This window comes from Schistocerca serialis, chromosome 6 (genome assembly GCF_023864345.2).
Source record: "Schistocerca serialis cubense isolate TAMUIC-IGC-003099 chromosome 6, iqSchSeri2.2, whole genome shotgun sequence".
NCBI lineage: Eukaryota > Metazoa > Arthropoda > Insecta > Orthoptera > Acrididae > Schistocerca > Schistocerca serialis.
In genome coordinates, this window is record NC_064643.1 from 246629682 (window position 1) to 246701770 (window position 72089).

The window sequence follows — 72089 nt, forward strand, 5'->3', positions numbered from 1 at the left end:
ATCATGATAGCGAATATCCTTCAACTTTCCCCACAGAAAGAAATCCGGGGACGTCAGATCCGGTGAACGTACGGGCCGTGGTATGGTGCTTCGACGACCAATCCACCTGTCATGAAATATGCTATTCAATACCGCTTCAACCGCACACGAGCTATGTGCCAGACTACATCGTGTTGGAAGTACATCGCCATTCTGCCATGAAGTGAAACATCTTGTAGTAACATAGGTAGCACATTGGTAGGAAATCAGCATACATTGCATCATTTAGATTGCCATCGATAAAATGGGGGCTAATTATCCTTCCTTCCATAATACCGCACCATACATTAATCCGCCAAGGTCGCTGATGTTCCACTTGACGCAGCCATTGTGGATTTTCCGTTGGCCAATAGTGCATATTACGCCGGTTTACGTTGCCGCTAATGGTGAATGACGCTTCGTCGCTAAATAGATCGCGTGCAAAAAATCTGTCATCGTCCCGTGATTTCTCTTGTGCCCAGTGGCCGAACTGTACACGAAGTTCAAAGTGGTCACCATGCAATTCCTGGTGCATAGAAATATGATACGGGAGCAATCGACGTTGATGTAGCATTCTCAACACCGACGTTTTTGAGATTCCCTATTCTCGCGCAATTTGTCTGCTACTGATGTGCGGATTAGCCGCGACAGCAGCTAAAACACCTAGTTGGGCATCGTCATTTGTTGCAGGTCGTGGTTGACGTTTCATATGTGGCTGAACACTTCCTGTTTCCTTAAATAACGTAACTATCCGGGGAACGGTCCGGACACTTGCATGATGTCGTCCAGGATACCGAGCAGCATACATAGCACACGCCCGTTGGGCATTTTGATCACAATAGCCATACATCAACACGATATCGACCTTTTCCGCAATTGGTAAGCGGTCCATTTTAACACGGGTAATGTATCACGAAGCAAATACCGTCCGCACTGGCGGAATGTTACGTGATACCGCGTACTTATACGTTTGTAACTACACTCCTGGAAATTGAAGTAAGAACACCGTCAATTCATTGTCCCAGGAAGGGGAAACTGTATTGACACATTCCTGGGGTCAGATACATCACATGATCACACTGACAGAACCACGGGCACATAGACACAGGCAACAGAGCATGCACAATGTCGGCACTAGTACAGTGTATATCCACCTTTCACAGCAATGCAGGCTGCTATTCTCCCATGGAGACGATCGTAGAGATGCTGGATGTAGTCCTGTGGAACGGCTTGCCATGCCATTTCCACCTGGCGCCCCAGTTGGACCAGCGTTCGTGCTGGACGTGCAGACCGCGTGAGACGACGCTTCATCCAGTCCCAAACATGCTCAATGGGGGACAGATCCGGAGATCTTGCTGGCCAGGGTAGTTGACTTACACCTTCTAGAGCACGTTGGGTGGCACAGGATACATGCGGACGTGCATTGTCCTGTTGGAACAGCAAGTTCCCTTGCCGGTCTAGGAATGGTAGAACGATGGGTTCGATGACGGTTTGGATGTACCGTGCACTATCCAGTGTCCCCTCGACGATCACCAGTGGTGTACGGCCAGTGTAGGAGATCGCTCCCCACACCATGATGCCGGGTGTTGGCCCTGTGTGCCTCGGTCGTATGCAGTCCTGATTGTGGCGCTCACCTGCACGGCGCCAAACACGCATACGACCATCATTGGCACCAAGGCAGAAGCGACTCTCATCGCTGAAGACGACACGTCTCCATTCGTCCCTCCATTCACGCCTGTCGCGACACCACTGGAGGCGGGCTGCACGATGTTGGGGGGTGAGCGGAAGACGGCCTAACGGTGTGCGGGACCGTAGCCCAGCTTCATGGAGACGGTTGCGAATGGTCCTCGCCGATACCCCAGGAGCAACAGTGTCCCTAATTTGCTGGGAAGTGGCGGTGCGGTCCCCTACGGCACTGCGTAGGATCCTACGGTCTTGGCGTGCATCCGTGCGTCGCTGCGGTCCGGTCCCAGGTCGACGGACACGTGCACCTTCCGCCGACCACTGGCGACAACATCGATGTACTGTGGAGACCTCACGCCCCACGTGTTGAGCAATTCGGTGGTACGTCCACCCGGCCTCCCGCATGCCCACTATACGCCCTCGCTCAAAGTCCGTCAACTGCACATACGGTTCACGTCCACGCTGTCGCGGCATGCTACCAGTGTTAAAGACTGCGATGGAGCTCCGTATGCCACGGCAAACTGGCTGACACTGACGGCGGCGGTGCACAAATGCTGCGCAGCTAGCGCCATTCGACGGCCAACACCGCGATTCCTGGTGTGTCCGCCGTGCCGTGCGTGTGATCATTGCTTGTGCAGCCCTCTCGCAGTGTCCGGAGCAAGTATGGTGGGTCTGACACACCGGTGTCAATGTGTTCTTTTTTCCATTTCCAGGAGTGTATTAGAGCGCCATCTATCACAAAGCGAAAAAAGTGGTCTAACTAAAACATTCATATTTCTTTACGTACTACTCTAATAAAAAATGGGGCTCCCTATGTAAAAAAACGCAGTTGACATCCGTTTGACCTACGGCAGCGCCATCTAGCGGCCCAACCATAGTTACATCTGGTTTCCCCCTTCAAGCTAGACGAGATTTGGAGGTTTGTTCTTAGTAGTTTTTTCGTTTGACGCTTATCTCGTGAGGTATTTGGCCTGGTCACTATCAATGGACCACCATATATATATATATATATATATATATATATATATATATATATATATATATATATATATATGGTTATTACAAATGATTGAAGCGATTTCATAAATTCACTGTAGCTCCATTCATTGACATATGGTCACGACACACTACAGATACGTAGAAAAACTCATAAAGTTTTGTTCGGCTGAAGCCGCACTTCAGGTTTCTGCCGCCAGAGCGCTCGAGAGCGCAGTGAGACAAAATGGCGACAGGAGCCGAGAAAGCGTATGTCGTGCTTGAAATGCACTCACATCAGTCAGTCATAACAGTTCAACGACACTTCAGGACGAAGTTCAACAAAGATCCACAAACTGCTAACTCCATTCGGCGATGGTATGCGCAGTTTAAAGCTTCTGGATGCCTCTGTAAGGGGAAATCAACGGGTCGGCCTGCAGTGAGCGAAGAAACGGTTGAACGCGTGCGGGCAAGTTTCATGCGTAGCCCGCGGAAGTCGACGAATAAAGCAAGCAGGGAGCTAAACGTACCACAGCCGACGGTTTGGAAAATCTTACGGAAAAGGCTAAAGCAGAAGCATTTCTTAAACAGGAGATTGGAAAACCGATGGATCGGTCGTGGTGGAGATCATGATCAACAATTCATGTCATGGCCTCCACGCTCTCCCGACTTAACCCCATGCGATTTCTTTCTGTGGGGTTATGTGAAAGATTCAGTGTTTAAACCTCCTCTACCAAGAAACGTGCCAGAACTGCGAGCTCGCATCAACGATGCTTTCGAACTCATTGATGGGGACATGCTGCGCCGAGTGTGGGAGGAACTTGATTATCGGTTTGATGTCTGCCGAATCACTAAAGGGGCACATATCGAACATTTGTGAATGCCTAAAAAACTTTTTGAGTTTTTGTATGTGTGTGCAAAGCACTGTGAAAATATCTCAAGTAATAAAGTTATTGTAGAGCTGTGAAATCGCTTCAATCATTTGTAATAACCCTGTATATATATATATATATATATATATATATATATATATATATATATATATATATATATATATATAACTGCTGGCCATCGCCATTAAAGTTGCTACACCAAGAAGAAATGCAGATGATAAACAGGTATTCATTGGACAAATATATTATACTAGAACTGACATGTGATTACATTTTCACGCAGTTTGGGTGCATAGATCCTGAGAAATCAGTACCAGAACAACCACCTCGGGCCGTAATAACGGCCTTGATACGCCTGGGCATTGAGTCAAACAGAGCTTGGATGGCGTGTACAGGTACAGCTTCCCATGCAGCTTCAACACGATACCACAGTTCATCAAGGGTAGTGACTGGCGTATTGTGACGAGCCAGTTGCTTGGCCACCATTGACCAGACGTTTTCAATTTGTGAGAGATCTGGAGAATGTGCTGGCCAGGGCAGCAGTCGAACATTTTATGTATCCAGAAAGGCCCGTACAGGACCTGCAACATGCGGTCGTGCATTATCCTGCTGAAATGTAGGGTTTCGCAGCGATCGAATGAAGGGTAGAGCCATGGGTCGTAACACATCTGAAATGTAACGTCCACTGTTCAAAGTGCCGTCAACGCGAACAAGAGGTGACCAAGACGTGTAACCAAAGGCACCCCATACCATCACGCCAGGTGATACGCCAGTATGGCGACGACGAATACACGATTCCAATGTGCGTTTACCGCGATGTCGCCAAACACGAATGCGACCATCATGATGCTGTAAACAGAACCTGGATTCATCGGAAAAAATTACTTTTTGCCATTTGCGCACCCAGGTTCGTCGTTGAGTACACCATCTTAGGCGCTCCTGTCTGTGGTGCAGCGTCAAGGGTAACCGCAGCCATGGTCTCCGAGCTGATAGTCCATGTTGCTGCAAACGTCGTCGAACTGTTCGTGCAGATGGTTGTTATCTTGCGAACGTCCCCATCTGTTGAGTCAGGGATCGAGACGTGGCTGCACGATCCGTTACAGCCATGCGGATAAGATGCCTGTGATACGAGGCCGTTGGGATCCAGCAGGGAGTTCAGTATACCCGCCTGAACCCACTGATTCCATATTCTGCTAACAGTCATTGGATCTCGACCAACGTCGCGATACGATAAACCGCAATCGAAATAGGCTACAATCCGACTTTTACCAAAGTCGGAAACGTGATGGTGCGCATTTCTCATCCTTACACGAGGCTTCAGAACAACGTTGCACCAGGCAACGCCTGTCAACTGCTGTTTGTGTATGAGAAATCGGTTGGAAACTTCCCTCTGTCAGCACGTTGTAGGTGTCGCCAACGGCGCCAGCCTTGTGTGAATGCTCTGAAAAGCTAATCATTTGCATATCACAGCATCTTCTTCCTGCCGGTTAAATTTCGCGCCTGTAGCACGTCATCTTCGTGGTGTAGCAATTTTAATGGCCAAGAGAGAGAGAGAGAGAGAAATATAATTTTTTCGGGTTGTTACCCCAGTTTATTTGTGAAAGACACTTCACAGCAGTGAAAAAGCCTCCAATTTACAGTCACGAAAACTTATAATTCAAAACACGGAGTAATGCAACAACCTTCAGACGAAACACTTGGGCTGCGATGTGGCTGAATTCGCTTCAGGAACAGCTCAGTATAGCACCGTTATGCCGCTTTTTCACTGATTTCATTGAACACATATAGTATCTACATGTCAGCCAACTCTTCGTCAGTACACCTACATATCATTTTAAAGTACATCTAACAATACCGATACAAATGAACTTTTCACCATGACAGTGCTGTTGCTGACAGCTATCTCAGTGCGTCATTTTTTCCAGAAACGGCAAGATGTAAAGAGTATATTTTGCGATTTTTGTTTTCTTTGTTGCGAGCTTTCATTGATCATCAAGGAAATAATGGACTCTACATATACTACATGTACCATACCCTGAAATTCACACTCAGGTACTTGGAGGAGGGTCACAGAACCGCTTTGAGATTATTTCTCGAACGTTACACTCTCGAATAGCACGTGAAAAAATGAACACCAAAATCTTTCAGTACGAGCACTGGTTTTTCTTATTTTACCGAGACTGCCGTTTCTCCCTATGCAGGTGGGAGGCAACGAACTATTTTCCCATCCGGAAGAGGAAGGTGGTGATTGAAGATTCGGGAAAAGATGCCTTCGGTTTAATACAATACTACAGCGCCTGTGTTGTTAATAAGAAAGCTGCGGTGTTCCTTTGGACATTCATGTATGTCCGAATGAACACTGCATCGTTCTTATTAACAACACAGGCGCTGTAGTATTGTATTTATGCGCCGATACCTCTCCTGTACGGGAATTATACCATGTGCGTACGAGCACAGGTTGTGACGCAGCATCGACGACATATGGACTTGTGGGTCTGTCCGTGAGCCATACACGGTTGGCTACAGTGGTTAAGGCGACCGCTCGTGTAAAGCGGGAAATCAGGGTTCACTCCTGGTCTGGCACAAATTTGCATTGTCTTCATTACTTTATACGGACGACGATTGTTCGTATTCGCGAACGCGAATACATTTCCCGTATTTACTTTAATGGCTGATATCACATTTCTGTGACAAAGTGTCCCTTGTTTCACGATAATACAAAACAAGCTGCCCTTCTTTGAACTTTTCCTACGTCTTTCGTCAATCCTATCTCTTAAGGATCCCAAACCATGAAAGATGATTACGGTTGATGAAGTAAAAATCCACGCAGTGGACACCAAATGGAAAAAGCTACTCCTTATGTTTCTGATCTAGACTGCCATAAAAAAGCGAAGGAACTGTTAATCAGAACTCAGGGAGAAGTTGTAGTCCAATTCACAATCGATTTATTGATATTTAACAAGACAAGACAGCAAAATTATTAAAGAAACTTTAACAAAACCCTTACTGAAATGGGATCTATGGTGGACAAAGTGATCTGCTGGGGATCGACACACGACACTAACCAGAACACTTCTCGCTCTATCTCACTTCATACACGTGAATCCAGGTTATGCCATCAAACTACGCCACCACCAAGCATCTACACTCCTGGAAATTGAAATAAGAACACCGTGAATTCATTGTCCCAGGAAGGGGAAACTTTATTGACACATTCCTGGGGTCAGATACATCACATGATCACACTGACAGAACCACAGGCACATAGACACAGGCAACAGAGCATGCACAATGTCGGCACTAGTACAGTGTATAAGCACCTTTCGCAGCAATGCAGGCTGCTATTCTCCCATGGAGACGATCGTAGAGATGCTGGATGTAGTCCTGTGGAACGGCTTGCCATGCCATTTCCACCTGGCGCCTCAGTTGGACCAGCGTTCGTGCTGGACGTGCAGACCGCGTGAGACGACGCTTCATCCAGTCCCAAACATGCTCAATGGGGGACAGATCCGGAGATCTTGCTGGCCAGGGTAGTTGACTTACACCTTCTAGAGCACGTTGGGTGGCACGGGATACATGCGGACGTGCATTGTCCTGTTGGAACAGCAAGTTCCCTTGCCGGTCTAGGAATGGTAGAACGATGGGTTCGATGACGGTTTGGATGTACCGTGCACTATTCAGTGTCCCCTCGACGATCACCAGTGGTGTACGGCCAGTGTAGGAGATCGCTCCCCACACCATGATGCCGGGTGTTGGCCCTGTGTGCCACGGTCGTATGCAGTCCTGATTGTGGCGCTCACCTGCACGGCGCCAAACACGCATACGACCATCATTGGCACCAAGGCAGAAGCGACTCTCATCGCTGAAGACGACACGTCTCCATTCGTCCCTCCATTCACGCCTGTCGCGACACCACTGGAGGCGGGCTGCACGATGTTGGGGCGTGAGCGGAAGACGGCCTAACGGTGTGCGGGACCGTAGCCCAGCTTCATGGAGACGGTTGCGAACGGTCCTCGCCGATACCCCAGGAGCAACAGTGTCCCTAATTTGCTGGGAAGTGGCGGTGCGGTCCCCTACGGCACTGCGTAGGATCCTACGGTCTTGGCGTGCATCCGTGCGTCGCTGCGGTCCGGTCCCAGGTCGACGGGCACGTGCACCTTCCGCCGACCACTGGCGACAACATCGATGTACTGTGGAGACCTCACGCCCCACGTGTTGAGGAATTCGGCGGCACGTCCACCCGGCCTCCCGCATGCCCACTATACGCCCTCGCTCAAAGTCCGTCAACTGCACATACGGTTCACGTCCACGCTGTCGCGGCATACTACCAGTGTTAAAGACTGCGATGGAGCTCCGTATGCCACGGCAAACTGGCTGACACTGACGGCGGCGGTGCACAAATGCTGCGCAGCTAGCGCCATTCGACGGCCAACACCGCGGTTCCTGGTGTGTCCGCTGTGCCGTGCGTGTGATCATTGCTTGTACAGACCTCTCGCAGTGTCCGGAGCAAGTATGGTGGGTCTGACACACCGGTGTCAATGTGTTCTTTTTTCCATTTCCAGGAGTGTATATTCTACCATACAAAAAGGGAAAATATGGTTCGAACGAACAGGGTGCTGACAAATAGATATTATAGCCCTACTTCGCAGCAGTGAATACTTTACCATCCTACTGGTCAAGGCGCCACACTACGATGCGTTCGGCGACTGAAGTCATGGGCGGCAGCAATCTGTTATTAAATGCGCGTTCCCGGAAAATGCAAGTACACGGTCTCGTGTTGGGGTAATTCAGAATGCAGGTACTTCCCTAAGAGCCTCTGAAACCCCGACGGATTCCAGTGTGCAGGTGGAGCCGTTTGCTAGTCTGCCAAACCAATTTGACTCTGTGCCACGACTGTGCGTGTGGGAATACGTCAAATGTCTAGACGGCCGAATCAAGACAAATAAGTACACCCACGTCACTCATTGTGACCGTGATGATATAAGCAGTACCTCTGACAGTTCAGAAGGTGACTGGCACAGGCTCTAAGTCACACCCTAGCAAAGGACACAAGTCTCACCATTTGGGTAGAGACCTGCAGTTCTTGACTAGCAAAGCGCCAGTACAAGAGACCTGTACAAGAGTCGATCTCTGTGTTGCCTCCAAGAGCACATTTCTCTTTTTTGACATCCCCCAATTTCACACTAGCCACTCACGAGCTGGAGCCCGGCATTCTAAGCTCGGTGAATGGTCTTTGCACTGCAATCCGATTTGACCAATCAGAGACTTAAAGTTAATTGGCAGAAAACTGAAAAAAATTCAGCTTTGCGGCCTCTTTCCCACACGTTTGCCATGTCTTTTACTAACACAATACAGGGTGGAAGCACAGCCCTCAATAAACAGCTTGTTATCTCCCCTGTTGCGTCCATTTCAAAGTTTGCAAAGAACGGCCATAAACTAGCATTGACAAAACATGTTTTGAAACAGAGTCTGCACGTCGGGGCGCCAGTTTTCCTGTCCCACGGACACCTGCAGAACGTTTCCATTTCTTTTGGTGGCTTGCTCGCTAACAAGGCCTACAATGCACTGTCGGCGACTTTTCGGCGCTAGGCCGTATACCTGGACGTCTGCCCCTGTCCGTGGCGCCAAGCTTAATGTGTTTCTGCACAATACAACCGTGGCATGGGGCCATCTGGAAATGTCTCTTATCGTTTTCCAGAAAAAACGCGCTTTGTCGCCCCACCAACGCCGTGCTTTTACTGCAGTCGTTTAAGATGGCATCCTGTTCCTTTGAACGCAGGTAAAGCTTACCGTATTTCTTTCCTTAGAGCACGCAAACAAGACCATTAACTGCTGACCACCATTTCTTTAGAATGTATGAAGTCAAATCGCCATAGATCGTATTCCCCACACCGAATCAGAAGTGAGAGTGCCCTGCAATTTCTCAACCACACTCCAGTACTCCAGAAGAGGATGGAGAAGCGTTAGGTAGGCAGTGTCTGTAATAGAGTTGTTGCATCCTTTAAATGTTCTGTCAGTAAAACCCAATCTTTGGTTCCCTTCTCGACAGTTCACAAGCAACTGAATTGAACAGTACAGTAACAAGTGATTGAAATGAGCCTATTTCACTAAAAAGGGAACGCGCTAGGTTGCGATGAGAATTAACCCTCCCCGTCAACCCCACGAAGTTTAAGTTTGGCCTAGGTGGCAGCTAACCTTGTTGCAGCACTGGCGATTGAACAAATTATCTAAAATTGAAGTGACAAGCTTGTTATGAGGAAAGGAGAAACAAGTAACTTTTAAATTAAAATTCCAGTGTTTTGGATATCTCTCGCATATTAACATTCACTGAAATATTCTGTTATTTCTGGGTGCTGCAGAGGTACAAGAATGAGTTGTCGCATTTCAGCATCACTAATGTAGGTCCAATTATCGCTTAGTTTACTTAGTGACCAAATTCTTGAGTGAAAAGTTGTGTTTATTGCTGAAAAGCCGAGGGAAGCTTTTTACGATATTTCTTCTTCGTGTGGCTGCAAGGATCACTTCTTTATCACCCCAGTAAGTGTATGTGTATTGGCATGTTTCTGATTAAGAGAGTAGACGAGATAGAAATTGCCATATTACAGGAATAAGTATGGAAATATTCTCCTGGATTAAATCTATAGCTTGCAATTTATTTCGCGAAACCTTCGTATAAACTATTTGGAGAGCGTGTTGTTTGAGAGGAAAAACTGCCTTGAGTGAGGATGTTTTGGTAGGTTGTCGGGGCGTGCAATGAATGGGAGCGTAGTGCGAAACACGGAAGGTATGTCTCCTTTTGTATTCGAGTTACTTCCATTGTGCCGAGTAAGCACACTCATTCATTTCGGCGTAATCACAGAGCTGTCTAGAGACGCCGCGCGCCCCGGAACAATAGGGAGAGGAATGCGTGTGGCCCGAGGTTGACGTGTGCGCACGCCACAGCGCGCCAGGCCGCGCCGCACCTTGCTGCCGACTGCTGCAATTAGTCTCTCTCCCAGCACGAGAAAATACTGCTACCGTGCTACCTTGAACTTTCGTGGCAATCCATCAATACAAAACCTCTGTGTATTAACACGGTCTTTCTTTATGATTGTGTTCCCACTGCAATAGGTTTAGGTCGTTAGTTGAGAGACGTCGTTAATGTAAAATAGGGTGTTTCGAAAAAGCTGTAGATATTTCAAACGCATGTGCATTGAAGCACCAAACAAACTGGTATAGGCATGCGTATTCAAATACAGAGATATGAAAATAGGCAGACTAAGACACTGCGGTCGACAACAACTATATAACAAGACTCTGGCGCAGTTGTTAGATCGGTTACTGCTGCTACAATGGCAAGTTATCAAGATTTAAGTGAGCTTGAACGTGATGTTATAGCCGGCGCACGAGCCATGGGACACAGCATCTCAGAGGTAGCGATGAAGTGGGGGTATCCCGTGCGACCATTTCATGAGTGTACGACTCTGACAAGTGAGACATGCGTAAGCATCCTTCTGATCACCTGCATCCATTAATGTCCATTGTGCATTCTGAGGGACTTGGAAAATACCAGCAGGACAATGCGACACCCCACACGTTCAAAATTGTTTAAGAGTGGCTCAGGAACACTCTTCTGAGTTTAGACACTTCCTCTGACCACCAAACTCCCCAGACATGAACATTATTCAGCATATATGCCTTGCAGCGTGCTGTTTAGAAGAGATATTCAGCCCCTCGTGCTCTTACGGATTTATGCACAGCCCTGCAAGATTCATGATGTCACTTCCCTCCAGCACTACTTCAGACATTCGTTGAGTCCATGCCACGTCGTGTTGCAGCACTTCTGCATGTTCACGGGGGCCCTATATAATATTAGGCAAAATCTGGTACACACATTTACGAGTCTTTCAAGTTTAGCTTATACAGGTGCAATACATCGTCAACCAGCGACACGAACAGTATCACAACGATACTCGAATTCCTGCCATACTCGTGTAAGTGTGTCCGGCGTCACTGATGTTATGGTAATACGCATCCGGTTGTTCAACTCTTCTAGGTTCTGTGACAGTCTGATGCAAAAACGTTGTCCTTAATGCAAACCCACAGGAAGAAGTCATAGCGCGTCAAATCCGGTCACAGGGAAGCCCAGCTAAGAAGTCGTGAGTCCTCGGCTGTTTGACGACCAATGCAAAGGCTCGGCAGAATTTCATTCAGACATTCACCCACTTCTACATCTATATCTACATGGATACTCTGCAAATTACATTTAAGTGTCTGGCAGAGGGTTCATCGAACCACCTCCACAACTGAGTATTATTCCTATCTCGTATAGCATGCAAAAAGAACACATCTATATCTTTCCGTACGACCTCTGATTTCCCTTATTTTATCGTTGTCCGCATCAACAAAATACTTTCGCATTGGGAGGCGTTAGTTGGTGATTGGAATTTCGTGAGAAGATTCCTTCGCAACGAAAAACGCCTTTGTTTTAATGATGTCCAACCCAAATCCTGTATCATTTCAGTGACACTCTCTCCCATAATTCGCGATGATACAAGAAGTGCTGCACTTCTTTGAACTTTTTCGATGTACTCCGTCTGATAAAGAACCCACACCGCGCAGCAAAAATCTAAAAGAGGACGGACAAGCGTAATGTAGGTGATCTCCTTAGTAGATCTGTTACATTTCCTAAGTGTCTTGCCAATAAAACACAGTCTTTGGTTAGCCTTCCCCACAACATTCTCTATGTGCTCCTTTCAATTTAAGCTGTTCGTAATTGTAATTCCTAGGTATTTAGTTGAATTTACTGCCTTTAGATTTGACTGATTTATCGTGTAACCGAAGTTTAACGGATTCCTTTCAGCACTCATGTGAACGACCTCACACTTTTCGTTATTTAGGGTCAATTGCCAATTTTCGCAACATACATACATCTTTTCTAAATAGTTTTGCAATTTGTTTTGATCTTCTGATGACTTTACTAGTCGATAAAGGACAGCGTTATCTGCAAAAAAAACCTAAGACGGCTGCTCAGATTGTCTCCCAAATCGTTTATATAGATAAGGAACAGCAAAGGGCCACTTGGCGGCTCCGGTAAGAGCGTGAGACGTCTTCTTGAAATATGAAGTTGTCCTCGATCAGCCTCGGAAACAACCAGTTTTGAAACATAGCAAGATACTGCCAACTGTTAACCGTGTTTCCATCAAAGAAGAAAGGGCCGTAAACACATGAGTTGTATATCGCACAAAACACATTGACTTTGGGTGAATCTCGGACATGTTCAGTGTGTGCATGTGTGTCCTGTAGGCCCCAAATTCGAACAATGTACTTGTTTACTTTCCCACCAAGATGGAAAGTTGCGTCATCACTGAATACGCCCACATTGGAAACCGGTTTGAACTCGTGTGACATTTCCGTCGGAAACACGAGAGCGACCAGGACTCATTCTTTTACACGCCCATGCAGAGTGTAAAACTGAGGGTACCATCTACGAATGTTCCATCCATTCGGAGGATCGGTTTGGTACCTCAGTTTGAAACGTCTTTGAACTGAAATCACGGAATTACAGTTCGCAAATTCTTGAACGCAAAATGATTTCTACTGCGGAGTAGCTATTTTGGAACATGTGACTGTAACCGAGCATTTAGAAGGCAGCCGACTTCTAGTGACAATGAATGTACACTGGACAATAACAGAACCGTGGTGCAGCTATCGATAGTTTTGACAATATATACTTTCTAATACGTTTATCCTTTCTAGAACACCCTGTATTATAATGCTTACTAAGAAATGAAGGTAACTGCGCAAATTTTACACTGCTAACCAAATGTTGCCGAGAGTTAATCAATAAATATTCGTCACAGGAGTAAGATCATTTGCCAAAATATAGTTGGTTACCCCTTAGAAGAGCACAGCTATGTAGCGCTGCACGTAGTGTAGAACTGCTACCGGGATCGTATCATCCACCGCTGATGGAAGTCATGACGGTGAAGTGCTATTTATGTGCTCAATAAACGTAAACAGCCGCGCGGGATTAGCCGAGCGGTCTAAGGCGCTGCAGTCATGGACTGTGTGGCTGGTCCCAGCGGAGGTTCGAGTCCTCCCTTGGGCATGGGTGTGTGTGTTTGTCCTTGGGATAATTCAGGTTAAATAGTGTGTAAGCTTAGGGACTGATGACCTTAGCAGTTAAGTCCCATAAGATTTCACACATATTTGAACATTTTTGAATAAACGTAAACAAGGTCCGAAGTAGGCTGCAATACGATTTTTATTTAATCATGCGATTAGCTAATTTCGATTACTCCTCATTGGAAGGCATCTGTACGTCATGTTAGTGTAGTGTGGATACTTAGGAAAATTGCGGAATTTGGCTACTTTTTAGCCATAGTTAAGAGTGATTTGAAAATGACATGAACTACAGATTTTACAAATATACTTGACAATGAGGCGTCGTCGAAATTAGCTGACCGCATGATTAAATAAATATCGCATTACAGCCTACTAGGGACCATGTTTACGTTTATTAAACATCTGAAGGCTGTGGATCCACACAAATATAAAATTTAAGTGCTTGGCAGGTGTATGGAATTAGCACAGTAAGATGGGTAGATGTAGGGACGTGACATAATGACAGAAATGGATATTCACGTTTACACGTACCCATGGCCACATCGTGTCGAGGGAAAAGAAACTGCATGTGGGGGTGGACATAGTCCTCAATGATAGATGCACACTAACGTTAGTTAGTTACCCCTTAAAAGGGCACATAATGTAGAACTAGCCTTCCAAAATGGCGAGATTATCCAGATAAAGAAAAAAAAAATATTCCCCATACCTTAACGCTGTCTCCTCCGGCTTCTGTGTTTGCTTTCAGACGTTTCATCCCTTACACAACAAGGGCCATTTGTCGAACGGAACATAACACGTAATTCGTATGAAAAGGCCACCTGTCGCCACTCAGTGAACACCCATTTGCGTATTCGCGGTACTGGAGTGCAAATTCCAGCGTTTGTGGCAGGTGAACAGCATGTTCAGCATGGGTACATGAACCAGGCGGGTGCTGTGGAGGTCCACACGCAGCAATGTTCGCTTGTGTTAGTAATCCCTTGGTTCTGCTGGGTGGTCAGTTACTCAACAGTTGCACAAATGTTCGCCCGTGCACATCTCTGCAGCTATCGTTCGCACGGGTCATCTACGGCAGGTCGTGAACCACAGGTGCCCCGGCGCAGGCTTTGGTTACAGACATTTTTCCATGATCGGTGTACTTTAATCCAACGGCATACGAACAGTTCAAAAACTTGGCTGCTTCGGAATCACTTCCACTCTTGGCTCCAAAGCCAATGATCATGCCCTTTTGGACGTCATGTAAATCGTTCAGTTTTCGCATTACAATAAGGACTGCACTGTTCTCTCCGCCTCCCCCCCCCCCCCCCCCCCACCCTCCACCCCACCGATACGCTTTGTATGTCCTCCACCGTCACCTGCTGTCTGTGAGTGGTTATTGCACGTCGACGTCGAAAGGTGGCCACATTAATGTGACTCGACCTTGTATGGATACACACACATCCAATCACATTTCGATTGGTACACTACACATCCCATCTTAATTCTATAGGAAATGCCTGGTATTAATAGCAACACGAGGCGACATGTAGAAATCAACATCGCCGCCGTTTGGTGACTTTACAGCACCTATTCATAGCTGAAAAATCTTATAGACTCTCTTCCTGTCAAACTGAGACCACTATGACGCTAGAGGAGGTACTAAGCGGTATTGGAGTGATGTCTCCCGGGTATATCGAACAACAAAGCAAATTGAGATGATGCCCGGACTGGTATCTTCGTATCGTTTACGGCCAGTGTATACAGGTGGGCAGCTTTCAGTGTATGAAATACTCAACGAAGTTCCCGTGATTTCACGGAAATTTTTGCAGTCGGTATTTTGACCATTTTGTTTAGGAATGTGGTATTTTTATCAGCTGTAGAGGGAGGAAAGCATGTGAGAATGCCATGGGCGAGAACCAATTCAAGTATTCTTCAGCTAGTTGTCTAAGATGCCTAAATGATTAAAATAATTTGAGAGTTTTACACTTGCAGGTAGGGAGTCCGTCGTGGATCCGTGATAAGCAGGACACAGGTCCAGCGGGACGAGAATGCGGAGGGCTATCGTTAGCTCCGAGACTCCTAGAACGCATTCATCAGTTTTAGAAGTGACTGATTTTGTGGTAGCATTATTGCTATTGTAACAGCTGATCAATAGCTGTAGCTTCCAAATCGAATGTACCGTGATGTAGCCTCCACAGCTCTTGTTGTTCGACGGCAGTTTTGTGTTAAGACACGGAGATAATACACTGCCTGACAAAGAGAGAAGAGACAAGGAATGAAACTTCACAGATTAAGAGTGTATGCGATGTTATTTCAGTGATTGCAAAACCAAATTTGCGAAAAACTTGACGGTCTGGGATCACTTAACTGTACAACGTTGCACCCCATCTGGCCTGAACGCAAGCACTGATTCGTCTGTGTATCTTAAAGCCGTTGTATTATCTTCTGAGACAATCAGGCCCACAAATTGATATCTTGGATACTGGCACTGAGACGGAGTTCCAACTGGCCCCATATATCTTTTATCGGGCGCTAATTTGGGGATCTCTACACCACGAGCCCAGGAGTAACACCGCTGTGACTTTCCCGAGAACTGGATGAATGAATCTTCTCTCCAGACCGCCAAAAACCATCCTCGACGACGACTGCCATCGGAGGTGCTGCAGGAGGGCAGTTCATCGCTAAACACACTACGACGCCGAGCAGTACATGCTTCCCCGCCACAGCACCACCCCAGGTGCAGTCGTTTGTGTTGTGATGTTAACGACAGCCTGCGTATTGGACGGCAATATCCTCGTGCATCTGCGGCTGCTACTCTCCAACCAGTGGCGCGTGGTAACATAGAATGTTGCAGCGAGTCGTTGGTCTGTGATGACAGGAGCAGATGTGAAGAGGTTACTATGCACTTGGTGCACAATACGGCGATCCTCGCTCAGAGGTGGTCTACTGGAAGCTTGACAACAGTATACTTGCCCTCACCTTCCCATACAGTCCGACACTGGACCTCTGTCACATCCGAATGCCGCACAGATCTGGATATTGTACCACTAGCTGACCAATTGGAGACACACAATGAGACCCCTTTCAAACTCTATTCATGGCTCCATCTCACATGTGTATGCGGCATGTGTCCTTCGCAGTGACTATGATCGCTCAGTATCTGATGTTGTTCACGGTCCTTATAAACCGTACCAGGCTTGGTAACAACACTAAACATGAACAACAGTAATGCACTGTTGTGGCCGTTCTGTTTATCAGAAGGAATTGCAACTCTAATTATTCACATACACACCGATAGTGTGCATATGTACGAAGTTACACTGACGTTCGACCATGTCTTCTGGGTGCTTTACCTTTGTTGTCAGGCTGTGTATGTAGTTGGAGGACGTACCGATCAAACAAATAGACCCAGCGAGGTTGATCTAACTGAGAATTATCCTTGTTGATTCCGTGTAAAGTGTTCAACTGTAGTTTCACTTTGTGGCCTGCGTGTATTTGACCTGTTGTCCCGAGATTCCTATCATTGCTCAGACTGTCAATTACGTTCGAAGGCTTAAGGTCGTTATCCATATTTCTTTCTAGGCCAGTGATCTCATCTTTGAACTGTTATGAAAACAACGGGTGCTGTAGGTGGCCGATTTGTAATATTTGAACATTATCAAGGGTCAGTGCTACGCCGATACCATATGAGATTGAGGTCGCGCATTATGACAGACAGCCTGCACTCGTATCCGAGACGACGGCGATCCAAATCCCGTCCGGCCATGCAGATAGTAGTTTTCCTTGACTTCCCAAGTCGCTTAAGGCAATGTTGGGATGGTTCCTTCATCATTTTATTTCCTTCTCAATACTCCTCCAGCGCGAGCCTGTGGTCTACATTTACATCTACATCTACGTCCATACTCCGCAAGCCACCTGACGGTGTGTGGCGGATGGTACTTTGACTACCTCTATCGGTTCTCCCTTCTATTCCAGTCTCGTATTGTTCGTGGAAAGAAAGATTGTCGGTATGCCTCTGTGTGGGCTCTAATCTCTCTAATTTTATCCTCATGGTCTCTTCGTGAGATATACGTAGGAGTGAGCAATATACTGTTTGACTCCTCGGTGAAGGTATGTTCTCGAAACTTCAACAAAAGCCTGTACCGAGCTACTGAGCGCCTCTCTTGCAGAGTCTTCCACTGGAGTCTATCAATCATCTCCGTAACGCTTTTGCGATTACTAAATGATCCTGAAATGACGCGCGCTGCTCTCTGTTGGATCTTCTCTATCTCTTGTATCAACCCCATCTGGTATGGATCCCACACTGGTGAGCAGTATTCAAGCAGTGGGCGAACAAGTGTACTGTAACCTACTTCCTTTGTTTTCGGATTGCATTTCCTTAGGATTCTTCCAATGAATCTCAGTCTGGCATCTGCTTTACCGACGATTAATTTTATATGGTCATTCCATTTTAAATCACTCCTAATGCCTACTCCCAGATAATTTATGGAATTAACTGTTGCTGACCTGCTATATTGTAGCTAAATAATAATGAATCTTTCTTTCTATATATTTGCAGCACATTACTTGTCTACATTGAGATTCAATTGCCAATCCCGGCACCATGCGTCAATTCTTTGCAGATCCTCCTGCATTTCAGTACAATTTTCCATTTTACAACCTCTCGATATACTACAGCATCATCCGCAAAAAGCCTCAGTGAACTTCCGATGTTATCCACAAGGTCATTTATATATACTGTGAATAGCAACGATCCCCTGCGGCACACCTGAAATCACTCTTACTTCGGAAGACTTCTCTCCATTTCACTAATATCGCAGAGCAGAGGTCTGATCCGGGTCCCTCAATTTTTTAGCTACCACAGGGAAGAAGAGGCCGGCTACCGAGAGGAGGGATGTAAAGGAGACTACTACACGCTACTCGAGTAAATGATTAAAGATGGTGTTAGTAAAAGAAAACTGGACGTACCCTTTTGTTTGTTGCCTATGACACTGCACTGTCAGTATCAGGACAACCTCCCACGAACCACCTACCGAGGTTGGGTAACTTCATGTCTCTTAGACACTGATACAGAGAGCCGTAACGCACGCGCAACCACGTCGGAGGGGTACCTGTGGAGAGGCCAGACAAGCAAGTGGTTGCTGAAGAGAGGCTGCAGCGTTCTCAGTGGCAGCGGGGGCAACAGTCTGAGTATTGGCTCGTCTGGCTCTCTAACACTAGCCTTTCCCTTTCACCGCCGTGCTGTGTTTGTACTACGAAGGACTGAAAGCTGGGGGAAACTACTACAGCCATAATATATCCCGATGATGCTGCATAATGATGCTGAAGCGTTTCTTTTAGTAGGAAGAATATAATATTATTAATATTTGCAAAGAGCCAGTCTCCTGCGCGTATGTTTTTCCTTGTATATAATAAAAAATTCGCACATTGTATGTCCGTTCAACGAAATGTAATCGCAGTTGTGTTCTGTGACACCATAGTGCTGAAATGGCCTGTCGGTAAAACTGACGAGAGTGTACGGAAGTTTCTCTCATTGTTGTGTAAGGCGGCGCCTTCACTCGCTCTTGGTTTGTCTTCTTCTACGGGTTGTCGCAACGAACAGACATGTTATTAGACTTGTGTTTAATATTCATTGTGCCGGCTTAGAATAATAAAATGTGACATACATTTACAACTATTGTAATTATTCGGAATCTACCTACTCTTCGTGCGGGTAATTAGATGACTTTCGTTATTGTTCAGTCATTGAATTGCCTTTGCTCATAGCAATCAGTGGCCCTGAGATTAGATGCTGATCATTTTAATGTATCTTGTGTTCATCTCATGCAAGAGATATTACGAATAATTCGGTCATTGGTTTCCGAACAATGACGCTGTCCGTCCTCGCCCATCTCAAACACTGGCCTCAGTTTCAATAATTAGATGATTTACCATCTTAAAAGGATGTGTTATCATCCCGTGAAGTTACACAAGAAACTAAAAAGTAAAAACAGGTAACGCGTCACCATCCTGCTGGGTAAAATAATCAAGAGGTATAAATGTTCGCCCATGTCGATCTCTGGGCAGGAACTACTCAAGAGGGTGTTGTCATCAAGAGAAACAGAACTTTTGTTTTACCACTCGGAGCGTTGAACATCAGATCCCTTAATGGAGTAAATATGTTAGAGAATTTAAAAAGGATAATTGTTAGGTTGAAGCTGGGTTGCCAGTTAGCTAATTGGATGATAGGAAGATCAGGTGTTTTGGTCAGGTGGGTATGGGGTTATCAACACAAAACCAAATAGTGGTCTAATTATGCATAAGACAATAGTAAGCAGGTAAGTTACTACGAATAACGTAGTGAACGCATTGTCACGGCCGACATAGAGAGGGAGCGAACGCGGTAGCACAAGTTTATTTGCAATCTACCGTCGCAGATGATGAAGAGACTGAAGGATATACGATGAGATAATAGAAATTATTCAGATAGTTAAGGGAGACAAAAATTTAATTGTGATGGGTGACAGGAATTCAATAATAGGAAAAGGACGAGGAGGAAAAATAGTAGAACATAGCCTTTCTGACAGGAATGGGAGGCGAAGGTGCCTGATAAAAGACTGCAACAAGTACAATTTATTTATTGCTAATATTCGGTTTAGAAATGATGGATCAACGTTGTACACATGGAAGAGACTTGGAGACTCCGGAAAGTTTCAAATAGAATATGTAATGGAAAAACAGAGATTTCGAAACGAGATTTTAAACTGCTGCACGTATCCAGGGACAGATGTGGACATTGAGCATAATTTATTATTTTGGACCTGCCGATTAAAAGTAAAGAATTTTCAGGAAAGTAGGAAATCAAGGAGATGGACCTTGATAACTTGAACCAACCGAGGTTGCTGATAGTTTCAAAAAGAGCACTAGGCAAGATGGACTGACACAGGGGTACTGAACACAATAGAAAACGAATGGGTATCCTTGAAGGCAGCAGAGGGTCAAAGGGGCAAAAGCACAAGGCCCAGCAGAAACCCTTAGATAACACAGGAGATACTAAATTTTACTGACGAAAGGAGAAAATTAAAAAGGCAGCAAATGAAGCAGGAAAAAGGGTGTACAGATGGCTATAAAATCGGAAAGTGGAAACAGTCTAACAAGGAACGGCTAGACGAGAAATTCGAGGCTGTAAAAGCATGTAAGACTGGAAAGGTAAATGCAGCACAGAGAATAAATAAAAGAAACACCTATAAGAGTATTAGAAGCTCGAGACACAAGCCAATATTAAGCAAAGAAGAGAAAAATTAAAAGTTGGAAACAGTACTTAGAGGGCCTGTGCAAACTTAAAGACAGTATTACGAAAAGGAAAGAGACGAGTAAGATTTGCTTATGAAATAACTTTTGCTACTGCCAGACACGATTCTCTTTTATTTGTATCTTGCACCTTGCATATCGGGAAATGATTCCCATCTTCAAATGCCTTTTTCGTGTGTTACGGCATTTATGCGTGATGTTTTGGATGTGTAAAGAGTTGCGTTTTTCTGTTGCCTTTAAGTTTAATTGTAGTCCACTTATGCAAAACACACATATTCAGCGTTTCTCACTCAACTTACTGTGAATAGCATACTTTGAAAACAATAACTTTTGCCGGTTTCAACATGTACTGTGCACTGTAAATTGTGTGAGAGACGTTTAATACGTGTAAGTTTCTTCGTAAATGGATTACAAGAAAACCTGAAGGCACCAGAAAAACACAGCACCTCACACATCGAAAACATCACGCATAAATGCCGTAATACATGAAAAACATACTTAGATAAGACTCATTTCTCGACACAGTCGTGGGAGAAAGGAACAAAATCGTGATTGGCACAAGTAAAAATTATTTTATAAGCAAACCAACCGTTTTTACAGTCAAAGGCGTTCATCTACCATTTATAAGGGATAAAATAAAAAATAAGAGGACGTAAATGTAGATGAGTCGATAGATATGATACTGCGTGAACGATCTGACAGAGATCTGGTAGTCAGAACAAGTTTCCTACAGTAGATGACATTCATTAAGGATTACTACGCTCTTTGGGAGAACCAGCTATGACAAAATTATTCCAGGTTGTGGGAAATACCTTCAGACTTCAAGAAGAATGTGACAATTCCAGGTCCAAAGACGGCAGGACCTGACAGATGTGAATATTACCGAAGTACCTACTTAGTAAGTCATGGTTGCAAAATACTGGCTCGAATAATTTACGGAGGAATGGAAAAAAACTAACAGATGCCGACATCGGGAAGATCAGTTTGGGTCCTAGAGAAAGATGAACACGCATGCCATAGTGACATACTGATCCTACGACTTAGCTTAGAAGATAGACTGAAGAAGGATCAAACTTGCGTTCGTGACACTGGTAGATTTACTGGAAGCTTTTGACAATGTGGAGTGAAATCTGCATGTAGCAGGGGTAAAATACACGGAACATAAAGTTGACTATAATTTGTACAGAGCCCAGATTGCATGAAAGGGAAACTTTAGTTGAGAAGTGAGAGTTGTAAGCTATCGCCAGTATTATTTAGTCTGTGTATCACGCGAGCAGTAAAGGAAACCAAGGAGGAATCTGGGAAGTAGATTAATGGCCAGGCAGAACAAATAAAATCTTTGCAGTTTGCCGCCGACGTTGTAATTCTGTCACAGACAGCAAAGGGCTTGGAATAACAAGCGAACGAAATGAATAGTGTCTTTGAAAGAGAATGTAAGGTCAATATTAACAAACATAATGAAATGTAATGTAATTAAATCAGGCGATTCTGAGGGAATTCACATAGGAAATGAGGCACTAGAATCAGTGAGTCTTGCTACTTCTACAGCGAAACAACTGGCAATAAAGAGGGTATAAAATGCAGATTGGTAACAGCAAGTATAGCGTTTCTGAAAAAAGAGAAATTTGATAACATTGAATACAAATTTAAGTGTTAGGAAGTCTTTTTTGAAGGTATTTGTGTGGTGTGTAGTCTTAGACGGAAGTGAAACATGGACGATAAGGAATACAGACGTGAAGAGAATGGAAACTTTTGAGATGTGGTGTAACTGAAGAATGTTATTAGATGGGTGGATCTAATAACTGATGTGGAGGTATTGAATCGAAGTGGAGAAAAAAGAAATTTATGGCAAAACTTAATTAAAAGCCGCTAATTATTGGTAGGATACATTCTAAGTCACTGAGGAATTATCAGTTAGGCAATGGAAGCAAGCGTGTGAGGTAAATAATTGCAGAGGAGGCATAAGGCTGAAATAAAGTAAACTGGATGTAGGTTCGCTGTAGCTCAGAGACTAAGAGGCTTGCACAGTATATTTAATGTTTTCGCCAGATGAGAAACAACAGCCGTTAAGTACTTTATAAAATGGATTTTAACCATCAGATGTTTTATTGGTACATAATCTTTTTTTATTTTAAGTATTATGAGATATGTTCGTTGGTGTTTTAAGGGAAAGTTGTGATAATGGTTTGAATAGTTTAACCTTGACAACGTTAATGTTGTTTCAGGTTAAAACGAAAATGGGATATGTTTTCACTAATATTGGTATACGACCAAAACCAGTAGATGATATAGAGGTTAAATAAAACAGCTGATGGTTAAAATTCATTTTCTAAAATACTGCGAGGATAGGCTGGCAGGTTGAGCTGCGTCAACCAGTTTTAGGACTGAAGCTCAAGACGACAACAGACTAATTACTGCATATCGCAGTATTATGGCCTTCGTTACCTGTGGTCATCGAAGTGTCTTCTGCCGATACAGCAGCGAACAGTGAAGACAACTTTTTGCTTAGGTTTTAGCTGACTTATAATATGGTATTTTACATTTCGACTTTCGTCAAAGCATTTGTCTCCCTGTAATTACCATGTACACATCCTGCTTGATCAAACGCTTGTCGGTTATAGTTTCGACGGAATACATGTGCAATAAATCTTTTTCTAGCCCTTAGAGGGCAAAGTTTGTCGTATCATTTCCAAGATTAAGAGCATTGTTTTAAGGATTTCCGTTTGGATGACACATACACGGTCGAATATTTTATTATGTTGAAACACGTATGTTGTGTGGCGGCGATGGCGAGGCATTGCAGAGTCTCTGACCAGAGAGCTATTTGTCGTTCCTAGTCTGCGCTTGACCGCGCGAGAGTTCAGTTGCGGTCTAGTTGCGAGAGAGTTTAGTTGTGTGTGAGGAGTCGGCGGGCGTCGACATGGGACTCTGGTCAAGATTCAGGACGAGGTATATTATTTTTAAATAAGGCAATGAAGCAGCATTGCGCTCAGCTAATGATGTAAATTAACTGTAACTAATTTGTCCAAGAATCGCCCCAATAATAATTTTGTTTTTAAACCAATCATTTTTAACAAAGAATCCTTTTTTGAAGGAATATTTGCCTTACATTTCCATAAATAAAAGTTTCCTTTAACTTAAAAAAAATATTTTGCGATGCATTTCCTCCAAGCTATGGCGAAAAATAAGAGCAGATGCAGTTTTACTGAGGTAAGAATTTGAGTTTAATCAGGGCCTAAGATCGACATTTCGGTCTAATTGCGTTTATATTGTAACTGAGATTTCATTTCTTTTATTGAATTGACTTACATTTTTGTGGGCAGCTTATACCTGGGTCAGATTGCTAATTTTTATTTAATTATCATTGTCATTAAAGTTATTTACTGGGAGGTTACATTAGGTTGTATTCTTGTTAACATTCAAATATTGGCGATCAAAATAACTGTGGGGAGGTTACACTTAGCTCAATGTCCATTTACATTTGAGTATTATCATTTTTATTTGTGGGGAGGTTACAATGTTTTTTCTTGAGCGTGTTGTTTATTGAATACGTAAAAGGAGGATCTAAGGTTAAATATTGACCGGCGCTGTTGTTCAACAAATGTTTTGTATAGCAACGCTTTGCAGTAGGGTATACCGAGCAATGCGTGAGTACATGTTTTATGTCAATAGAACCAATGGTTGTTAGCACATGATCCTTCGTTTCTCATATAATCCACATAGGCAGCTGCGCTCTAAGATGCTGGCTTTGTGTAATATCGGCAACGCATCCGTGCAAAGAGGTCTTCCCTTGAGGTTCACAGTTCATGTGATTATTATCCTCCCTGTGAATCATATTACATTTTTGCTATGGAACAGTAAACGAAATTTTTGCCAGAATTTCTTTTGCTCACTCTACTTTCGCCTGCCAGCAGGGAGGAGAAAGAAGACAAATGCAAGCCGCCGAGACACAATCTTGTTTCTGCTGTTGGGCAGTTAAGACGTTTGGTCTAACTGATTCATGTACATCATTTTGTGACAAAAAAAAGTTCGACTAATAGCTACAAACGTTTGTTGTAAAGTTAGTGATATGGGCTACGTTATTTCATATAATTCGAGTTGTTCGCTACAAATTTTGCAGAGTAGTCACGACGAGACTATTCAGTGTAATTAGTACGTTTATGAAAGAGTATCTGTAAGTAGCTGAGAGTGTCCGAACGATAATTGACACTCGTCTATTGTGTAACTATCGCAATCTTACAGAGAAAATAGTTCTTCCGATTATTTATTCGCTGTCCTTAAAGTTCAGCTAAGTGTGACACTGTGAATTTCCTGTTGAGTTGATAATTGCTTGTGGTCCCACAGAATGAAGAGTCAGCTCTCACTTAGCACAATACTCTATTGGTCCATATCACATTAAAGTAAGCGTTTTTTTATCTTCGGTTTTCTCTCTGGAGAAGATATTGACTCTCGTCACAGTTTCATGTCTTCTCTCCCTTATTTTTCTCATCGTCGTCTTATTACACTCTAACATATTGACAATACATGCTGTAGCCTCTCTCTCGTATTGTCTTGTTATCATCAGTTAACTTATCAGCATTAACAGAAACCTCTTGTTTTGCTGGATATAGCCCAGTTTCTGTCTTCCTCTACAGTTTTTGCCCTCTACAGCTCCCTCTAGTTCCATGGAAGTCAATCCATGATGTCTTAACCGATGTCCTATCATCCTGTCCCTTCTCTCCGTCTTTCCTATGTGCGCAGAACCTCCTCATTCCTCACTTTATAAATGCACCTAATTTTAATATTCGTCTGTAGCACCACATATCAAATGCTTCGATTCTCTTCTGTTCCGGTTTTCCCACAATCCATGTTTCACTGTCATACAACGCTGTGTTTTAAACCTACATTCTCAGAAATTTCTTCCTCAAATTAAGGCCTATATTTGATACTAGTAGATTTCTCTTGGCCAGGAATGTCCTTTTTGCCAGTGCTAGTCTACTGTTAATGTTCTCCTTGCGCCATCCGTCATCGGTTATTTTGCTATTTAGGTAGTAGAATTCCTTAATGTCATCTACTTCGTGACCATTAATCCTGACGTTAAGTTTCTCGCTGTTCTCATTCCTGCTAGTTCTCATTACTTTCGTTTTTCTTCGATTTACTCTCAATCCATATTCTGTAGTCAATAGATTGTTCATTCCATGCAGCAATACATGTAATTCTTCTTCATTTTCACTCAGGATAGCAATGTCATCAGTGAATCGTATCTTTGATATCCGTTCACCTTTAATTATAAATCCACTCCTGAGCCTTTCTTTTATTTCCATCATTGCTCCTTTGATGTACAGATTGAACAGTAGAGGCGGAAAACTACATCCCTCTTTTACACCGTTTTGAATCCGAGCACTTCGTTCTTGGTCGTCCACTCTTATTATTCCCTCTTGGCGGTTGTATATTACCCGTCTCTCCCTACAGCTTACCCCTATTTTCCTCAGTATTTCGAATATCTTGCACTATTTTACATTGTCGAACGCTTTTTCCAAGTCGATAAATCCTATAAACATGTCTTGATTTTTCGTTAGTCTTGCTGCCATTACCAACCGCAACGTTAGAATCGCCTCTCTATGGTGCCTTTACCTTTGCTAAAGCCAAACTGATCAGCAGCTAACACATCCTCAATTTCCTGTTCCATTCTTCTGTATATTATTCTTGTAAGTATCTTTGATGCACGAGCTGTTAAGCTGATTGTGCCATAATCCCCGTACTTGACAGGTCTTGCAGAAACCGTAGCAACAGCATTTTCTGTTATCGCTTGTTGTGTGTGCACTGCAGAACAACAAACGGCTGTATTTATGCTGCTGAACTATCACGTGACCGTGATTAGCACTGGCAACAACAAACTCCACGCGTGTTTCACAGAGTAATGTAGTAGTCATCATGTAACGCTGAAGAAATGAAGGACTGACCATTACACGGTAAGCAAGCAAAGTTGACTGAATTGGCGATAAAGAAGCAGTTTGAATTAATGACACTCTCAGAAAAAAAATTGCGGTACCAAAAAATAATTAATATAGAGTAATGAAATTTTTGAGATACATTTGTCTAGGAAACATATTTAAGTGATTTACAATACAAGATTAGAGGTTAATGCAAGTGCGAGATAAGCCACTGCAACTGTGAAATACTGGTACATCACTAACCGCTGTAACAGCCGGAATGTTGAATGCAAGGTTTCAAACGTGTATTCTAGAGGTGCGGAATGTCAGTTTGTGGCCTTCAGTTCCATTCATTTGCACTTGAGCGGGCAGTTCAAGGAGATCAGTGCAGGTTGTTGATGATGCTGGAATTGTCGTCCGATGATGTTCTGTATTTACACTACAGTAGAGAGATCTGGTGATAGAGCAGGTCAAGGCAACATGTCTATACCCTGTAGCGTATGTTGGGTTACCACAACTGTATGTGGGAGAGCGTTAGCCTGTTGAAAAACACCACATGGAATGCTGATGATGAATGGCAGTACAACAGATCGAATCACGAGATTGACGTACATATTTGCTGTCAGGGTGCGTGGGATAACCACTGGAGTGCTCCTGCTGTCCTTTTTATGACGAGGAATAGAGTTTGAATTATGGCATTTCCTGTATACTTATAGGAGTGACGTCGGGCGTGCACTCCTAATAAAGTTACGAAGAATCAGTACAACTGTCGTTCAGTTACTCGTTATGAACACGTCAAGCAAAAGTTGGTTAGCCAAAAATGGAGCTAATCCCAAGAGTCTGTTACTTTTTGTACCAGGACGGCAAGAGAGAAGACGTTGTTATGGGTTGCCGGTATCCTCTTTCTACAACACAAATGCACACGTGGATTAACGCAGTTCTTTATTTACATGAACAGATAGCTGCTACTTAACTTGAATAGAGACCATGAGTTGTGGTACACGCTCATAAGTAATAGTCTTCTTGCAGACAATACCAGTAATCTTCTATGGTCACAATTCTCGTTGCTGTATACTGTCGTTGCCTGAGTCGTGAACAGAACCCACACTGCAACTAACTGACAGATGTCAAACTGGAGTGTGACTGAGTTCCTCTGGTCAGCGGCGGCGGCCTAAATACGTGCTGTCGAGAGAGCGTTGGCGGCGTGTTGCTTGTCGGTGTGTCTCTGGCCTCTTTCGTGATAGACGCGCGTGAATGAGTGCCTACTATCGATCTTCGCGCTACATCTGTGCCGATCAGTGTGCTGTTAACAACTTACGCCAGCACACCTTTGCACCACTAAACTGTTGAACTTCTGAAATTTGATACAGAGATAGCTTGAATGCAGAGTGAGGACATGGACTACTTTAGAAAGTGTGTAGTCCAAGATATTTACTGATGTGAAGAATATAATGTGAATCTGTGAAACACATTTACTCTTTGAAAAAGCTTTTTACTCTTTGAATTTTGGACTTTTTCGTATTTGAGAAAATGTTTTGGTTTTATATGTTTTATGTAATAAAATTCAACATACTGAATATAATGCTTATTCAGCTATGTTGATATACTACCCATTAGTGACATACGAAAATTTTTTTCCCAGACTCGGACACAACCCGGATTTCCCACTTGTCGCAAGCAGTTGCCTTAACCACTTTGACTATCCATGCACGATCCCCAGACCGACCAAACCTTAGACAGTTTGACATATAGAGGTTTGAATCGATCTGGAGAGCGTGAACAGATACCCAAAGTGGCAAAGGCGAGCACTCGCGATAAGCGAGAAATCCTCTTTGTGTCTCAGTCTGGCACAAATTTTCATGTCTCATTAAAGGGTAGTAATACAGCTGATGCCCAGGAATTCGCAGTCAGGGAATATATTTCCAAGCATTGCTGTTGATCGTCAACTATGTCTGTTCTTTGAGACATGCAAGTAAAAATCTTCAATGTGTTTAATCCACATTTTCTTGCTAACATGATTAAATGCGAAAGTAATTGTTACGTTCTCACGACTAAAGCGCTGAACCGATATCGATTAAGTTTGGTATGGAGATAGCTTGGACTCAGAGGAAGGCTACTTTAGATTTAAAAACAACGTCGATCCTCAAAAGATGAAGTAAGGAAAGGAACATCTTTTCTTTACATAAGTGAACATAAAAAATGTTAAAAATTACTAAATGTGCTGGATAGTGTACACGTTGTATAATGTACAGCTACTTTAGTAGCACGATGCGTAGATAAGGGCTCCTGTCCAAGCTACTGCGCACACACCGTTCAGCAGTGGCGTGTGCCATCCTCTCGTGCCCGTGTTGAGGTAATTAGGAAGGAGGGCGCATATAATGAGCTATGCTTACCTGAACAGGCAGACACTTGAAGGTAGCTGACGTTCTTATACGTACAACAGCTTACTTACCATTACTGATCATAACAAAACTGTTGATATGTAAGCGCAGCTGTGGGTAACGGCTAGTACAGTATAAGGGTAGTCATATAGTTTTAATTAAGAACTCTAAATAATCAAGCTGCGCCCTTGAAACTTGGTGACGGTGTTGGTCCTTCTCTACAGATTCGCCTTACAATGTGCCACATTTTTTCCAAGTGATGAAGGACTTGATGGAATGTTTGTTACAAAAATCTGAATTTTGCTGTTTAGGGACGTTCTATGTAGAAAATCACCTCGAATTCGTTCTGTCAATGCTTGTCATACATTGGTTTCTTCATCTGAGGAAAGAGTGCCATGTCAGAAGAATAGTGGGGATGAGGCTTAAGGCAAATCTTAATGGCCGAAAGAAGCAGTATTTTTAGCTGTGTCTTCTGGTAAACGAGCTAGAGGGTTGTCGTGCAGCGAAACAATCCCTTGAAAAGATTACCAAGACATTTCGTCTTGCTGACCCTCCCATAATCCCGTCAGCAGGTTTTTCTAGTAGCCTACTGTAAAGTTTTTCTCTTACGAGAGTAATCTGCTAGACCAGATAATGATAGTAACACATACACTCAGCTGTCAGCATCACCGTGACGCGACATGTTAACTGACGGGAAAACAACGCAGCAGCAAGAAGGAGCTGCGTGACGTAAACGAAAGTTGGTACGCTCGTTTCTACATCTGAAAAATGATGCCTATTCAAATTTCGCACCAGTCATAAGAGTTGCGTTGGTAGTGGCACCATGGGAATGTAAATCAGGTTTACTTTAAATACACGCTGTAACGCTCGTGAACGTTAGCTACCTTTGAGATTGGACGTGGTGAGTTGATGTTAGTCAAGACCTCCTGTAAGGCAAAAAAGACGCCATTATCAGCACCTCACTGAATTTGAACGAGGTAGTGTAATAGGGCTAGGAGAAGCTGGATGTTCCTTCTGAGATTTTGCAGAAGGAATGGGCTGGAATGTAGCCACTGTACATGATTGTTGGCAGCGGTGGTCACGAGAACGTGCTGACGCAATAAGACCGGACTCCGGATGGCCACATGTCGCTACCTAGAGGGAAAACCATCGTTGACGTGTTTCCGAGGCTCCTGCAACGCCACAACCCGCAACGTAGCGCCGCTATGCGGGTCATAGCTCCAGCTCCGCAGCCGCATTGGCCGAAGTCGCCTAACTTCGCCTGACCTGCAGGAAGCAGACTTGTTCAGAGGGCACGCACAAGAGCCGTAGAAGCCGCCACATCTACAGACCTGTTGCTGCATCCGCCACGCCATTTTCCTCAGACAATCCGAGATCACATCGCTAGACCAACAGCTATCAGATAGTCATCCGCGCCCGGCGAGCAGCACGCAGTTCCGTCTCCGCCAGCAGAATGAGAAGATCGCGTGCACCTCGCCGCCACCATGACTCGACGTTGCCCCTGGCGCCCGGGAGTACTGCGCATCACGACCAGCTGCTCCGGCGGTGGACTCTGATCCTGGAATTCCTCGTACTGCTCGGGAGAAGGGACATTAATTTTCTGTTCTGCTTACCGTTGATGTGTAAGAAGAGTGTTTCGTTTGCAAGGAGAACTTTTCAGCAGAAAGTTTCACGCAGAGATTTACACTGAAGTGCCAAAGAAACTGGTGTAGGCAAGCGTATTCGAATATAGAGAATAGGCAGAATAGGCAGAATACAGCGCTGCGGTCAGCAACGCCTATAGAGAACAAGTGTCTGGCGCAGTTGTTAGATCGGCTACTGCTGCTATAACGGCGGATTATCAAGATTTAAGTAAGTTTGAACGTAGTGTTATAGTCGGCGCACGAGCGATGGAACACAGCATCTCCGAGGTAGCGATGAAGTGGGGATTTTTCCCGTACGACCACTTCACGAGTGTACCGCGAATATCAGGAATCTGATAAAACATCAAATTTCCGACATCGCTGCAGCCGAAATAAATATCCTGCTAGAACGGGACCAACGACGACTGAAGAGAATCGTTCAGCGTGATAGAATTGTAACCCTCCCGCAAAATACTGCAGATTTCAATGCTGGGCCATCAACAAGTGTCAATGTGCGAACCATTCAACAAAAAGTCTTCGATATGGGCTTTCAGAAGCAAAGGCCCACTCGTGTACCCTTGATGGCTTCAGGACACAAACTTTTACGCCTCGTTTACCAACATTGGACTGCTGATGACTGGAAACATGTTGCCTAATAGGACAAGTCTCGTTTCAAATTGTATCGAGCGGATGGACATGTACGGGTATGGAGACAACGTCATGGACCCTGCAGGTTCAAGCTGGTGGAGGCTCTGTACTAGTGTTGGGGGCGTGTAGTTGGAGTGATATGGAACCCCTGATACGTCTAGATACGACTTAGACACGTGACACGTACGTAAGCATCCTGTCTGATGACCTGCATCCATTGATGTCCATTGTGTATTCCGACGGACTTGGGCAATTCCAGCAGGACAATGCGACACCCAACACGTCCAGAGTCGCTACAGAGTGGCTCCAGGAACATTATTCTGTGTTTAAACACTTCCGCTAGCCACCAGACTCCATAGACATAAACATTATTGAGCATATCTGGGATGCCTTGCAAGGTGCTCTTCAGAAGAGATCTCCACTCTCCCGTAGTCTTCTGCGGGGAGGGTAACATGTGGACGATGCTCGAGATATCGGTGCAAGAAGGTGGGTGGTGTCCCATGTCGTGAAGGTTTTGGAAGACGGATCCCGGAAACGTGCTCTCCCAAGTGAAGTAAAAAATCTTACTGGTCTTGCAGGGCTGTCTCTATTGCGTCTGTGTCGACAAAATTACCAGGCATGTGCAATGTCTTGCCGTAATCCATTCTGCCGCTGACTAACCGATGTCGGATTTGAATGATGTTTAGAAGACGAGCAGTACCATTGGTAGTGGCGACGATGAGGTCTCTCTGTGGCACATTAGCGCTGCCTTCAAACAACGGTGCCAGAATTCTATCATCCCCGGGTGGTTGTTAGTGATCTTACGGTGGGTATAACTACAAAACTTTGCCAGCTGAGTAAAGAGGTCTGATTCAGACTGTCGTCCGCGGCCCGAAAAAGGCGGAAACTAATGTCTCGACTGTGATATTGTCGACCTATACTGCTTCAGACCAACGGATGTAATGGTCAGTTATCGTTAATAAGTGGCTCTGCCTGTTTGATGGGGGAAGCGGTTCAACAATATACAGATGTATGTGAGTGAAGCAGCTGGTGGTATCTGGGAAGTTGCCAATCTGCCCTTGAACATTGCGGGTACTCTTGCAGCGTTGACACTTGAGACAAGATCTAATCCATTCCCGACGGTCTTTGTGCATGCCTGGCCACACGAGACGCTGAGACATAGACGAAAGATTGGACACACACCTGTATGGCACAACTCATAGACACTGGACGAGGTAGATCACCCAACAGATGCGCATACTCTCCTGGTATGTCCATTAACTGCACCTTCGGTGCTGATGCAGGATCGTTAACGTACGTACCAAGTCCCTTGTCTCCCTGTTGCGCTTATATGAAAAAAAAAGAAACTAATTGGACTCGAGGCACTGCTACCCAAGATAGACAATCTGCAACGACATTGTTAATCCTGGATATGTATCTAACGTCTGCCGTGAACTGGGCCACAAATTTCAGATGATTAAATTGCCTGGGTGAGCATTCGGCACTGTTATGCCTGAATGCAAATGTCTTGTGATCCAAATAGATGGTAAAGACTCACGCTTAAACTTAAGGGCGAAAGCATGGTACACAGCCAGGAGCTCACGGTCGTATATACTTCATTTACTCTCTGGAGGCGACAGTTTGCGGGGATAATACGCCAGCTGCTGCCAGGCGTTATCCACCTATAGTTGGAGTGCTGCACCAATGGCTGTCTGCCTCGCATCCAGGACAACAGCTACGTCCAGGAAAATAGCTAATGTTGCACCAAGATTGGCGTGCAGTAGTAGTACTGCGTCACTCAAGCTCTTCTTTGTCGCCTCAAACGAGGAGCACATATTATCTGCCCAGGCGCAAGAGATTTGCCGTTAACATTAGGACCCAACAATGCAGCTATCAAAGCTTCCTGCAAGTGGGCTATATGGAGAAGGTATCGCCTGTAGAAAGTAAGCATACCCAAGAAATGTCGTAATACTGGGCTGGTAGTTGGCCTGGGTAGCTGCAGTATTGCTTCTATGTTCTGAGTCAGAGGAAGGAAACCCACATCTGAGATCGTATGACAAAGGTGTGACACTTCTGGCAGCGAAAAACACACCTGGCTACTTTCAGTAAGACTCAGTATTGTTCTAGTCGTCCAAATACCTCACACAGGTGCTGTTGATGTTCTTCCGTCTTGGCGGAGAACACCAGGACATCGTCAAGGTATGTAGAGCAGAACGGTAGTTCTTGAAGAACGGAATCTACTCATATAAATCTCTGCCACATTTGAGGTTCATTGCCTAAGCCGGAGGTCATAAACATACAGTCGCATAAGCGAAAAGGAGTGATTATGGCAGTATTAGGTATGTCTGCATGGCTACTGGTATCTGGGCATGTGACTTTACGCAGTCCAGAGCAGTGGAAACAACGGCACCCCGTAGCGCCTAATTATAATACCTCAAAAGCTGTAGAGGTTATCTGTCAGGCGTCAACTCCAATGTTGAGGACCATGGGCTTTTAGACGGTCACACTATGCTTCACGTGTCAAAAAGTCAAATTCAGCCTTTGCTGTCACTAAGTGGTCTGGAGCCAAACGTCATGGCCGACACGTTACAGTGGTCCATTTGTAGTCTTCATGTGGTGCACTATGTCATGCAGAATGTGCTTAGGAAGACCGGGCCGCCTGGCGGAATTCGGGTAGGTATTCAACAAACCTGTGTACTCACTCGTAGAAGTCTGCATCAACGTGGCTCTGTGAATTGCTGTGCTGTGCTGGAAACCGGTGACTGCTAAGCCGGTGACACCGTCCACCAAGAGAGCGATCGTGATGTCCTTAATTAGTCGGTAGTAGGCCAGTAGATTTGCTCCAAAGATCGTCTCGGTGACGTCCGCGACGAGGAAGTCCGAAGCATATTGGCGACGCAGTGCAAGGTTGAGCTCCATCCGCTGAGTAACTTGCTTCGCGACTGAGATGTTGTTAGCGGCCGTCAGGGATGCATGTACGTTCGAGGCAGGATGCTCATATCCGACTCGGTATCCATTAAGAATTTCATGTCAGAACTTCTGTTATTGACAAACAAGCGCTTGGAGAACGACTGGCAATCGATTGCGCCTACTATCCACCGTCGCTTGCATTTGGGTAAGGGCAACTGATGAACACTTCTTCGCCTGATCACAGAATCGGTTGTGGTACCTGCACATCTGCGCGTCATCTGCGGATTCGTGGCGCTACCAAAATATCTATTCCTTGAATGTCTAATCCTTGAACCCGTGCCGTCGCTGGCGCTGTCCCGTGACTACAGCGCGCAGTTCGACCTTTGCAGTGAGTGAGTCATGGTAAGCCGTTGCTACTGTTGTTGCAGCTGTTGCACTGTGGTACTGCGCTGTGACTGTACTGATGCGTGCGGGTGCGACTGCGTCTAGTATGCGATCGACCAGCAGCGTCACAGGGTCCAGCAGCATGTCAGTCTGCGAGTCCGCTATTGCTTTTATCTACGTCAGCAAACGACTGCTCCGTAGCGTACGCAAGAAGTTATCTGGTACAGTGACTGTGTGAACCTCACTGCACAAGTTACGCAGGTATAGTGATGGCTTTCTATCGCCCATATCTTCTTGAGTAAGATCTTTCCGTATGTGATCCTCGTAGGACGTGGTCACTCGTCGTATCAACTCTGACTTGAGCTTGGTGTGCGAGTCCTTTTCTGGTGGCGTCGTAATTATGCCTTGCATCTCAGCGGCGAATCGGTTGTCGATCTGGCTCACTATGAGTGCGAACTTAGTCGCGTCGGCTGTTATTTCTGCGCAAGAAAAACTTGTTAGTGCTTGCGCGAACCAAAGGATGGGATTATCTGGCCAGAAAGGTGGCCTGCGGAGTCCTTTTCTAGATACTGTTGGTCCTCCGGCCATTTCATTATTCGATTGAGATCCCGACGATCACGTAGGGGTCACCAATTGTCGGGATTAGCTCTAATTTTGGCTGACCGACTTTTGTTTCATGTGTTCGTACCGAGCAAATGAACGACAGTTGCACTGATTCTTTGTAACTTTATTAGGAGTGCACGCCAGGCGTCGCTTTTTATAAGTAGACGGGACAGAAATGCCACAATTTGAACTCTGATCCTTGTCATTAAAGGAGTTGATTACAAACTACAACTCGGTAACACCAGATAACCAAACGTTTGCAAGCAGCACACATTACCAGCAAATTCACATAAGCGAAGAATATAAAAAATGCATTGGAAACATGAAAGCATAAAAAACTGCTCAGACAACCTTGATTCACTTGGTAAGAACACTGTACTGTACCGTACATCACACAACATTTAACTTCGCGCAAGTATTACAACTGTAAGGCGAGTGCCTAAAATGAAATTAGAAAATAACAGAGAAACATGAAACAATGTATCGAATAATTTTACCCAATTTTCTCCAATCTAACTTTGGCTCAGAAGGGGGTAAATTATGCTGCCACAAAAGCCTTTGGTCACTTACCTAATAGCATCAGAAGTCTGACAGCCATATAGCATTTAAAAGGAAATTAAAATAATTTCTTAATGGCAACTCCTTCTATTCATTAGATGAATTTTAGGGTATAATAAGTGGGTAATTTCCCCAACCCCCACAAAAAATATTAAAAATATTAAGCGTCGTGTAATATGTTGTGTAATGTAATATCTTGTATAGACACATTTTATTAACCTGACATGTTCCACATCATTACGAAGTGTCGTATTCATTATCTATCGAACACGTTCTAATCTAATTTAATCTAATTCTCTGTTGATCTGATAGTTGTTATTGTTGTGGTCCTCAGTCCGAAGATTGGTTTGCTGTAGCTGAAACGTGTCAGCCTATAGCCTCGCTCTTCATTTTAATTGTGCAAATTCATTGAATCAGTAACATGATAGGCAAATTCTGTTTTCAAGAATGTAGCGCATACATAATGTAGGGTTTAATTCTCAGGGGGCATGTGTGATGATTGTTGAGATGATCCACTTCTAATTTTAATCACCTTTCTATACTGTACTTCTGTGTAACTAGAGGACAGAACAGCAGAGCGGTGGCCAAGGGGCGCCGTTAGCACAGATTTGGAGGCCAGGTCGGCGCCCGGGAACCGGTGGCCCACAAGCCATTGTATAAGCGAAGGACGCGGCTGTTTCACCTTATATGAGCCGGCAGTTTCTCTGTTTGAGGGTATTAACGTTTTCTGAAGATGAAGGCGCCTGGGCTGGCGTGGTCCTCAAGCCATACACTGCACTTCCCCTAGACCGCGACATTTTCTGTGGATCATCTCTAAACTGCTATTGACCACCTGAGTAGTGGGCGGGAGCTCGCGGACGGTAGGTGGTAAAAGTGTGCGACTCCGCCTTGTCAAGATAAAATGGCTTCGTGATGTGGTAAGAGCAAAACTCCACCGTTAGGACCAGTTCTGAAGCGTGCCGTCGCCTTGCTGAGGCAGTCCGCGTAGAGTATAGGTGGGAAAGTAAGGCTGAGTTACGATTGGTCGGCTTGGGAACGATGGTTTGCCATTTGTCGGAATTCGCAACTTCCCATTACATAAGCAGCCTGATTCGTTCCCAACATACAATACCCCAAGACACAAACATGCCATCCATCACATCTGTCATGCAAAACACACGCAATCACTCTACAACAAAACACTCCATCACCATTTCATCTGATCTTTAGGTACAGACCCAAATCGTGTTAACTATAAGCTCCCAAGGAATGTTACCACTCGCCAATTTCGAGGATAACACAAACTACATAGTAGCAACTCTTTTAATAACATACTAAACGCAAAATTCAGAAACACGCGCAAAAAGATACATGTAACGAAACCCTCATACACAGTCCTTATCTTAGATAGAAGGCATCAGGCATAGTCCACCGGACCATCAAACTATATGGACAACTGTCCAGACATGCTACAGTCAGACAGGTGCAACTTCCCGAAAAAGATGAGCACGCCATTTCTGAGACGGATTTCCCATGGACAGAGCCTGAGACGTTCATTTAGACTGGGTTACAAGCAGTTATGGCGTCATCGCGAGAGCAGAAGCGGAAAGTGTAAGTTTTAGAGACATGAGGGGTGGAGGTTTTGTCAGCGTAGTGACGGGATCTTCTTTAGAGACATTAAAGACGGAACCGTATTCGGACACTTGAGAAGGACACAGAAGAGGGCAGCAGCTGATGCGATGCGTACTTAGCAGACCATCACCCGCTGACCATTAATCTGACCTTAGTGCCGTTTAACAACAATGTGCCGAGTAGGCAACATACTCGAGGGAACAGGCGCTCTTAGATCTCACTTGATATTAATCGTCACGCTTCATCATTGACCTCGAATCCGTGACTTTCTGGCAAGGCATTCTCGCCAGCTCATCACTAGCAGAACGACCCCACGAATAAATTCAATTAGATTCTGCACGAAACTTCGTTACGAGAGTAATTTCAATTATTTTATGAGCCGTACCACTCATCTAAACAGTTTAAAGTTCTCATTTCCATGAACACAGGTTCTGCACTCATTTCATCTGAGCGACAGATATTTGCTTATTTTTCTTGGTAATAGTCTACAGTCAACTAAATTATTAATAAAGCATAATGTTTCTGTATTCTTATGTCATTCCGGTAGACATCTGTCCCCAACGTTACTCTTATACGTATAAATCGCTTGTAGGAGTCACAGGTAAGGTTTATATGTCAGTGTTACCCTTCCCTTCCGTTTCCTTGTGCTAACATCATTATCATACATTTGAATCGACGTGGGACAATTTACTTATCGAGAGGGGAAATTCGTTGTATATCAAAGGCTCATTTAGTAAAGTATAGCCATAACTTCATTGGTGTCTTGAACAGCTCTCCGCGCTACTGTATCCAATGCAAGCCTCTTCATCTGTGAATAATTATTGCAACCTACATCCTTACGAACCTGATAACTATATTAATTTCTAGGTCTCCCTGTAAAATTTGTACCCTCCTCCCTCTCTCTCTCCCCCCCTCAAACACACACAAGCATTCCCACAACATTAAATTGACGATTCCTTGATGTCTCAAAATGTATCCCATCAGCCCATCCCTTCCTATTGTCAAATTATGCTATAAATTTCTTTTCACCTCAGTTCTGTTCAGTACCTCCTCATTGGTTACGTGATACACCCACTTAATCTCCATCAATCTTCTGTAGCACCACATTTCAAAAGCTTCTCTGTTCTTCTTGTCAACATTTCACTTTCATATAAGGCAACACTTTAGACTAAAACATTCAGAAAAAACTTGCTATCACTTAAGTGTATATTTGATGTTAACACATTTCTCTTCTTCTGAAACGCTTTATTTGCCATTGCCATTCCAACTTTCATACCCTTTCTGCTTCGGCCATCTCTAGTTATTTTGCTGCCCAAATAGCAAAACTCTTATACTAATTTCTGTGTATCGTTTCCTAACCTAATTCCTCCAGAATCGCCTGACTTAATTCGTCTACATTCTATTACCCTTCATTTGATTTTGTTAATACTCATCCTATGTTCTTTCTTCGGATTGTATCCTTTCTGTTCTGTTTCTCTTCCAAGACTTCTGCTGTCGTACAGAATTAATCATCGGCAGACCTCAAAGTTTTTATTTCTTCTCTCTGAACTTTAATTCATTCTCTAAATTACTGCTCGCTGAGTATGTAACTTGAATAACATCGGGGATAGGCTACAACCCTGTTTCATCCCCTTCTCAACCACTGCTTTCCTTTCGATGCCCCTCGACTCTTATACGAGCTGCACAAGCTGTAAATAACCTTTTGCTTCTTTTATTTTACTCCTGTTACCTTCAGAATTTCAAAGAGTTAGTTCCAGTCTAAAGTAATCAAGTGAAATCACTTCGTCAAAAGTACTCTTGTACCGTTGGAACTTTGCATGGATTCTGAGGCAGAACTAAACGGAATAAGAGAACACATTCACTGAGAACAATACTGTAAGCTACTCAGCTTTGGTACGAAAGATTCTCGGTCAATAACATATATAAGAAATTGATAAATCTGGGATAAGTTAAATACAAGAGATCACACTGCAGAATTAAACGTAAATCTTGAGGCCATTTCTGATATATCACTTTCGAACAGAAAGGCATGACTACGCTATGAGCATCCTCGATCCTGCTAACTGGAGCTACTCTACAACTGGGCAAGATCTCGGCCAGAACTCGGTAACAGCTACATTAGGGCGGTCTCTTATTCGTGTGATCTTTGGTGGGGATTCACATTCGTGTCGCCTGCCGTTGAACATCGGCGGCCGCTGCAGACCAACAGTGAGCCTCTCGTGCCAACCTCTGTAAATAGAACAGTTGTTCTGTTGAATGGGCACCCACGTCGAGACTGTCAAAACTTTCTCTAAATCCACAAAAGTTGTAAATGCAGGTTTGCCTTTCCTTAGCCTGTCTCCTAAATTAAATTGTAGGGCCAGTATTGTCTTATGTGTTCCTACATTTCTCCGGAATCCGAACTGATCATCAGCGAGGGCGACTTCTACCAGTTTTTCAGTTATTTTGCAAATAATTCGTACCATTATTTTTCAACCATAATTTATTAAACGGATAGTCCGGAAGTACCACATTCTTCTTGAAGTCTCATTCATTTTGCACTGCAGATGCGACAGTTTTGTTAGGACTGGCTCTCCCGAGGGTATTAGTCGTTTGATGGTAAGTCGTCTACTTCAGGGGTGTTATATCGGCATAGGTCTTTCTGAGTTGTGTCAGAGTCTTCTATCAACATTATACCTCCTAGCTCATTTTCATCAACGTCGTCTTTCGTCTCTATAGTACTGCCTTCAAGTTCGTTTCACTTGTATAGCGCCCCTATTTACTACTTGCACCTTTCCCTCCTTTTCTTAGCATTCATTTTCCAGCTGAGCTCTTGATATTCATACAGTTGCTTTTCTTTTCCCCAAATGCGTCTTTAATTTTTCGATGGGCTGTATCTGTCTTTCCCTAGCTACATATGCTTCTATATCATTACGTTTGTCCACTAACAATTTACCAGTTCGTGTCAATCTTACTTTTTAGACATTTTTAATTTCCTTTCGCCTGCTTTAGTTGCTGCATTTTTATATTTTCTCCCTTTTATCAATTTAATTCAGCATCTCCTGTGACATCCAAGGATTTTACTACGCCTTGTCTTTTTACCTATTCGACCCTCTGCTGCCTTTACTATTTCATTTCTCAAACCTACCCATTCTTCTTCTACTGTACTCCTTTCCCTTTTTCAATAAATCGTTGCCTAATTCCGCCTGTGAAACTCTCGACGACCTCTGGTTCATTCAACGTATCCATGTACCGTCTCTTTAATTTTCTACCTCTCCGCAGTTTCTTCTAATCTGCAGTTCATAACCGATATATTGTGATCAGAGCCCACATCTGACTCTGGAAATGTCTTACAGTTTAAAATCTTGTTTCTAAATCTCTGACTTACCATTACATAATTGAGCTGATTGTATAATCGATTTGAAACTTTCCGGTGTCTGTTATTATCGACTGCTTTAAAGGACATGTTTTCATATCTTATGAAATAGGGATATTATTAAATTTAACATATTCAGTAAATTTGGAGAATTGTTAATTTTTAGAGTTCACCCCCTTATTTTCAGTACCAGTGACGAGATCTGTCACAACTGTTATGGTTTCATCGAAAACTACTTTCTAAATAAAAATATCAAGTGGTAATGTAATAAATTACAGTTCTGCATATTCAAAACACGTGTCAGTCGTAAGCTATACGCTCTATCAAAAGCAAAAGAAGTTTTCATAAAGGCAACCAAACTGCCTAAGCAACGTCGCACGCAGATTCATTAAGATATCGAGATTATCCTTTAAGCCATAACGAGAAATTACTTTGCAAGAAATGTGTAAAATCACCCTCACCGCATCATTATGTGACGACTTTCTGCTCTGGGTGCTGAACGAAGAGGAATAACTTTCGCAGCGGCTGCGGAGCGATTTGCAAGCATTTGGCACAGGGCTAGCGGCCCCTCTGCGAGAAGATCACAGTAATTACTTCGCCTGCGTCTCGGTGGCGGCGCGGGAAAATCCGGAACTCGATTTCACACGAAATGCGGCCGCGAATAATGGCGAGCAGAAATTAGACGGGGGAAGCTTTCGCTGGTCTCGGCCTGCGCCTTCACGCGTAAAATGATCCTCGCGCGCTCGCGCGGGCAAAGGCGAAGCAGGTCGCACGCCGGATTAGGCCGGTTTCCGCTGCGGGGGCGTGTCTCGTATTGCTGTGCGCAGCCCGGCCGCGCTGGTAATCATTGCGAGTCTCTGCCTGCACGCGGCTCAGTCGGACGGCTGTTTGTACCGGGTGTCTCAGGAGCGACAGTATTTGAAGACGTGATACAGTAGTGAATTTCAGGTGAAAAGAGCAAATGAATACGTATGAGGGTAGGAGTAACGTTTTAGTGTCGTTTTAATCTACACCTCAAGGAAAATGAAATTTAGTGTTAGACCTTCAATGCGATACATTTCTTCCAAAGGCTTCACCGATACCGTGGTTGTAGAAATCTCATTTTTATCTGTTCAGAAAATGTTCCACCTTGAAAATCGTCTCGTCGTCATTCTGGAAATATTTTCTTCAAACGAGGAAAGAGGAAGAAGTCACTGGATGCCAAGTTACAATAATACAGAGGGCTGTGACAAAATGTGATAACACAAAGGAGCATCACGTGTGGCTGTTTACTGCCGATGAAGACATGAAATAACGAGGGGCGTTCGATAAGTAATGTAACACATTTTTTTCTGACAGCAGGTTCGTTTTATTCAGGCTTTCAGTATAGCGTATTATTCCCTCTCTATTGGCTACAAAATCCTATTTTTCGACTTAATTTTCGTTCAATGTGACGGCCTTACGCCATCTTTATGGGACGGCCTGTATGCCCTCATGGTACCATTCTACTAGTCGACGTCGGAGCCAATGTCTTGCTCCATCAATAATCTCTCCATCATCCACTTACTGCTTCTCACGGAATGCATCCTTTATTCGCCCGAACACATGCAAATTGGGAGGTGCAAGATCCGGGCTGTGGGGTAGATGAGGGAGAACAGTCGAGACGAGGGCGAACAGTCAAATGGTTCAAATGGCTTTGAGCACTATGGGACTTAACATCTGAGGTCATCAGTCCCCTAGAACTTAGAACTACTTGAACCTAACTAACCTAAGGACATCACACACATCCATGCCCGAGGCAGGATTCGAACCTGCGACCGTAGCAGTCGCGCGGTTCCGGACTGTCGGCCACTGCTGCCGGCCGGCGAACAGTGTGTGTGTGTGAATTCCTAAGAGACGAAACTGCTGAGGTCATCGGTCCATAGACTTACACACTACTTTAACTTAAACTGACTTATGCTAAGAACAACACACACACCCATGCCCAAGGGAGGACTCGAACCGCCGGCGAGAACGGCCGCGCAGTCCGTGACATGGCCGGCGAAGAGTCCAATGAAGTTCTGTGAGCTCCTCTCGGGTGCGAAGACTTGTGTTAGGCCTCACGTAGTTATGGAGAAGCAGAAATTGGTTTGCATTTTGGCTGCGACAAACACGCTGAAGTCGTTTCTTCAGTTTTATGAGGGTAGCACAGTACACTTCCTAGCTGATCGTTGCTCCATGAGGAAGGACATCAAACAGAATAACCCTTTCAGAGTCATAAGTTTACTGGCTTCGGGGGCGCGGCTTTGAATTTTTTTCGGAGTAGAGGTGGTGTGGTGCCCCTCCATGGATTGCCTTTTTTTTCCATTTCGAAGTGATGAACACTTGTTTTATCACCTGTGACGATTTTCGACGAGAAATTGTCACGATCAGCTCTAATAAGGTGCAAGTAATACTGCACAGATTGTTCTTCGTTGCTCTTTACAGTCCTCTGCGAGGAACCCAGCTGGCACAAACTTTGAGTACCCCAACTGGTGGAGGAGAGTGTCAACATTACCAGCAGAGAAGTCCATTTGAGCAGTGAGGTGTTTGATGCTGATCCGTCGATAGCCTCGTATGAGAGCGGCTGCACGTCCGACATGCAGGGATGACAGTTGTGTGCGACTGGCCTCCGTGTGGGAGATCGGACAGGTCTGTGCGACCTTACTGCAACGACAGACACCTCGCCCAACGACTCACTGGGCTTTTCTTCACTGCCTGGTCTCCGTAGACATTCTGTAAGCAGCTATGAGTATTTGTGATGCTCTAGTTTCCCGTCAAAATAAATAAATAAATAAAAAATGAAAAAATCGAAAACTCTCAATGACATCAATCTGGTTGAAACGCACCTCCGTTACGGACGCAAGTTTTGAGGGCTACATGTAGCACCTATCGAAACTTCATGAAACTATAAGGTCTGAAACAGGAATATTTCACGATATACGACAGCAAATTCGGCATTTTTCGACTCAAATTGGGGAGAAAAAACTTGTTGCATTATTTATTGACCTCCCCTCGTATGTAAATATCACAATAGTCTCTACCGCAGATATTTGTTTATACAGTTACTGGTTTCAGTCATAGTGATCATCCTCAGACTGATATGTTCACTGTGCAGAACGAACTGGGGATTTGTAGTAGAGCAAATACACTGATGATTCAAAAAGGTTATAATCACGAGAATGACCTTGTGTCACGGACAGGTATCCTGCTGGAAGATTCCATCGTGTTAGAGGCAACGGGCCCGCATCTCGTGGTCGTGCGGTAGCGTTCTCGCTTCCCACGCCCGGGTTCCCGGGTTCGATTCCCGGCGGGGTCAGGGATTTTCTCTGCCTCGTGATGGCTGGGTGTTGCGTGCTGTCCTTAGGTTAGTTAGGTTTAAGTAGTTCTAAGTTCTAGGGGACTGATGACCATAGCTGTTAAGTCCCATAGTGCTCAGAGCCATTTGAACCATTTAGAGGCAACAGTGCAGCTGGTCCGCTATATTCGTGTTATCCTCAGCTGCCACGATACGTTCGATTACTGCCGGGATAATCACATACCTGGACACAACCATCGACCTGTTGTAACAAGAAATGTGATTCATCCGACTAGGTGGTACGTTTTCATTAAGGGGCTCTATGATCCCTTGGCAAAAACTTTCTAAACTCAGAATCCCATAAATATTTCTTTATTTACAAACAACCAGTTTCGACAGTCTTCGCTGTCGTCTTCAGGTCTTCAAAAATTTACATTATAAAATGTTTTCATTTTGTGTTGGACCACGCTCCAAGTTGTCATGTAGATAAAATGTAGCACATAATATAAAGGCTTGTCATTTTATATACATGACAACTTGGTGTGACGTCCAGGTCAAAATAAAAACATCTATTAAAATAAATTTTTGAAGATCTGAAGAGGGGAGCAAAGTCTGTCGAAGCCGGTTGTTTGTAAAGAAAGAAATATTTATGCTATCTTGGCTTTAGAAAGTTTTTTTTCCAAGTGAGGCAAATTGATCCTTCTAATTTCTTAGCATGAGAAAATTCAATCTCTGTGATCCCGTTCTCTGTAATCGTAACTGACGATGTCCTTGGGTCAAAATGTGAACAATTTGGGATCGTCTGTTGCAGAGCCCCACGTTCAACAACGAGCATTGAAGGTTGTGCTCCGAAAAAACCCTGCAGCAGCATTGTACTCTGTTGTCATACCCGCCATAGATCGCCGCTATCTATCCTGCTTGACAGAGAGAGCAAGCGTCCAACTTCCGTGTTTATTCTTCAACCAATGTCCATAGCTGTTCACGACACGAGAACACGACATACGAACAACCGATGAACTTCGCCGTTTACGAGATGCTCGTTGCCAGACACTAGGCCATAAAAAACTGCCCTTTCTCCAAGTTGCTTATATCATTAGATTTCCATATTTGAAGCATATATTGTTGGCATGATGTAACCGTGTTCTAGGGATAGTGTCTTTGAGTATAAACAAAACGTCCTGTGTCCTGTACTCACACTAAAATTTGAACAGAAATCATCCGTAATGGTTGGGGAAGAATTCTGGTATCAGAAATAATCCTCGTTCTGTCAGCAGCTTTCTAAAAGAGAGTGGTGGAATGGACACAGATTCGGGAGACTAGCTATTGGGGTTGTGAAACTGCCCCTAAAAAGCGCCATTGTCCACATGCTGTCAGCCAACAGCCATCTTCGGTTCCGCCTTCCAGCACCCGGCGTAACACTGCCACTGTTCGCAGCAGTAGACCACACGGAACAGGCCGGAGTGCCCCCGTAGCGTTCGACGCCGCATCCCTGTGTTCTCAATCTGCGGCCTCCCGTGTGCTTCCCTGGCTCTGGTTTGAGGTTCCGGCCGGTCCGCTGCGACAAGCACAAGACGTCTTAATGCTGTCGTGAATGCTCAGTCGTCAACTCCGGCGGCATTGTGCTCGATTGCACTGATGCTGCGCAGGTACCCTTGCGCCAAGAGAAGATACCACCAGCCATGGCACCAACTGCCGAGCGGGGCTGGACTTTAAAAAAAGCGTGCCCCGTAATCAAAGCTTAATGACATAGATACAGTGGAGATCAGTGAAGTGAAATGGAAAGAAGGTGAGGATTCCTAGTCAGACAACTTTAGAGGGATAGCAACAGGAGAAAAAAACGGCGTAAAAAGTGGGGTTCGGAATGATTGGGAAGGTAGAACAAAGAGTGAGTTTCACAAGTTGCTACATGATCGTGAATCGAACAGTGATACGTAAAGCGTAGAATAAATTTCTTTATTTCATTCTATGATCACAAAATGTTACGTGCTGATATTACCGGTTTCGGTCAGCAATGACCATCTTCAGATCTCGGTACTGATTTGCTGCATCAGTTTACAGAGCATTTTGACAGTATACTAAGCTAGACATGACACTAATATACACTTTCTGGATCCCCGCTGGATCCCTGCAGCGTGTGAAATTAGTGTCATGTCTGGGTTACGACAGTCAAAAGGCTCTGTAAACTGAAGCAGCAAATCAGTACCGAGATATGAAGATGTCATTGCTGACCGAAATCAGTGACCTCAGGACCTAACAATTTGTGATTGTAGACGGAAATAAAGAAATTTATCCTAAAGAGTGAGTTACTGCGAACAGTTCGCTGAAAGGGTTGTGTTCATCAGAATCGACAGCAAATTAGCACCAACTACTTGAAGTTCAAGTACACATGCCGACATTAGAAGCAAATAATGAAGAACTAGAGAAACTGTGTGATAATACTAAAAGTGTAATTCAGTGTACAAGGGGAGATGAAAATCTAGTAATCTTACGTGATTGGAACGCTGTATTAGAAGCAGAAATATAAGACAGATATATGGTAGAATATGGGCTCGGTGTGAATGCGAGAGGAGAAAGACTAATTCAGTTCCGCAATGGATTTCAACTGATGAAAGGAAAAATTATTTCGTGATCAGACAGGGATTTAGAAATCAGAGAGCGGATTTTAAGACGTACCCAGGACTAGGTACAGACCCGGGTCATTGTTTAGTCATGAAGAGCAGACGGAAGCTAAAGAGAATCATCTGGAAGAAACCATGTGGACAGAAGTGGGATACTCAGCTGAGAAATGATGGGGTGTATTTGAAGTTCTCTAATGCTGCAGATTCTGCTATAATGTGTACCAGAATAGACAGTTCAGTTGAAGAGAAATGGACATTTCTAGAAAGGCCAGTCACAGAACACTGGACTGGCAGACAGAAGTACAAGGAAAATAACTACAAATAAACACTGATATAACAGGACGTGGAGGGAAGACGTATTGCACCCAGTGTTAGAGCCAGAGATTAACAAAGCTTTGGAGCACTTGGGATCAAATAAGGTACAAATCATAGATAATATTTCTTCGCAATTTCTAAAATCGTTGCGAGAAGCCTGAACCAAACGACTACACAAGTTAATTTGTAGACTCAGTGAGTCAAGACATAGTCAGACTTTCGGAAAAACATCATCACACAGTTTGGAAGGTAACAGGTACGGGAACCTTGGCACAATGGGCTCATCAGCTCAAGCATCGAATTATTGAAGAAAGGATACTTTGTCAAACGAAGTATGTGACCCAAAGAAAGTTTATATTATAACTTATTACGCATAGATAGTCTAATAACTATAATTTCACATTGCCACATTCGGAAATATATTGTCATCTTATATGCGATTAATTCCCAAAGAGCTTCGTCACTATACACAAAAGTTTGGGTTACGTACTCAGAACATCATAAAGTTTTATAAAATGTGTCAACGACTAGTGCTATGCAATGACATGATGTATAATTCGTTGACATATTCACACCACTTAATGAAGTTCAGCTTCGTCAGGATATTCAAAAATTCAAGTAATGCAGCCTGGAAATTTTGAACTTATAAATCTGCTTTAGTTCGAACTTAACTACAACTTTTCTGAATTTAACATTGGGTTATACCAACACAAAAAGGGGATAACTATAGGCGTAAGTCTAGCACTTAAGATGAAAATGTTACCATTAGAGAGACAAGGAAGGCATTTTTCGGTGAATATATCGTTCCAAAGACGCCGTGTATTAAGAATGATTTGTTGCTATATTAACTGTTGTTGTGGTCTTCAGTCCAGAGCCTGGTTTGATGCAGCTCTCTCTATCTTGTGCAAGCTTCTTCATCTCCAAGTTCCTACTGCAACCTACATCCTTCTAAATCTGCTTAGTGTATTCATCTCTTGGTCTCCCTCCACGGTTTTTACCCTCCACGCTGCCCACCAATACTAAATTGGTGATCCCTTGATGCCTTAGAACATGTCAGATCCGTTCTTCTACTCAAGTTGTGCGACAAATCCCTCTTCTCCCCAACTCTATTCAGTACCTCCTCATTAGTTACGTGATCTACCCATTTAATCTTCAGCCTTCTTCTGTAGTACCACATTACAAAAGCTTCTATTCCCTTCTTGTCTAAACTATTTATCTTCAATGTTTCACTTCCATACAAGGCTACTCTCCATACAGATACTTTCAGAGAAGACTTTCTAACACTTAAATCTATACTCCTCGTTAACAAATTCCTCTTCTTCAGAAATGCTTTCCTTTCCATTGCCAGTCTACATTTTATATCGTCTCTACTTCGACCATCATCAGTTATTTTGCTCCCAAAATAGCAAACTCATCATCTACTTTAAGTGTCTCATTTCCTGACCTTAGCGTCACCTGATTTAATTCGTCTACATTCCATTATCCCCGTTTTGCTTTTGTTGTTATTTATCTTACATCCTCCTTTCAAGACACTGTCCATTCCGTTCAACTCCTATTCCAGGTCCTTTGCTGTCTCTGACAGAATTACAATGTCATCGGCAAACCTCAAAGTTTTTATTTCTTCTCCATGGATTTATGGATTTTAATTCCTACTCCGAATATTTCTTTTGCTTCCGTTACTGCTTGCTCAATATATTGATTGAATAACATCGGGGATAGACTACAACCTTGTCTTTCTCCCTTCGCAACCACTGCTTCCCTTTCATGTCCCTCGACTCTTATAACTGTCATCTGATTTCTGTGTAAATTGTAAATAGCCTTTCGATTCCTGTATTTGACCCCTGCTACCTTCAGAAATTGAAAGAGAGTATTCCAGTCAACATTGTCAAAAGCTTTATCTAAGTCTACAAATGCAAGAAACGTAGGTTTGCCTTTCCTTTATCTATCTTCTAAGTCGTAGGGTCAGTATTGCCTCACGTGTGCGAGTTTGCACTTCCTGTCGATCTCATTTTTGAGACATTTGTATTCCTTTTTGTCTGTTTCATTTACTGCATTTTTATATTTTCTCCTTTAATCAATTAAATTCAATATCTCTTCTGTTACCCAAGGATTTCTACTATCCCTCGTCTTTTTACCTACTTAATCCTCTGCTGCCTTCACTATTTCATCTCTCAAAGCTACCCATTCTTCTTCTACTGTAGTTCTTTCCCCCGTTCTTGTCAATTGTTCCTCTGAAACTCTCTACAATCTCTGGCTCTTTCAATTTATCCACGTCCCATCTCCTTAAATTCCTACCTCCTTGCAATTTCTTCAGTTTTAGTCTACAGTTCATAACCAATAAATTGCAGTCAAAGTCCACATTTTCCCCTGGAAATGTTAACTATACAGTTATAGTAAAACATGGTGCAAGTTAACCATTTGGCAGAGCTTTGGTGTGACGTCACGTGTGCTGCACTGCTGTTGAAATTGCTCGTTAATATTTTATAAAATTTTAGACTTCATTTACTTATTTTAAAGTTTATTTGCGTTAATATTTGATGTAAAAGTAACTTATTAGTGGATTTTAATTGATCTCAATCTTTCATCCTGTGTTATTGAATCGAGTGGTCTATTATTGCTGAGTGTGCTTGCGTCGTTCGTCTAAGCCTCGCGCCTCGGTAGTATGTTTACATTTTGCGGCGTGCACTGCATCTGTAGCGGTTATAAAGCTGAGTACCGACAAACTTATTTGTACTCTGTAATACAGTTGCCGGCCAAAGTGGCCGCGCGGTTCTGGCGCTGCCGTCTGGAATCGCGAGACCGCTACGGTCGCAGGTTCGAATCCTGCCTCGGGCATGGATGTGTGTGATGTCCTTAGGTTAGTTAGGGTTAACTAGTTCTAAGTTCTAGGGGACTAATGACCTCAGCAGTTGAGTCCCATAGTGCTCAGAGCCATTTGAACCATTTTTTGTAATACAGTTATTAAATTTAATAGATTTGAGCGCTGATGCGTCGGCACGCGAAATAACGGCTTAATAAACTTTTGTAATCGTTCGCTCGCTGTGTTTCTTAGAGTTTTCTGTGCGTTGGAGTCGTTAAGTAAATTTCGTGCTTTAGTTTTCAGCTGACGTTTATTATTGTTTCTAGTGAAATATTTAAGTAAAATTTTCATTCAATGTTTTAACTTCGCTTAGTGTTACAGTGGCCGTTTTAATTTTTTGGTTTTAGCTAATAATTTTGTGAAGTTTTGTGGTATTGGTATGAGCTGTGGTGTAATAGTATTAATTCGAGTAGTTGCTTTCTTAGTAGGCAGAGAACTTCGAAACCATTATTGTTGGTTCTTAAATAGCTCTACTGGTGTAACTGAACTTTGGTAACGTGGACGTATAGTTTTTTTTTCAGTAACTGTAAAATTTTACCATGAGTGAGAAGTGTGGGCTTTGTCGTAGGTTTGTGAGTAGTGGGTTATGGTGTGGGATTCGTTCAAAGTATTTTCATTGGGGGGAATGCAATGGGGAAGCCAGCGGTCATTTTAGTGAGATCCTCTCCTGGGAATGCAGAATCTGTAGTAGAAATAAGTTGATAGAGGAGCAGGAGCGTAAGATATGTGCCCTTCAGATGGAGTTACAATGCGCAAAGGAGGAACTAGATAGGTTGAGGAGAGTGAAGGGTGGTGGGGAATGGGAACTGGCAGTTGGCAAGAAGGCAGCTAGAAAAAGGAGGTATTCAGACAGTTTTAGTTTGCGTATATGCAATAGATACGACCAACTGTCTGAGTTGAGCGGAGAGGAGCATCGTGTAGCTGTAGATGTAGGGAACTTGCAGCAGTCCTCAGCAATTAGGAGGCCTAGGTTAGTTGCAAAGTCTAGCAGAAAGAAGGTTCTGCTGCTAGATAGTTCCCACGGTAGACGTGTCGGCCAGCAGCTGCAGGAAGTGTTGGGGATTGAGTATCATTTCACCAGCAATGTGAAGCCTAGTGCAGGGTTGGCTCAGGTGACTGAAAGCATAGGGGAGTTACGTAATAATTTTAGGAAGGAGGATCAGGTAGTGATAGTGGGTGGAGCAGGGAACAGACTCGATAGGGATGGAGAATATCATGTAGGTGGTGACTTGGTTAAGATAGCTACTCAAACTGGTGGCACTAATGTGCATTTCGTGCAACTGTTTCAGCATCATGATCGGCCTCACCTTAGGCGCATTAACGTGGGGCTGGGGAGGGCACTGATGGCAGAGGGCATTGTCACATCTCAGTGGTGCCAGTTGGATCTATCAGTAGATCAGGTTTCACTAGGCATGGCCTGCACCTCAATAGGTATGGGAAGGGGAGGCTGGCTAAGCTTATAGGTGACAGTGTAGTGGGTGGTGTCACTCATGGAAAAATTCCTGTAGTAGTTGGTGTTAGAGCTACACCTTTTTTAGATTGAAGTCAGCTGATAGGTATACCTGCTTAAAGGAAGTCCCTCTAACTAAGGGCTCACCTTCAGAGGATGTAATGTTTCCAAGTAGTGAAGGAATTAGCATATTTCATCAAAATATAAGAAGCATTAGAGATAAAGTTAGTGAACTGCTTATAGATGTTGTCTCTGAAATTATTGGTATATCAGAGCATTACTTAAATAATTTGACAATTCAGAGGCTTCCTTTACCAGGCTACAGATTAGCTGGCTGTTTCTCAAGGAGTTCCTTGAGGGGTGGGGGAGTGGCTCTGTACGTAAAAAACAGTATTCCATTTGAGTCCATAGACGTATCATGACACTGCACTGAACAGATATTTGAATGTTGTGCAGCGTTAGTTGAATTTAGTGAAACTAAACTTCTAATTGTTGTTGTGTATAGATCCCCTAACTCCAACTTCAGAGCATTTCTGCTCAAGCTAGAGAGGGTTCTTGATCCGTTTTGTAGGAAGTACCAGAAACTAATTATATGTGGTGACTTCCGTATCAATTTTGTATATGATTGTGCAAGAAAAAGGATGTTGGTAGATCTCCTGAATTCATATGACCTGATTCAAACTGTGTTTTTTCCAAGTAGGGTGTAGGGGAACAGTAGCACAGCCATAGACAATATTTTTATTCATTCTTCATTACTAGATGGGCATTCTGTTAGTAAAAGCGTGAATGGCCTTTCAGACCATGATGCACAAATTTTAACGCTAAAAGGCTTTTGTACTCAAACCAATGTCATATTTAATTACAAACTATATAGGAAAGTTAATCCAACAGCAATAGAGATTTTTTTAAAACTTGTCAAGGAACAAGAGTGGTCAGGGTGTTTATAGTGCCCAAAACATAGATGATAAATACAATGCTTTCCTTAACACATTTCTCACGCTCTTTGAGAGTTGATTTCCATTAGAGCATTCTGAACGGGGTACTAGCAGTAATGGGCAACCCGTGTGGCTGACTAGTGGGATAAGGATATCATGCAGAACAATGCGGGAATTATATCAAAATGTTACAAGTACTCACAGTCGGACCACAGTAGCCCATTACAAACAGTATTGTAAGGTGCTTAAAATGTTATTAGGAGGCAAAGAGTATGTGGTATGCAAATAGAATAGGTAATTCATACGATAAAATTAAAACTGTATGGTCAGTTGTGAACGAAGTGTCTGGTTGGCAGCACAAGGTCGACGATATAAAGTCAGTTCACAATAAAAATATTCCTGTTACTGATAAATCAGATATATGTACAGTATTTAACAACCATTTTCTGAGCATTGCTGGTGAATTAAATAAAAATTTAGTTTCTACAGGAAATCATATAACTTTCTTGGCAAATGCCTTTCTGAGATTGATATCTGCAATACTCCTCTGTGATACAGACAAGAGGGAGATTGAGTCAATAATTAAATCAGTGAAGACTAAGGACTCTCATGGTTATGATGGAGTGTCTAGCAGAATATTAAAGGAATGTGCTGCACATATTAGCCCTGTATTTCGCCATATTTGTAATTTTTCCTTTAGTAATGGTCAGTTTCCTGAGCGACTAAAGTACTCAGCAGTAAAGCCGCTTTATAAAAAGGGAGAAAGGGATATGTAGATAATTTTTCGACCTATATCTATGCCATCAGTGTTTGCAAAAGTTATTGAAAAGGCTGTGTATGTAAGGATAATTGATCATTTTATATCATACGATTTGCTATAAAATGTACAGTTCGGCTTTAGAAGTCGTTTAACAACTGAAAATGATATATTCCCTTTTTTCTGTGAGGTACTGGATGGGCTAAACAAAAAGTTTCGAACGCCTGGCGTATTTTTTGATTTAACTAAGGCATTTGATTGTGTTGATCACAAAATATTGCTCCAGAATTTGGACCATTACGGAATACGGGGAGTAGCTCACAAATGGTTCACCTCTTTCTTTAGCAACAGGCAGCAAAAGGTCATTATTCACAGTGTTGATTGTGGTGTCACCGCCAGACACCACACTTGCTAGGTGGTAGCCTTTAAATCGGCCGCGGTCCGTTAGTATACGTCGGACCCGCGTGTCGCCACTATCAGTGATTGCAGACCGAGTGCCGCCACACGGCAGGTCTAGAGAGACTTCCTAGCACTCGCCCCAGTTGTACAGCCGACTTTACTAGCGATGGATCACTGACAAATTACGCTCTCATTTGCCGAGACGATAGTTAGCATAGCCTTCAGCTACGTCATTTGCTACGACCTAGCAAGGCGCCATTACCAGTTACTATTGATGCTGTAAAACATGTACCGTCAAGAGCGATGTTCACCAATTATGGATTAAAGTTAAATATTCCAGCAGCTACGTACGTTTTTTGTTAGTCTCATTTCCTTGACCCGTTCCAGACCTCACACCAGCCTGCGTGAGCTAAAACGCGTGGCTTTCGGCTTCCTCTCATAGTGGGTTGGCTGTCTTGCCAATCCACAACATTTTGGCGACGAGGCCAATTCGCGTTCGTAACTATACTGCCCTGATATACTTGTGTAATGGCTTCGCCACAATCTCCAGATGTACTGTCCGAATTTTATCGCTTACAGAACCAGCAGACGCAGGCCTTGCTGGCTGCCCTTGGACAGCTCGTCCAGGGTCAACGTGCAATGCAAAACGATGCGGCGACCGCCGCTCCACCGCTCACACAGCCACAACACGCAGTTGCACCAACTTTTCGACCTTTTGATGCTGCACTGGAAAGCTGGACGGAGTGGTCACACCAATTTGGATTCCATCTCGCCGTCTACAGAATTCTAGGTAACGAGCGGCAGCCTTTTTTGTTAGCATCCGTCAGGGTGCAAATGTACCGTGTGATAGTCAAATTATTTCCCCGACGCGACATAGCAACTTTGTCCTACAACGAAATTTTGTCTGCATTAGATGCATATTTCAAAGAATCAGTCAATGTAGTTGCCAAACGGTATACCTTCTTTCGTACAAAACGTACGGCCGGTCAGACTAATAGGGAGTGGGTTGCAACTTTGCAAGGCCTTACTAGGGATTGTGCTTTTGAGTGTCAATGTGGACACCCTTATTCAGATACTATGGTACGTGATGCAATTGCACAGAACGTTTCTGATGTTCGTATAAGGGAACAGATTTGGAAACTAGTCAATCCCTCCCTTCAACAAGTGATGGACATATTGGATCGACAGGACACACTTGACTTTGCTCAGGAATCATTTGAAACTTCACCAGCCGTGTGTCACATTAACCGGCCCGCCGGGCACGCTGCACGGAACAGTAAACAGCCCTTGCGCCCGTCCGCGCAGCTGCCACCAGGCTCTCAGCCACGTGTGCCGCACAGGCAAGCAAATGCAGTGCTAAAATCATGCCCGCGGTGTGCTACTAGACATTCGCGTGAGAATTGCCCGTCACGCCAGGCTATTTGCTTTTTCTGTAATAAAACAGGACAGGTTCAGAGTGTTTGCCAGGAAAAGCTCAGATCGGACACTCACAACCATTCCAGGCCCTTTGCTTCACGCCGGAATCGGAATCGAACCAAGGATACTCCAGCTCGTGAAACTTCACCCATGGAAATTCATGTAGTTCATTCCACTCCACCCAGTGCCACTCTCTCTAACAGTGACTGTGTTCATCCCACAAATAGTGTGCGTCGACATCGACGGAAATCCCGTCATGTCACAAGTGATTTTGTACCAGTGTCAGTTCACGTTGCACGAGACAGTCGCTCTTGTCGTCAGCAGGACAATAAACTTTTTGTAGACTTGGACATTAACGGCAAAGTGAGACCATTCCAGCTCGATATTGGAGCTGCAGTTTCACTCATCAATCAAGACACGTACAAACAGCTGGGGACATCTCCGTTGCATGCCACAAATGTTAAGCTAACTACATATTCAGGTCACGGGCTCCCTGTGTTAGGACAGTGCAGCCTTCTTGCAACATACAAAGGACAAACAAAACTTGTGTAATTTTACGTCCTTCGTTCTTCTTCTGCAGTGAACTTGTTTGGTTTCGCTTTATTTCAGTTGTTTAACTTGTCTATAGTCAATCAGGTCCTATCAGTGAACCAGACTGTGCCTTCAGACAGTGTTTCTCGTCTATATGAAGAGTTTGCAGACATTTTTGCACCAGGCCTTGGTTGCGCTAAGAACTATAAAGCACGTTTGGAACTGAAAGTAAATGCGCAACCGAAATTTTTCAGAGCACGCAATGTTCCCCACGCATTGTGTGATGAGGTTGCAAAAACATTACACGATTTGGAATCACAAGGTGTAATTGAACGTGTGCAGGCTTCTCTCTGGGCATCACCCTTAGTAATTTTGCAAAAACCTTCTGGAAAATTGAGACTTTGCATGGACTTCAAGGCAACAGTGAATCCACAACTAGTGACTGCAACTTTTCCTTTACCCCGCCCGGAAGATCTTTTTGACAAACTGTGCCGGGGAAAATATTTTTCGAAGTTGGACCTAGCAGATGCATACTTGCAAATACCGGTGGACGAAGAATCCCAGCGCGTTTTGGTGGTTAACACGGATCTTGGTTTGTATCGCTTCAAACGACTGCCATTCGGGTGTGCATCCGCGCCTGCATTGTTTCAGCAATATCTACAAACTGTTTGTGCGTCGGTCCCTACTGCAGCAAACTATCTGGACGATATTGTGATCTCCGGAAAGACGGAAGAAGAACATTTAGCCAATCTCAGAACATTATTTCAGGTCTTGCGACAAAATGGTCTTCGCTTGTGGAAGGGCAAATGTGTGTTTTTTGCTCGTGACTTACCCTATCTGGGACATGTACTCAATGCCCAAGGCATACATCCCAGTCCAGAGCACCTCCGTGCCATACAAGACCTGCCTTCGCCGCAGAATTTGAAGCAGCTACAGAGTGTGCTGGGAAAAATAAATTACTATAACAAATATGTTCCCCATGCCTCTTCCATTTCAGCTCTGCTACATCGCTTACGCCGTAAAGGTGTTCCGTTCGTCTGGACGACGGAATGCGAACGCGCCTTTCGCCAGTTGAAATCAGCGTTGCTTTCCAATACTTGCCTTACACCATTTGATCCCCGGAAGCCCCTTTTGTTGATGGTGGATGCATCGGATTTCGGGATCGGTGCGGTGCTTGCGCACAAAGATGGATCGCACGATCGCCCTATTGCCTTTGCGTCCAAATTGCTCTCGTCTGCGCAAAAAATTATTCACAGATCGAGAAGGAAGCATTGGCTCTCGTATTTGGTGTTAATAAGTTTCATGATTTCTTGTATGGTCGTCACTTTACCATCATCACAGACCACAAACCTTTGACATCGCTTTTTCATCCGACCAAGCCTGTACCTCCACGTACAACGCAGAAATTCATTCGCTGGTCTTTTTTCCTCTCGCAGTACCGCTACGATATCTTGTATCGGTCCACTGTTTCGATTCCTCCGAACTTGCTTGCATGTTCGTCGATTCGGAAACCGATGACGTGGTCGACTCGTTTCCGATTGATTCTCGTCGTGTAGCTACAGCCACAGCTGCCGTCCCCCTTCCTGGCTACCGTTATGCGTTTCGTTGCAACTCAGTGGCCCTTGTCAAAGTCACGGATCGAGGATCCGTTGGTTCGCCGATTTTTTGCTCACAAGGAGAGCCTTTTTGTACGACGTGGCGTTTTGCTGTTGCGTTCTGATAATGATCAGTCCAGGGTCGTGGTCCCACGTTCGTTACAGTCCTCTGTCTTACGGCTTCTCCACCAAGGACATTGGGGTATAGTGAGAACGAAACAACTTGCTCGTCAGCACTGTACTTGGTTCGGAATCGATGACTTTCAAGTCACAGATGTTGACGTTGAAAGCGTCGCATTCTCGGGAGGACGCGTTATTGCTCTTTTTGTCCTCGTATTGCTCTCAGCGCCGAGATGGTCGCTCGCCGGCTGAGTTGCTGCACGGTCGCCCTCATCGCACCTTGATGTCTTTGCTACATCCGCCGCATCAGGTTCCTGTGCAGCGGCAGACACCTGCTTTTGCTCCAGGCGACGTTATCTACTGTCGTCACTATCGAGGTTCACGGCGTTGGCTCGAAGGGCGCATTCTTCGCTGCCTCGGCCGCGCTATGTATCTGGTTTTGGGGGCATCTGGTGAGGTGCGCCGGCATCTCAATCAGCTGCGCCTCTGTCGTCGCACGGGTTCTGCCGCTCCCCGTCTGCTTTCAGCGACGGTGCCGTCCGGTCAGCGCCCTGGGGACCCATCTACTGTCTCACCTCAGCCCCAGGTGTTACCGACGCTGCCTTCCATTTTGCCCCATGGCGACGCGCCGCCGCCGCCTGTTCTCCCGCCGGCGACGCCCGCAGTGGACGCGTCGCTGCAACCGCCGGGCGCCTGCCTGGGTCACGCGCCGCCGACCGCTTCCCGTGACCAGTTGTCCTCCGATACGGAACTCTTGCCCGCGCCGGACCATATGTCGTCTTCGCCCGTCGGGTGCCCCGGCCCGATGGAGGTCGACCCTTCGGCCCCTCCTGTCTCTCTACGGGCGCATACACCGCATGTTGACGTGCACCCTGGAGCAGGTTTTCAGGCGTTTCCTAGCTCCCCTCGGTCCGAATGGCAGGGTGCGGGTGGCACAGCCTCGCCTGTTGTTAGGCTCCCCACCTCGTCGCATACGTCAACATGGGGTCCTTCCCCCGTCCGCCGATTTGCGGGGGAGGAATGTGGTGTCACCGCCAGACACCACGCTTGCTAGGTGGTAGCCTTTAAATCGGCCGCGGTACATTAGTATACGTCGGACCCGCGTGTCGCCACTATCAGTGATTGCAGACCGAGCGCCGCCACACGGCAGGTCTAGAGAGACTTCCTAGCACTCGCCCCAGTTGCACAGCCGACTTTGCTAGCGATGGTTCACTGACAAATTACGCTCTCATTTGCCGAGACGATAGTTAGCATAGCTCTCAGCTACGTCATTTGCTACGACCTAGCAAGGCGCCATTACCAGTTACTATTGATGCTGTAAAACATGTATCGTCAAGAGCGATGTTCACCAATTATGGATTAAAGTTAAGTATTCCAGCAGCTACGTACGTTTTTTGTTAGTCTCATTTCCTTGACCCGTTCCAGACCTCACGCCAGCCTGCGTGAGGTAAAACGGGTGGCTTTCGGCTTCCTCTCATAGTGGGTTGGCTGTCTTGCCAATCCACAACATTGATAACGGCTGTGATGTGGGATCTGAGTGGGGTATTGTCAAGTGGGAGGGCGGGGGTGCTCCAGTTATCAGTGTTGGGACCACTCCTGTTCCTTATTTATATAAATGATATGCCCCCTAGCATTAGGGGTAACTCTAAAATATTTCTATTTGCTGATGACACTAACTTGGTAGTAAAGGATGTTGTGTGCAACCCTTTTCTTGTCGTTTTGGCAGCAAGTCACCTGCAAAGTATTCCTAAAGACAATTTGTACGTTTTTAAGTACTTTTTCATGGGAAGTCGTTGCGTAAGTTACTGTACTTACATTTTCTGTCATACTGTGTATCTCTGCCGGGTATCTCTTCTACTGCTATTCAGTACACTGTTTTCGCACCACTATTTTATATAATTTCACTCTCACCTTTACTTCACACGTATTTTTCACAGAACGTATTCTGAGCATACACGTCCGTCGTCATACACACTGACACGTGCTACGTGTCGCTGCTCACTTGTTCATCATTTGCATCATGTTTAGTGTGGCACTAATTTTGAATATTACGTGAGAAGTATTGTGGTGTTTCTGCTAGGGGAGAATTTATGCCATGTTATGTGATGTGATATGTGTGTGTGTGTGTGTGTGTGTGTGTGTGTGTGTGTGTGTGTGTGTCTAAAATGAGAGAGAGAGAAAGAGAGAGAGGCAGATAGAGGCACAGAGACATCTAGAAAGAGGGCCTGGGGGGGGGGGGGAGAAAGGGGGATTGAAAAAGTATATTTTTGGGTATTTGAGGATGTTTGATTATTATGTTTTATGTGGGAAAGTGTCATTGTATAGTTCGATGAGTGTTCCAGACAGTGTTTTGTTACTCAGGATTGTATTTTCATTCAAGACCTTCTTTCCTTGTATCATTGCTTTTTGTACTGAGCCAGTCTTCCTCTGTTATGAGTTTTTGATAAAAACTGTTGCTTTCTTTGAGGATTTCAAGATCAGTGTAAATGTTTTTTGGGTGGTAGTTTCCCTGTATGAGATGATATGCAAAAGTGGAGTGAATTGTACAGAATACGAGTATCTCGTTTTGAAATTTGTGCATGTTTGACTCATTTAGACAAACTGTCATGAACTATGGGATAACTGATAGATTCCAGCTTTGGAAAATCTATCTTAGTGTTCACATTTTTCTGGACTGCGTTGTTTGAATGGAATGATATTTGTAGTGAATAAAAAGAAGTAAATACTGTTGTCTATAAGGTAGATTAAAAAGATTACCTTAGTGGGAAAGCATCAGTATTGGTGGTTTCTTTTTCCAGACACCTATTTTTCCATCCCACTTATGACGAATTCCTTGATCTACTTGATATGTTAAATAGCTAACTACACATTTTAATAAACAGAAATTTGGGTTTCATGTGTCCTCAGTTATCTTACACGATTTAGGTATATTAGTTTCCTGTAAACGTTCGTCAACATAACTTTTTTTACGCATACAGATTTCACAGACTAACCTACCATAACCTTAAGAGACAACAAAGAAAGCAGTCGAATTCTCAAAATCTTATATTAAAATATGTCATTGATTTCGTGTATCATTTCAATGAAAACTTTGCGTTTAGGATTTTGGGAAGTGCATATTGTAGAAGCTGCCTGTTCTAAGAGTATTATAATAACAATATTTGATGAGATACAATAATGAACAAAAATGTATGATGACTCTCCTAGTGCCGTCAGGTCAATTTTCTCTTTTATTTCGGCAGGTATCCGCAATTTAGTTTTTGTGATGTGTGGATGGAGTCGGCTCAAACAAATACTGCTCATACATGCCCAGTGTCACAGGAAAACTTCGGCTTGTCTCCTATTACAAACATAACTGTTTTTAAGTGGAATTTCCATCCGATAGAGCGGTCTCGAATTAGTCTAGTGCGATATTCGTTTTATCCATATGTATTAACAGGGACATTAAAACAGGAACAACAGCACTCCAGCAGAGGCTGAGTAGCGCTGCTGCATGGCGTAGACAGTCAGCGAGGACCGAGACGGCACATGAATCGCTGATGGAGTACTGGCTGTTTCTTCGTGCTTTCCTGTCCCTCTTAATACATATGGATACAACGAATATCGCATTGGACTAATTTTGGACCGCTCTATCGAACAGGCAAGTTAAATTCCGCTATAAAACCATTTTGTTTCTAACGGGAAGCAAGCCGACGCTTTCCTCAGACAGGCTTCGTATCAAACATGAGATGAGCAGTATTTGTTTGAGCTACACACTGCAAGAACTGAATTCCAAATATTCGTCGAAATACCAAAGAAAATGCGCTTGACGACTCTTAGCGCAGACACCAACCTTCAAGTACAATTTAGTTTCCCATCTTCCTACAAGGAAAACTCGCCATCGCATCCCCCTCAGGTTTATTGGTAAGAGGACCCAGTGGACAGCCCGTGAAAAACTGAACACAGATCAAGTATGAAAACAGGAAGAAGGTGTACTGGACTGTGGAAAAAAAAGCAAGACAGAAACTGCGAACGGTCTAACAGCAAGAAGTGCAGTATAGAGCAGCCGGTAAGAAACTTGGCGTCATCGTTATGTGGTCACGATGTTGGGCTGCCAGACGGGCAAGCCATGTTCAGACCTCCATCGTGCAATACACATATACAGGGTGTTACAAAAAGCTACGGCCAAACTTTCAGGAATCATTCCTCACACACAAATAAAGAAAAGATGTTATGGGGACATGTGTCCGGAAACGCTTAATTTCCATGTTAGAGCTCATTTTAGTTTCGTCAGTATGTACTGTACTTCCTCGATTGACCGCCAGTTGGCCCAATTCAAGGAAGGTAACGTTGACCTCGGTGCTTGTGTTGACATGCGACTCATCGCTCTACAGTACTAGCATCAAGCACATCAGTACGTAGCATCAACAGGTTAGTGTTCATGTGGAACGTGGTTTTGCAGTCAGTGCAATGTTTACAAATGCGGAGTTGGCAGATGCCCATTTGATGTATGGATTAGCACGGGGCAATAGCCGTGGCGCGGTACGTTTGTATCGAGACAGGTTTCCAGAACGAAGGTGTCCCGACAGGAAGACATTCGAAGCAATTGATCGGCGTCTTAGGGAGCACGGAACATTCCAGCCTATGCGACTAGGAAAGACCTAGAACGACGAGGACACCTGTAATGGACGAGGCAATTCTTCATGCAGTTGACGATAACCCTAATGTCAGCGTCGGAGAAGTTGCTGCTGTACAAGGTAACGTTGACCACGTCACTGTATGGAGAGTGCTACGGGAGAACCTGTTGTTTCCGTACCATGTACAGCTGATTGGCCTCCACGGGTACACTTCTGCGAATGGTTCATCCAACAATGTGTCAATCCTCATTTCAGTGCAAATGCTCTCTTTACGGATGAGGCTTCATTCCAACGTGATCAAATTGTAAATTTTCACAATCAACATGTGTGGGCTGACGAGAATCCGCACGCAATTGTGGAATCACGTCATCAACACAGATTTTCTGTGAACGTTTGGGCAGGCATTGTTGGTGATGTCTTGATTGGGCCCCATGTTCTTCCACCTACGCTCAATGGAGCACGTTATCATGATTTCATACGGGATATTCTACCTGTGCTGCTAGAACATGTGCCTTTACAAGTACGACACAACATGTGGTTCATGCACGATGGAGCTCCTGCACATTTCAGTCGAAGTGTTCGTACGCTTCTCAACAACAGATTCGGTGACCGATGGATTGCTACAGGCGGACCAATTCCATGGCCTCCACGCTCTCCTGACCTCAACCCTTTTGACTTTCATTTATGGGGGCATTTGAAAGCTCTTGTCTACGCAACCCCGTTACCAAATGTAGAGACTCTTCGTGCTCGTATTGTGGACGGCTGTGATACAATACGCCATTCTCCAGAGCTGCATCAGCGCATCAGGGGTTCCATGCGACGGAGGATGGATGCATGTGTCCTCGCTAACGGAGGACAATTTGAACATTTCCTGTAACAAAGTGTTTGAAGTCACGCTGGTATGTTCTGCTGCTGTGTGTTTCCATTCCATGATTAATTTGATTTGTAGAGAAGTAATAAAATGAGCTCTAACATGGAAAGTAAGCATTTCCGGACACATGTCCACATAACATATTTTCTTTCTTCGTGTGTGAGGAATGTTTCCTGAAAGTTTGTCCGTACCTTTTTGTAACACCCTGTGTATACACTACTGGCCATTAAAATTGCTACACCAAGAACAAATGCAGATGATAAACGGGTATTCATTGGACAAATATATTATACTACAACTGACAATTTGGGTGAATAGGTCCTGAGAACTCAGTACCCAGAACAACCACCTCTGGCCGTAATAACGGCCTTGATACGCCTGGGCATTGAGTCAAACAGAGCTTGGATGGCGTGTACAGGTACAGCTGCCCATGCAGCTTCAACACGATACCACAGTTCATCAACAGTACTGACTGGCGTATTGTGACGAGCCAGTTGCTCGGCCACCATTGACCAGACGTTTTCAGTTGGTGAGAGATCTGGAGAGTGTGCTGGCCAGGGCAGCAGTGAAACATTTTCTGTATTCAGCCCTTTCAGGACTTAAACATGCGGTCCTGCTGAAATGTAGGGCTTCACAGGGGTCGAATGAAGGGTAGAGCCACGGGTCGTAACTCATCTGACATGTAACGTCACTGTTCAAAGTGCCGTCAGTGCGAACAAGAGGTGACCGAGACGTGTAATCAATGGCACCCCATACCATCACGCCGGGTGAACGCCAGTATGACGATGACGAATACACGCTTCCAACGTGCGTTCACCCGATGTCGCCAAACACCGATGCGACCATCATGATGCTGCAAACCGAACCTGGATTCATCCGAAAAAATGACGTTTTGCCATTCGTGCGCCCAGGTTCGTCGTTGAGTACACCATCGCAGGCGCTCCTGTCTGTGATGCAGCGTCAAGGGTAAACGCAGCCATGGTCTCCGAGCTGATAGTCCATGCTGCTGCAAACGTCGTCAAACTGTTCGTGCAGATGGTTGTTGTTTTGCAAACGTCCCCATCTGTTGACTTACGGATCGAGACGTGGCTGCACGATCCGTTACAGCCATGCGGATACGATGGCTGTCATCTCGACTGCACAGCTAGTGATACGATTCCATTGGGATCCTGCATGGCGTTCCGTATTTCCCTCCTGCACCCACAGATTCCATATTCTGCTAACATTGGATCTCGACCAACGCGAGCAGCAATGTCGCGATACGATAAACCACAATCGCGATAGGCTACAATCCGACCTTTATCAAAGTCGGAAACGTGATGGTACGCATTTCTCCTCCTTACACGAGGCATCACAACGTTTCACCAGGCAACGCCGGTCAACTGCTGTATATGTACGAGAAATCGGTTGGAAACTTTCCTCATGTCAGCACATTATAGGTGTCGCCACCGGCGCCCACCTTGTGCGAATGCTCTGAAAAGCTAGTCATTTGCATATCACAGCATCTTCTTCCTGTCGGTTAAATTTCGCATCTGTAGCACGTCATCTTCATGGTGTAGCAATTTTAATGGCCAGTAGTATATATATATATTAGCTTTATCCAAATTTGTGTCTGTGTCGTGCTGTAACGTCCGTTTGCAACAGCAAGGTGTAAGATAGGGACTTACAAGGCCAGTTCATTCTGAACAACTACTCTATTAGCAGCCGAAAGGAAATGGGAACCGCAAATTTTTGATGACAAGGCGACAAGTCAACCGTATCCTCCGCCGGAAAACACGTCTGGTGTGTCATACACTGTATTAGTGTCAGTGCGTGTGTCATATGATAAGAATCTCTTACCGACGCACCTAATATGTAAAACTGGTAAGTGAATGAGATATGTCTCCTTTCCCCATACAGGTGTTTTTGAAGTTCCGTTTCGGCAGTCTTACTCTCGAATTCCTTTGTTGTAACACAGTGCACACTCGTTTATTTGTTGTTTTCATTTCTGCGAAAAATCTATGTGGCATCCTGCCTGCTCTCACTATTCATCACATTTACTTGTGTCAGTTACGCATTTTTACTTCATGACTCATATTCTGTAATCAATGTATAGTACGACAATTATCAAGACTACAGAAAGAGATTAAACATTTCGGTAACCGACGGACAGTTCACAATGATGTGGAAAAGAAAGTTGGCTCGATGGAGTTTTGACCATGGCTCTCCCGCTTGGCAGTGCAACTCTGTGACGATAACTCTATGACCTCTGACGCCGTTTATGTTTTAGGCTGCTCTTTATTGCACTTTCTATTTCTATTTTCCTTGTTTTTACAATCCAGTACACCTTCTTCCTGTTTTCGTGCATGGTCTGTGTTCAGTTTTTGATGAGCTGTCCTCTGGAACATCTTACCACTAAATCTGAGGAGGGCGCGATGGGGAGTTTCCCTTTTTAAAGTCACAGTGTGACCTCAGTGTCTGGATGGATGTTGCTTAGCTTTTTGATTTTTTTTTTTTTTTTATTTACACGTCAAGTTCAGTAGGACCAAATTGAGGAGCAAATCTCCAAGGTCATGGAACGTGTCAGTACATGAAATTACAACATAAAAGTAATAACGGATAATAAATGTTCATGAACCTGAAAAAAGTCAGTTTATAAGTTTATGTAAACACTATCAGCAATACAATAAGAATCAGCTTAATTTTTCAAGGAACTCCTCGGTATAACAGAAGGAGTGACCCATGAGGAAACTCGATTTGAAAGCGCGTGGGTTACTGCTAAGATTTTTGAATTCGAGTGGCAGCTTACTGAAAATGGATGAAGCAGTATTATGCACACCTTTTTGCACAAGAGCTAAGGAAGTCCGATCCAAATGCAGGTTTGATTCTGCCGAGTATTAACCGAGTGAAAGCTGCTTACTCTTGGGAATAAACTAATATTGGTAACAAGAAAAGACAATAAGGAATATACATATTAAGTTGCTAGTGTCAAAATACCCAGACTCGTGAACAGAGGTCGACAAGAGGTTCGTGAACGCACACCACTTATTGTCCGAACCGTCCGTTTCTGAGCCAAAAATATCCTTAAAGAATGGGAAGAGTTAGCCCAAAATATGATACCATACGACATATGCGAATGAAAATAAGCAAAGTAGACTAATTTTCGTGTCAAACGATCACTCACTTCTGATACCGTTCGAATAGTAAAAATGGCAGAATTAAGTCTTTGAACAAGATCCTGAACGTGGGCCTTCCACGAGAGCTTACTATCTCTCTGAACACCTAGGAATTTGAACTGTTCAGTTTCACTAATCATATGCCCATTCTGTGAAATTAAAACGTCAGGTTTTGTTGAATTGTGTGTTAGAAACTGTAAAAACTGAGTCTTACTGTGATTTAACGTTAGTTTATTTTCTACAAGGCATGAACTGAGGTCACGTACTGCATTATTTGAATATGACAAAAACAAAAATTTTTAAATCACAAACACGGAAAAACGTCAAGACGAACTTCGAATCTGTCCGAGGTGATTGTCTGGTCGTATTACAGGTAAAGGAATCTTGTGGATGCAGAAATAAACTTCCTAGAATATGCTGAAATAAGTTAGGTTTCCATACAGTGACGAAAAAATGCCATTGATTAAAAATATGCCTTCATCCTAGAAAGACGAAGCAAAGAAAGCCACTTTCTGATACAGAAATTAACTTGTTCAAATCGTACAGACATTTTTATATCAAGGACCGACTATTGCCTCAACTGCTGTCGGTATATCAGTATTCAGTACCCTGACGTAAGATCACCTGTCCAAGAAAGTAAGACTGCGATAGTGTCTACAGTATAAAGAAAGTGGGAAATACTAACAATCTCCATGGAGATTCCTCTTGTGTAAAATGGTAGTAAAAGTGTACGACCCAACAATGAGGAAAGGAAACCTGGGCCTCAAAAATGTAAGCTTAAAACTACGAGGAAACAGTTTTTAAAATCTGTTTGAAAAATAATAACTATGGTTAATCAGAGAACCCGACGTCTCGTCTTTATTAAAGTGTAACCACGATAGTTTTGCCAGGGACCACTGCTTCGTAAAACTAAATGAGTATGCAGAACTAAAGTTGTCCCGTGCAACCTCTCACATTTGCTGTGAAAAGTAGTGCAAAGTTACGCTGTAAGTCAGAGAGCAGTCGTTGGGGGAAATACGCCAAAAAGAGCCGAGGGCCGTTAAAGAAAATCAATGCGCCGATCTGGCGGGGTAAATTTAATCCCCGACATACCTCTCTGCTGCATGATTTAGGGACGAACTTAGTTACACTGGGTTACACATTCGCGAGGTTTGTTGGCTCATATAACAGCCGGGCGGCACACTTGCGATATTTAGCTACTTCAGCAACTTTGTCGTGTTAGTCCAGCAAGCATCGCTCACTCCGCAAACACGAATTTCGTATAAACACGCACACACAGGAGCACGTGCATATCTCGTTAGCTTTGCACTGGTGTAGCATAGGCCGACTCTACTGCCGTTTTAACCACGTCTGGCGAAGCAGATGCCGGTTTTCTGTGGATCGTAATTATTCACTTACTGTCACATTCACAAACCGGTTTTATTTGGGATTCCTCAGTACTCTGATGAGCCAAAACATATGACCACTGCCCACCTCGAGTTTGTATTCTGCCCGGTGGCTGGCCGACGTGGCCGTGTGGTTCTAGGCGCTTCAGTCTGGAACCGCGTGACCGCTACGGTCGCAGGTTCGAATCCTGCCTCGGGCATGGATGTGTGTGATGTCCTTAGGTTAGTTAGGTTTAAGTAGTTCTACGTTCTAGGGGACTGAGGACCACAGATGTTAAGTCCCATAGTGCTCAGAGTCATTTGAACCCATTTTCTGCCCGGTGGCGCTGAGGCCACGTGAGGCGGTGAGAGAAGTGTATGACAGAGTCATGGGCGGTCATTCTACCGAGTATAAGTGGCGCAAATGCTGAAATACGCCGACGAAAGTGACTTTACAAAAGGCCAGATTGTTGTGGCCCATTTCCTGGGAGCGAGTATCTCGGAAACAGCGAAGCTGATCGGCTGTTCGCGTGCTACTGTCGTGAGCATCTACGGAAAGTGGTTGAACAATTCTGAAACCACGAGTAGGCGACAAGAAGTTGGAAGTCCATACCTCGTCACAGAGCATAAGGATCTGACGCTTGCCCGCTCTCTACAGCAGAGCGAGGTGGCGCAGTGGTTAGACACTGGACTCGCATTCGGAAGGACGACGGTTCAATCCCGCGTCCGGCCATCCTGATTTAGGTTTTCCGTGATTTCCCTAAATCACTCCAGGCAAATGCCGGGATGGTTCCTCTGAAAGGGCACGGCCGACTTCCTTCCCCATCCTTCCCTAATCCGATGAGACCGATGCCCACGCTGTCTGGTCTTCCCCAAACCAACCAACCAATCTCTACAGCAGGAATACAGAGTACAGTGCTGGCGCAGACACAAGTGTTTTGGAGCACACCGTTCAACGGACAGTGTTGAACATGCTGTTTCTCAGCAGATGACCCCTGCGTGTTTCCATGTTGACCCACCAACGTGGTCAGTTATGATTACAGTGGGCAAGGGATCATCGAGTTTGGACCGTGCATCAATGGAATTGTGTCGACTGGTCGGATGAATCCCGTTTATTGTTAAACCAGGTCGATGGTCGTGCCCAGATACGCTGTCATCCAGTCGAACGGCTACTCGAAACATGCAGGGCCATTGATGCAGGCCGATGGGAGCAACATTACGTTATGGGGTACATTCACCTGGACTTCCATGGGAGCTGCGATAGTAATCGAGGGCAGCATGACATCTGTGGAGCGCGTGAACCTTTTAGGGACCACCTGTAATCCCATATGTTTGACGTCTTCCTCATCAGCGATGGCATTTTCCAGCAGGATAACTGACCGTGTCACAGGGCCAGAATCGTGCTGCAATGATTTGAGGAGCACGATAGTGGACTCACGTTGATGTCTTGGCGATCAGATTCGGCTTATCTGAATCCGATGAAACCCGACTGGTACAGCAGGTACTAGTTCCGCGCGTACAGACCAACCGCCGTTAAATCATGGGAAGTGTGTGACCTGTGAGTGGTGCCAGAAACCTCCGGAATTCTATCAAGTACTTCTCGAATCCATGGCACGCAGAATCACTGTGGAACTAAATTCCAAAAGTGGCTTCTAAGTAGGTGGTCATAATGTTTTGGCTCATCTATGTACATAGATAGTACAGCGTCGCGAAGAGTGAGGAGCACTGGGTAACAGGGAACACATAGTAACTGCTGTAAAGAGGTGCACATCGCCATTGTTGTTTCAGCTGCAGAGAGACCTTGATTGTGCAATTATGGTCCAGTAACAGCACATGTATTGCGTAAGCCCGAAGATCAAGCGCGATATCGTGCATCCCAAAGGACTCACAATCAGAAGAGTCGGTTGCTTTCACCTTCCTATTATTCCTTGGTATGCCGACAGTGATAGAAATAGTGTGGAAGATAAAGTTGATCTTCAAGCATAGTATGAAATATATATGTTGTGTCTGTACTTTCGGACTTGCCCTAAAGAACACACACCATTTTGATCCCACAGCCACTAAGAATTAAGATACAAAGGAAATATTTACATCGGCTGCGAGTGGGCATTGATTCAAATCAACGGGGATAGTTGAAATATTTGCCGGACCAGGATTCGAAGCCGGATCTCCTGTTTGCTAGGCAGATGCTGTGACCCAAGGCATCCGGACACAGTGGTCTGCGCAACTGTACGGACTACGTAATGGGAGGCATGTTAGGGTGGCCGGATGACGTACTGGTGGAGATGTCGGTGGAGTATGAATGTGCGAAGCTCGGCTAGAGCTGGGCTATGGCAGCGCACTCCATGACAAAAGCACTTCTGAATATAATCTTCGAACGGTGTTGCTGATAAATGGATATTACATTTCTGGTTATTTTTGTAAAATGTCACGTTAAGCTCCATCTTTAAACTCGTTTCCTTAAGCAAAAATGCTGTTGATTGTCTCCTTTTACTACTCTCTGAAGTCTTAAGCATAATTTATACACAAACTCTAATATGTACTCAGTTCTTGTTAAACTGGAAATAATGAAATATCGTCTACTTATTTCACTTTAAGCATCTCTAGCTTTGGTCCTTACACAGTTTAAGATCACTTCTGAGATACTTATTAGTTCGACACACGAAAGGGATCAGTCTTCACGTCTAATACAGTTCATAGGACTAGCGAAATTCGTTGTCTATTTTCTGTACAAAATAACACAGAAAATAGATCGATATAGTGCTTAAGAAATCACTGTATATTTTCGTTCTCTTGATGTGATTGCTTCTGGTTTCAGGTTGTTCTAGATATTGTCTGTTTCTTTTTCTCGACGTCTTCTGTACTGGGTCTTGAAATAAATATTTTCTCTTGTAATTCTTCTTTTGTTCAAGTAGCTTCAACTCTTGCAAAATTCTGTCCTGCATCGAGCATCGGAATAAATCTTCTTCTCGAAATATTGGCGAATTATTACAAAGATAGCGAAGCAACCATGTTTTAAAAAGTTCTGAAGTCTTCTCGTCTCTCTGCATTATTACTGTGTTGTCCATCTCCTTACACTGTCCTTGTGATCTGCTGAAGCTCTTTCACTTTTCAACGGTAGTACAACTGTTCTGCTTTCTACAAAATAATTAACACTGACTAATTAATTCCGTGTTTCCTTTTGACCGTTCAGATCTCAACCCCACCATGTGCTGTGTTCTTCTTCAGTTTTTGCATCCTCCAAATTTCCCCTTCCATTCATTATTACCAAGAAAATATCTTCCTCACACAAAATTAAAGTGATTTTCCACTAATAATCAGACGATCCACAGCCATCCGTCTTAATATATCCGAGTCCCACCGTAGACTGACTGTTCATCTCTTGTTACTTCAGCGCCGACAATTTTTTATGTGGATAGAACATTTTTTGCCGCGCCAAAGCTCCCAAAATACGCAGAAGTTATATGACTACATTGAAAGAATAACGTTGTAAATTTTTATAACTATTTTCTTTACATGAACCTTCAAAGCAAATGCACGAATTATAAAAGACTGACTAGATACCACTTTACAATACGTTCCTGATAGGCATTAAATTGGTGAGAGGCTGTTGTTTAATTCACAGGGGAGGCTGAAAATATGTCCGTTATAAGAAGAACCCAAATATGGTTTCAAATCATACCTTTAACTTAGCAAGCGAACATGAAAACGAATGTGATGATGTAGCTATCAAATTAATTCTTCCTATGTACCATGATATTCGTCTATATGAGTTCTAAAAGAGTGACAAGTGTTGACTAAGAGCAGCGAAAGAGGAGTGTTAGCGTCATTCCCTGAGTTGTTCCCGTTGGTTTCGAAAACAGATAGAAATCAGCAAAAGGTAGTTGGTATGATGTATTATCTCAGCGAAAAGGAAAGAAGACTGATTTAATAATAATAGCTTATCCAAGAAGCCAGCAGTCAGTTCCTGAACGTCACGATGTCACAATGCAACATCAGTATCCGAAACAAGAGCTCTTGGCAGTTCCGGATCCCGCAGGTAGGAGGAATCATGGCACCACTCAAAAAAAAAAAAAAAAAAAAAAAAAAAAAAAACAGTCGGTATGCAGGATAAGATACAAGCTCAGAAAAAGAAACGGTGTAGTACTATTATTAGAGGCCCTTAAAAATACAACAAAGATTTTGCCTTGTTCCATAATTCGAAGAGAACATAAACTGTGAGCTATTTGGAGCTATGACATTTCGAAATTCATGACCTGATATGCTTTAATGATTTAGTGCAGTTGATTTCTCCATCTGCAACACAGAACAGGAGAGAATATTTTGCTGGAGACGAAACGATATTAATCTCTTTGGCGTAAAAGAAGTCGATTTTATTTATATACGCAGTAAAATAGTAAAGATATCATTTTCCAAACAGAAAGAATTTGTATGAATTTGTAGCAAATGAAGCCTTCTTATGCTGGAAGTCTTCGGCCTCAATTGTTGATGACTTCTGTTCACAATTTACGCAATAGCTGGTTTCGCGACCCAGGACGTTTCGATCTGTAATCGAAGACGCTATACCTAGAATGCGGGTGATTTCTCAAACTGGTGTAAGACAAACAGTTTTTCACCCGTCTAATATTTCCGTGGCAGCCATTTGCATCTGACAGTGATTCGGATCCTCCATCCAGCCCCAGTGTCTATACAGACACACTCTCAGAAGTCGTCTGGCTGTGCAGTCAATGAGACGACGCACGCGGTCCCGTACAGGGCGTAGCAAGCATGTGGGGTGGGTGTTGCACTGACGTGGTACTGATGAAAATTACCTCTGGCCACTTGCCAGTCCTCTCTAGTTTACATAGGAACATTTTCAAGTGTTAATAAACGGTTTTGAAGGAACTT